The following is a 60,795-nucleotide window of genomic DNA, read 5'->3' as shown; positions in this document are numbered from 1 at the left end:
AACAAGCAGGACTGGCCTAGGGTAATTTTTAGAGGGGTTTTAATTATATTTTAAATTAGACAATATTTAAATATCTCTTTTTAATTAATTTTAATTCTGTGATTGTTGTTGGTGTTTTTTAATCGATTGTCAGCCGCCCTGAGTCCGCAAGGAGAAGGGCGGGATATAAATTTAAATAATAAATAAATAAATAAATAAAATAAATGTGCATGTGCATCATGTGAGCATGTGTATAAACATTAAAGAGTTGGCATTGCAGTGTTGCATCTCTCCTTGCTAATATTACAGCTACTGATTAGAAAAACTAGAGGGTAAGTTATAGATTTAATCATTAAGAAGTAACATAATTGTTACTACTCATACAATGTTATCTTGTCACTGAATATAATTCTGCATACTTTATCTAATGTAGTATTTGTATTTGCTGCCAACTTTATTGAAACATTTGATCCAAATGAAGTGATGCCTTGGTGATTATTGGCCGTTTATGCCATTGGGCAACATACATACATACATACGTATGCTTGTTTTCTTGCTTGTTCTGGTTTATCTGACCCTCATTGATAATGGCTCTGATTGGTAACAACAAACCTACATAATGTAAAGTCAGCAAATCACAGTTAAAATCAGTTACATAACATCTCCAATAGAGTGCATCACACTTTAAGGATAGGAAAGTCTTCATCCATCCCCCAAAGCCTTCTTGAACGGCCATATTTTTACAGCTGTTCAGAAACATGATAAAAAGGGAGTGCTCCAGATACTCCAAGGAAGGGAAGGTATCAGAAGGCTCAATATCATATGTCTTAGTAAGTGTTCTCTACTTGATATCACTCAAGTGGCAGAAGCAATCCAGAGAAGCAATCCTAGAGATATCTAGATCCTGAGTCATGTTAGATTTTAAAAGTGAAAAACAATACCTTGAATTGCATAGAGAAGCTAACTGGCAGCTAGAACAGTTCTCTCAATAGTGATAGTTACATAGGTAAACCTAGGCACTCCATAAATATTCAGGGCATTGCATGCTGCACCAGCAAAAGCTTCCAGGTAGCCTTCAAAGCCCATATAAAATACACTGCAATAATCCACATGCAAGGTGATAAGGACACCTTGCTACAATTGGTACCCAACATGTAATGTGCAAAAGCTCTTATGGGAAGCAGGAAATGCAAGTTGAAATCCGCTTTCAAATACATAACCACTCCATTTGCTGGGATTAAGTCTAAGGGAGTTTTTCCATATTCACATCCTAGGAGTCTCTAGGTATCAGGTCAGGACTTCTTCCACATTTCCTACTCAATCCGGTATGGGTGTCCTCTGTATAATGCTGATATGTTGCATAATATCCAGTGAATATACAGGTAGTCCCTAACCTACAATAGATTGGCAATTATTCAAAGTTCTGATGGACCTACTTGGGGGCACGTATGATCCGGATTCAAAATTCCAGTGGTTGCTTCCCATGGTAACATGACCATACTTTGGGTCAGGGGTCGGCAATCATAAACACTCAAAGAGCCACTTGGACCTGTTTCCCACAGAAAAAAAACACTGGGAGGTGCAAAACTTGCACGCACATGCACGCGCGCCGCAGGGGAACGCTTGATTGAAGAGTTTAATTAAAAAGAAATAGAGGATGCTGTGCATGAGTTCTCTCTCTCCTTCTCCCTCCCTCCCTCTCTTTTTCTTTCTCCCTCTTTCTCTCCCTCTCCCTCTTTTTCTCTCTCTCCCTCTCTCTTTTTCTCCCTCTCTCTTTCTCTCCCCCTCTCTTTTCTCTTTCTCTCCCTCTCTCTTCTCCCTCTCTCTTTTTCTCTCTTCCTCTCTCTCTCTCTTTCTCTCCCTCTCTTTCTCTCACTCCCCCCCTCTCTCCGATCTTCTGCTCACCTGGCAAGCTGGCTTCACACTGTTCTCCAACAAGCTGACACACATTCTTATTGGGCTGGCTCTCTCCTGCCCTTCCTGCTTCCTGCAGAGACGCAGCCAAGGCAGGAGCCCCGCCCAATAAGCTTGTCAGCTCATCGGAGAACAACGTGAGGCCACTCTCTTTTTTACACAGAGAGAGAGAGAGAGAGAGAAGGGAAGCGCAAGTGCCTCTCTCTCTCTCTCTCTGCAAATGGCAGAGGAGGCTGGGAGCTGCAGGAGAAGGCTCAAAGAGCCACATGCGGCTCCAGAGCCGCGGGTCGCCGACCCATGCTTTGGGTGCTTCGCAACTGGGCTGTATTTATGGTCATTTGTCCACTTTGTCAAAATACAGATCCACTTTGTCATTTGTCCACTTTGTCAAACTGATCCCAGATAATAGCTTCACAAGACAGAGCTCTATCATCATAGCTGAACTTCTCCAGCCAGCATTAAACTCTTTGTGAATGTGAGTAATTTTTTACTTCAGATCTGTGAGAATTCATAGCAGTAATCCAGCAATCTTCCTTGTAGCTTTCCCCATAAGAAACATTGCTGCTAAGCAGCTTTCAACAGACATAGCAAGAGCAAAAAAGCAAGTCCATGTCACTGCTTTTACAGTCGTGATGTAGATTCATTTGAGCTCTTGTCTATTCTGTCATAGTCAATTTTATACCATAAATACTCTGGACACCTCTTTTGATTCTTCATTGCCAGAGATCTTCTGTAAACTAAAAAGCTGCCTTGAATTGCCAGACATCTCAGAAGCACTTCTATCAAGTACTGTCTTTACCTCCTTGTTCCAGAAATCAAAAACTGAACAGAGCCTACATATCAAGGCTTTGGAAAAATCCCCAGTTTCCCTTTTGAAATTAAAGGGATTTGTTAAGAGTCTGGACAAACTAATTGAATTGGTCCATTTTCCCTGGAGAGATCCATGGTGCCAGAAACAAAGAGTGATCTGACCATAACCAAGATAATGTTCCCCTCATACTCAGCCATGTTTCAACTTATCTAAGACAAAAAACTAGATCTAATATGTACAGGACCTCCTTTGTGGTTCAGGTCCATAATCTGGGAAAAGTCGGTGGTTGTTATTGTTGCTCCTGAACCTACAAACCACTTCTCACCTCTCCCAAAAGAGAACAGATTAACCAGTCACAGCCACTGACATCTACTTACGTTACATTAAGGGTGTTCTCTTAATTCTATTAATGAGTGACTAGGTATAAGAATCTGTGTAAGAATCTTCTTTGTTATATTCAGGAGTGGAAAAATGTAACTCCAGATACAGAAAGTGCACAGAAATAGCTTTCAGGGAAGTTACTTTTACCTGTAGTCACTATAATTTATTTATAGAATTGTGTTGATCTAGCAAGATGAATTAAGCTGGTTGAGTTGTTTAGAGAAAAATAATAGCTTCTGAGTAACTATATTTTTGTTGTTGTTGCAGATAAACCACATTCACAGTTAACTGAAGCAAAAGAAACCTTTTTGAGAATTTCAAGACATTCTGTAAATTGGTTTAATATATATTGTGTGTATGCCTTTGTATCTGACTTTAGCTGTCTTCCAGGACTGCAACAATCCCCAAAAGTATCTTTAGTTGACCAGTAGACATCCAATTATTGATACATATTCCAGTAAAAGCTGTAATTCAGGCCCACAAAAATTATTTGCTATAATCTATGACCTATGTAGGATGCCATCATGGAGCAATCATATCTTGCTACTTGCATAGGACTGGAAAAAATAAGGAAATTGTGCGGTATCTGATAGGCCATAATCCAATGACTACTAGGTAGTTTCAATTTGGTGTGTTACAAAGTAGAGGTTCATGTATGTGTTGGTTGCCTGACTCAGGAAAGTTTCTCAGGAAACATAAATGGTCTTGAATTATAACTTTATCTTATACAATGATCTTCAACTATTTAGTGAACATAAAAAGTATATACTTAATTTAAATACTCGATGTGTTGTAATGAGCAATCCTATTGTTTTTCCAGACACATAGCACTAGAAAGATCTGGGAAGCCCACTGATTGGTTCAGAGTTAGGAATCATCTAGAGGCATTATTGGTCAGTAGAAAATGATGTCAAAGGTTGGTTAGAGTGGTCTAGGCCAGGGGTAGGCAACCTCGGTTCTTTTATGACCCGTGGACTTCAACTCCCAGAATTTCTGAGCCAGCCATGCTGGCTCAGGAATTCTGGGAGTTGGAGTCCACAAGTCATAAAAGAGCCAAGGTTGCCTACCCCTGGTCTAGGCTGAAGAGTGCAGGGGGCCAAAAGAGCATAAATGGGGGGAAATCAGTAGGTTGGGGTAGTTTACAATTATTTTTATAATGTTAATAGATTAGGTACAATCCAGGACTACTGCTTTTTGGTTAAAAAGTGCACTGACGTTGACTTTGGCTGGAGGGAAGGGTTCCTATCTACCAGGGCTTTTTTTCAGCCGGAACGCGGCGGAACCGCGTTCCGGCACCTTTTTCCGGGCCGGCCGCACCGGAAATAGCCCCTCCCACACNGTCCTAGGGTTTGATGAGGGCGTGGCCAGGTTTGAGTTCCGCCACCTTTTCTCCGAGAAAAAAAGCCCTGCTATCTACTACATGAGACAGGCTACTTTGCCCTCCAAAACAGTAAGGTTCATCCAGCAATTTCTTTGTCTTCGGGCAAATTTAAATGTATAGAACATGCAGTATAATATTACAAATTGTTTGTTTGGCAATGAGGCTAGGAAAACCCAGAAATAGATATCACAGATCCATGGTTTATTTAATCAGGGTTGGTAAAATGATTAATATAAGGTAGAGTTCACAGGTACTAAACTGTAAAATAAAGTTTGTAAATAACCATAGCGGAGAATAGACAACATACTTATTTAAAATGTAATATGTTTATTCTGATTTAATTAAATGTTGTAAACCTAGCTTCAGTGATAGCAGATTTTGTGCTGTCTTGTATAAACCCAATAGTTTCCAGGATGCAAAATGCAAAGCAGCAATAATTTTATACTTTTTGTAATGGCCTTGAAAATGAAGCAATATTACTTCAGGGCTAAGAATAGTATTTCACAATTTTTTAACCATAACAGTTTATGGTAAACAACATAATGGAAGTTTCCAAATGAAGTTTTCTATTGTAATAAAAATTCTTTTTCAAATGTGCTTCGTATAGTGTCCATTTATTTGCAGTAGCAGATCCACTGCTGTTAACAATCCAGGTTAAAGAATAGAGCTGCTGGTTGCTGTTGGGTACCATAGAGTTCATGTGACCAGTTTTTCCTTCTGGTAGTTCCAGTTATTTCCCATTTACACAGATCATTACCATAACATCAGTCATTATTTCTATGTAGTCACTGATTATTTTCTGCTTAGTATTACTCAAAACAGGAAAACAAGAAAAATGAAAGCTAATTGCTAAAGTATAAAATCCCCCCAAATTTAGTAACCCAGCCCATTTTTTTTAACTTTTATAGTACTTTCTAATATATACAGAGAGCAAGTGACTAGAACACATCATTTATAAATCTACAAAGACATTGTGAAATATATTAAATTTTACCTTTAATATTAAAGCATAATATGTGGCACGTAGTTTATCTGGAAACTGAAAGGATACATCACATTGAAACAGTTTGGTTTTATTGATAACAAAGCCTGGAGAGGAGGATCTACAATCCCTTTATAGAAGTAAGCAAATTAGAAGATATATGTGATTTTATACAGCAACAAAGTATTTTATTGGATATAAACAAGTATTTGGATACAATAGATGTGTCTAGTGAGGTCAAAGAGGCAATTAGGATATAATTGTGAGGTAATGGAGCAACACTACAAAGACAAATGAGATTTTGAAAGAACAAAGTGGCAGTATTTCATGAACATACTTTATTTCTAGGGAGTTAACCTTATTTTTTTCTCAGTTTATCAGCATTCCTTAGCCTTCTACATGTTTTATGGCTGAGCTTACTTGCCCTGGAAAAGTGTATTTGGGTTAAAGTCTTTTAGCTTGATCACCCAGATTCTCTTTTCAGGATTAACTATTTGATCTAGGATAATAACCAAAATACTCTCTTTTTCTACCTTCTTAGAGAGCTGTGTCATATTCTGAAATTAATTTTCATGAATAAAATATTTTGGAAATACAATTCAAGACAAATATACAAGTACCTGGGCAAATACTCTTTCCTACATTGTGGCATCAGTTTATGTCAGTAAAATATGATATCAACCTGTCTTGATGCCTGTTGGAATTGCTTTTATATAAAAAAGAAAAATATATGCCATTGTCAGTGACATAATTTGATTTTAGATTTTGGCTAACTAAAACATTAGAACTGGCCATTGATTGGTTGAATTAAATAATGAAAAAGTCAATTTATTTTCTTTTAAAATCATGATACTGGGAAGGAAAACAGTGGATACAAACAGTAAAAAAAGTGACAATATTGCAGAGCTGTGGGTTTTGTATTACTCAAAAAGAACTTTCTGTTAATATCTTCAGGTAAAAACATGATTCATGTATGTTATTTTTTAAGGTAAATTATCAAATAAAATAATGATTAGTTTAGTAAATCTGAAACTAAGCCAAGCTGGAGAATAAACTAAGTCAAAGTGTAAAATTGTGATTTTTCTGCTCAACAAACAGTACCTGCCTGCAACTTTTGAATTAAGCTGTTTTTCCCCGGATTGCACTGCAGCTGCTCAGAGAAAAGAGATGTCAATAGGCTCTCTGAAGCACCTTTTGTTTTCAAATCCAAAATGCTGCACAAACCTGTTATATGATAACTTCTTTTCATCAATTTTAGGTGACCTTAGAATAGATTTTTCATTCTTTCTCAATGGAAGACTTATTAAATAAACTTTTAAACCTCAGTGAAATTAATCTTTAGAAACCAATACTGCTGTGAATGATATGAACTTGTTGATTGGAAGCTGATTACATGACCTGTACAATAATAAACTTGCTAAATCATTTTTCACATGCATGACTATAAAGAGAAATCAACTTGCAAAATAAAGGATTTTCCTGCTTTCGTGCTTTCCTATAGATTTTTTACTACTGAATTTTTACATTGCTTTGCAGTAATTCAGAGTTTTTCTTAATGCAGGTAAAGTAATTTGTCATACCAGTAGGCAACATTTTTAGGCATAACTAATCATTAGAAAAATGATTATAACAAAGTCTATTAAATTTGTTTTGAAAATATAAATGATTATAGTTACCCTTTGATACTGTACCTTACTTCACACACTACAGACCTATACTAGGTAGAAATATAGAACTGGCTCTGGTCACTGAGGTTACAAGTGTCTTAAATAATAATTTGGCATCCAAGAACATCCCCAAACCCCATGCCTAGTCCTGAAGAGGGAGTGCAATCTATCCAACAATAGAATTGGGCCAGTTGATGGATATAACTATTGTTTGACCCAATGCTGCCCATCTTCCAGGGATTCAGCCTTCCTGTATTGGATTTCATTGAGCGTGTTGCAGCCTGTACAGAGTAATGCAGCAGTTTTCCTGTCACTTCTGGTTCAAAAGGAAAAGTGTTTGTGTGTGTGTCACCTCCTTATTGATGATACTTCATTCCAGCCTCTAAACAATTTTTTCCAGTGGTTTCATATGGATATTAAATAGCATAGTAATAATATAGGGGGATAATATTGAGTCTTGTGAAACTATACAGCACAATTGCAGGGGGACCAAACAGAAGATCCCCAGCAGTTCTGTGGGGGATCTTCCCCTGGATAGGAATTCAGTCACTAAAGTATAGTGCTTCCATTTCCCAACTCATGGAACTAGCCCAATAGGTTTTAGTGAACTACGGTGTCAAAACCTGCCATGAGATCAAAATATGGGTCTCTCCCATTGTCTCTTTAAAAGGCCATGTGCCAGGCTGACCAAAATATTTGTGCTGAAACCATCTCTAAAACCAGTCTATGACAAAAAAAATCATCCAGAGTTTATTGTAGTTCAATCACCACACTCAAATTATTTTGGCCCAGAAGGTAATACTAGGAGACAAGGCTTGATAAAAACCCTAGAATCAGAGAGTTTCTTTTTAGGACAGTGGTTCTCAACCTTTTTAATGCTGTGACCCCAACCGGTCGTAAGTCGAGGACTAAACCGGTCGTAAGTCGAGGACTAAACCGGTCATAAGTCGAGGACTAAACTGGTCGTAAGTCGAGGACTACCCAACCGGTCGTAAGTCGAGGACTTTCCCTGCCCGGGAGCACCGCGCATGCGTGGTTCCGCCCCCTGTGCCAGCCGAGGCGTAGCTGGCAAGCGGCAGAGACGGAGCAGGCCGACCACCAGCTGGCCCAGCCCAAGGGAGGTAAGGCACCCGCCGGAAAAGGGGAAAAAAATGGCAGACAAAAAAAATGGCGGACAAAAAAAATGGCAGACAGCCTTGCTTGGCGACCCCCATGAAATGGTCGATCGACCCCAAATGGGGTCCCGACCCACAGGTTGAGAACCACTGTTTTAGGAGGTGCTGTATCATTTACACTTTAAACTCTATAAATTTCATTGTTTCCATTACTGGGGTATTCACCACTATCTCTATGCAGTGTGACATACATGCTTAATTAAAAATTATAAAAGGCAAGGATCAAGAAAGCAGTGCCTGCAAGGTCCCTGTCCAGTTTTTTTCAGGCCTCAAGTGGCTGGAAACTCAACTTTCAATAAATAATCATGTCGTTTCTCTACTTCTGGTTTAGCGCCCAGTTTAGTGCAGATTTGAGCAAGTTTGACTATAAAGTGCATCATAAACCTATTGCATTGCTTCTCCAAACTGGAATTCAGTTGATTTGTTTCACCAATTCTTGCCATATCTTTAACTGCCCAGAAATCTCTTCTGAGAGGTTCACTGCAGGCAAATAGTTATAAGAGCTGAAGCTTATATCTTTTAACTTGGAGAAATGGGAGGAAAAAAGCCTCTACTCTAAATCTCTAATAGATCTTAAAATGTGCACTACAACATGCAAATCCTCTTCTTTTACACAAATTCATTTTTTTGTACACAATAAAGAAGTGATCTATCTTTGTCGTGTCTGTGAACTTCTACTTAAACAAGTTTCTCAATACAGGCTTGAATATCTAGAAAATCAAGATTTATTGCTAATATGCCTAATACGTCCTATTTCCATAACTACAACATAGTATGCATTTATCTGTGCTCAATCATATTCTGATTAAATATGTGCCATCTGCACTCTGCATCCTCCATTGTTTTGTGTTCCTTAGTAAAAATGAGGCCCTATGAGGGGATATTCTGTAAATCACCTGAGCCTTCTCCTTACAGGTAGCCCTTGACTTAAATCGTAGTTGGTACTGGAATTTCCATCACTAAATGATGCAGTCAGAAAGTAAATGTCACATGACCATATTACTTAAGAGACCACACATATTACCTAGTGACCACAATTCCTACATTCCTCATTGTCTTTGTAACCCAAAGACGTGTGGGTTGTTAAGATAAGGCAGGAGTCCAAGATAGGGAGCATGGGGCTGCTGTGGGGAGGTGAGGAGTCCTGGAGGTGCCACCATATGTCACACATGACTTGGAGGAAAGGGGATACTGCAGTGCAACACAAACTAGGAAGGCCAGGAAAGGAATATGCTGCAGCTCACATGCTTCCTGGCCCATTGTGGTTCTGAAAATTCAAAAAGGCCCTGAGCTGCAGTTCAAAGCTTAACTCCAGCCCAACCCAACAAGTGCACCACAAGGGATTTCTGCAAAGGTGCTATGCACCAGGAAGCCCCAGCCCAAACTCAGGCATCATTGCCTTTGGCATCTTGCACTTAGAGGTCCCTGCTGCATTGTGCTCTGCAACTGCAGTTGACCTTTGCCACCATCTTCCTCCTGCTGGGCTGGGGATCATTTGGTGGTGGGTAAGGGTGCAGTCCTGGCACGCATGCTCTTCCAAAGCTTTGCTCCTGAAAGCATCTCCTGCAAAGCCTCCCCCCAAACAGGAACTCCCACACAGTCTTCACCTTCATCTTGGCAGTCACTGCTGGGGTTGCATCATCTGGTGATAAAGAGGGCCACTGCCCTACGATGCTCACCATATGAATCCCAGCACTGCACTTTCACTCAGGGCCTAGGTCCTGGGCCAGCAGCACCAGGAAGAAGATGGAGAAGGTCAGCAGGGATATGTGATGGAGTGCAGGGCATCCAAAAGAGAAGAGATGGGGGGAAGAAAGATGGGTAGAAGTACCCTGAGATTTTACATATTGGTGGGCCCAAATTTTGATCACCTGACCATGGGGGCACTGCAAGGGTCATAACATCAAGCACTGTAAGTTCATTTTTTTCAGCCCTGTCATAAGTTTGAATGGTCGTTGAAAGTATGTCAAGGACTATCTGTTGCATAGTAAGGTTAAGGCTTCAGCAGGAACTCCAGTTATACCTGTTGAAAAAAGTTTTATAAAGGAAATCATGTTTTTATTCTATAGGGCATTTTTTTCTTTCCTTGTGATCATCTCCTCCAAATATATTTAATTTCACTCTGATATTGTCAAACATCACACTTTATCAGTGTCATCTCCTATTCCTAATATTAAAGATATAATCACATATCTTACATGCTGATAACAGTCTTCCTTCACAAATGATTGCTTGATAAATAAACTAGTTTATTTCCAGATAGGTCTTTCCATTATTTCCAGACCCTATGTTCATAGCAGTCTGCCAATAGGGATGAGTAGAAATAACAAAATATATTTTTCTTTACACAGATTTCCTTGTTTGCTCTCTTTGGACTCATTACTTGGATCTAGTATTACATTGTTGTTTATCTGGGGTCCTTAAACATACCTTAAGTTATGGAATAAAATTGTTATTCTTTCTTTGATTTGAAAGAACATGGTATCAAATGTTATAGTTAAGTATTTTTTCTATTTATGCATTTTCTTATTTGCAGTAACTTATAGTGTGATCAGTTATAATAGATGGCTTGTTCAATAGAAGAATTTGCCTGTTTTAACCAGAAATGATCCAAATTATTCAGTTGATATGCAGGTCAACTTCATACACTTAGGTTGATGCATCATCATTTTAGCAAAAAAGATATATGCATTGTGAAGGAGACAATTTAAAAAAAAATCTTAAAATTTGGAATTATTTTAAGCATTCCACTTTTCAGAACTAGAAGTCCTGCTTCATAATTTTTATTCTGTAATCCCTTTAAATCTTTTGAGATAGTCTTCAATCCTGATGTCTGTGAATGAACACAAATATACAGTTGTTTTCAGGAGTTGCCATTAAATTAACTGATAATCCAGTAAACCTAGATACATATATGACCACATATAGAAAGATGCATATGCTCAAGGTCACTTAAGAAGGGCTCCTTTTTTCTCTTAAATGTTACTAAATTATTAACACTTGTTTGTACAACTAAATGAATTGGAACATGAACAAAATGTATTGTACTTCATCATGTTTACTGTAAAATGATGCTTTTCCTTCCTGAAAATTCTAGGGTATATCTGATATTATCAGTCAATATATCCCAAGTTCATCATTGAGTATATATGTTAAAGAGTTAGTAAGGCTATCTCAGAAATGTAACCAGATTTAGATTTGTTTACATTCCATAATTTTGAAACTGGTCTGCCTTGCTGGCTTCAGCAGAATGCTTCCTTTTGCTCTGCCCCACCCTACTATGCACAGATCTACTGCTTGCTTTTTACTGACATTGCATTTCCAGTTTGACGCAGGTGTTTGTTTCATCTGCATTTGCTTGTGGTGCTCCTTTTTGGAGATTTCTTGGGGAAGCTGCTGGGAATAGCGGCTTATTTGGGCAGAGAGGGGCATCTGTCACAATTTGTATAATATTTACATGGAAAATGTCTTTCTCAAAGGCTTTCGGTGCCCCATGTTTTACAGTACATGAACAGTTGGCTAGTCCAGGTGTTTCCTCTACTCTTTGCGTGATATGTGACTTGGAAATTCAAGAGAAGAGTTGGCAGAATGGAAGAGCTGAGGGTTTGTATTTACCTATTCTAACTGCTTAGGAGATAGAAGGGTTTGGGGCACAACAAACAGCTTCCTCTTCCCCTTCCTGGAAAATATATTTTTGAACTGGGGTGTTAAATCAATAGATTTTAATGACTGCAATAAAGCATTGATCAGTTTTTGTTTTTAGCCAAAAGCCTGAAAATACTACCTTACCATCATGTAGGTTTAAACACCACTATATATATATATCTATTAGACGTTACAATTGTAGTGCACCTAAATTTCAAATTTTAAAGCTAAATGGTTATTAAAATTATATTTAAAGATAAAAAATAATGGTAACTTTTTGTTTTATTCACTCCTAAATGTGTTTGGTATTTTATTACTGTTATTTTTTATCATTACTATTACATTACAGTTAGCTTTCCTAAAATAGATCAGATCCCTAACATGCTTTGTGTCTTTTTACAGGACAGTCGGCCCAATATGTCAAGACCTCTGATCACTAGGTCCCCTGCATCTCCTTTGAACAATCAAGGCATCCCCACACCAGCACAACTCACAAAATCCAATGCACCGGTTCATATTGATGTGGGTGGGCACATGTACACCAGCAGCTTGGCCACACTAACTAAATATCCTGAATCAAGGTAATTCTGAGGACTATGTTGCATTTTTCCAGAAGATATGTTAACTTGTTCCCTTTTTTCTTTCAACTTTTGTGCTAAATCTTTATTTGGAATTAAATCTTTTCACTTGAAAGTGCACCCCAAGTTTCTGGGTGCCTTAAACTGGTTGTTGGAAAACATTTTACTAAAGGAAACCCAACAGTGTTTCTTTGCTTAAGAGCCACTTAATTTGCATCATCTGTCTGCATTACATCACTGCATGTTATATCTTATATTACTTTTTCAATATGTCTCCTGATAACTTGTGTCATTTCTGTGCCATTATGTTTTGATGGGAGGCTGCTTAATATTTATCATAACTAATGATGCAAATGTTAAAAAATCAAAATAGTATTTTAGGGTGCACTAACAAGAGCATAGAGTCCAAACCATAGGAAGTCATTTTCCCATGTAACTCTGTCTTATGCAGAGGACAGTGCAAAAAATATAGTGACTAAGTAAAGCAAGTTCAGCAGAGGCCTTCCAAGATTAAGGATCGGGCAACCAAGTGCTATGAGAACAGTTGAGGGCTTTAGGCATGATTAGCCTATTGAAAAGAACTGAGGGAAAATGTGATAAATTCAGATATCTTAAGGAACATGTGTATACAGAAGAGGGAGTGGACATACTTTCCATTGCTCAAAGGACAGTGCCAAGACCAGTGGATTAAAATTATAAGGAAGCAAGTTCAGCTAGGTATTGGGAGGACCTTTGTAACTGTACAAGCTATCAGCCAGTGGAACAGACTACCATATGATACAGTAAGTTCTCTTTTATAGTAAGTCTTCAGACAAAGGCTGGATGCTCATCTGTTACAGATATAGTGGATCCTTCATTGAGTAATGGGTTGGACTAAATGACCTCGTTTTGAATGCTATAATTTTATTATTCTACTTTACGATAAAGTGCCTTTTGCACTGTTGTTCTTTTCATATGGATGTCTGGATTTTTCAGACAACAGATGTATTAATCAAGGGCCTGCCCTAAAACATCCTCTTGCTGTCTAAATCAAAGCTATCCAGTCAGTTATAACAAGAAAGAGATGCTGCTTGAAGCTTTTTTATTCCAGAACTCTTTAGACTAAGTTGCCTCAAAATAATTACGGTAGTTGCTAGACTTTTCTGTGTGGCTCCACAAAACTAATAAAAGCAGCAAGTTTGTAATACCAGCAGCACACAGTTTTTAAACCATTCAGGCAAAAGGAAAAAAAACATCAAAAAGGAAGAGGAACAGTTCTCTTATTCTAGCTAACAGCACAAACTATTATAGTCTCCGGTAATCAAAAGATAAGAATTAAAAAGAGATTATTAATTAAATACTGCTTATTTCATCAGATTCTCAAATAGCTCACAAATTGATGGCTAAGTGAAACCATGACTACTTACTTACAAACTTACTTCAGCTTTCCTTTACTTTACAGACCTGCAAAGGTCATAAATGCAAGGATTGGTTGTAAAGTTCATCACTTTCATAACTGTAAGCTGTCACTAAATGAGGCAGTCAGTAAAGGAGAATTGCCGGTAATATTACTTCTGCTCAAAATCAACTGTGCCTGTTGTGACTGACTATTCTTGTTACATATTTCTGTTGTTTTAATTCGGAGGGTAGCTAATTTACAAGTGTTTATTTAGCTTTGATAGATAAAAGCAAATTGTGAAGTAACCAAATATATTAATATGTTCCCTTGCATCGGTTTTCTTTTCTGCAGAAATATTGCATTTTTTTTTATTTTCAGAAAACATTATTAAAATCTGTTGATGACAGATTGGGTGAAGGATTGTAGATTTCTAGCATTTGGATTTAGAATGCACTATTTCCACTTCTTTTATAAAATGTGAAAATTGTAGAATTTGTAGGGAGAGCATAATATAATGGAGAAACAAAAAATAGTAAAAGTCCCTGAAATACTTGACATAATAAAGCAACAGCAGAGTGGAGTATTCTGTTTAAAAAACTCAAATTTTGTCCAGCTGGAGTATATTGTTTCTCTTGGGTGATCCAGTCTAACAAAAATTCATAATACATACTATGTATTATATAACTACATAACATCATATATAATACTTATATAATAATACATCTAAGTATACAGCGACTTAATTCTTTTCTAACTAATAAATATGCATAAATGTTAAGGTATGTGTAATGATTTGGCTCACTAAGAGAACCCTATTGGCTATTTTGCTATGTTAGTTTTCTATTTCTTCTATCCTATTGCGACCAAAATCTTGGAAGGTTTTTCACAATATAAGTTGTTTTCATTTTGTCTTACCTTCACAGTCCAGTCGGGTACATCAAATATGCCTTCTAGCAGTTAGCATACATTTTAATTGCTAGCATTAGTTGCATTATTCAGTTTAACATGCCTTCATTTTATAAAAAACTATATAATGTGATTTTGTTTTAAATTTCTTGTTTGATCTTTGAAATGTCTATATTTGTCTTGTTAAATATAATATCATTATTAGAATTGGGAATAAAAGTGTTACACTGTTTCCACAAATTGGTCTCTGCCCTTTTCAGAGAAATTTAACATTTTAGCTCTATATTCTTTGGCATTAAATTTTTATAAAAGTCATCTTAGCTATGACTGATAGAGAAGAGCTATGTTAAAATAGGTAAGGAGTTATATTATACAGGTAGTCCTCACTTAATAATTGCAATTGTTGGGACCAGCAACTCTATTGCTAAAATGATCATTAAGTGAACCATTACATGACTGTGGCAGACTTATGACATCAGTTCTATTGCAGTTAAGTGAATTACCTTAAACCAGTGGCTCCCAACCTTTTCTATATCCCTCACCCCTAGAACGCTTCTGATATATTCTCGCACCCTTACAAAAGTTTGAAATAATGGCAATGAATTATGCATATACACTATAATTTTGAAAACCCAAGTTTTCGCACCCCATGGAATATCATCTCGCAACCCTGGTTGGAACCCCTGCCTTACACTATATAGCATGGTGACCATGACTTATTGCTTGGCGGAAGCCAGCTATGAAGCACACAAATACCAATCTCGTGAGAACAAGGTTGCTACAATCATCATAAGTTTTAGGACTGATTGTAAAACTGCTTTTTCAGAACCATCAAAGTTTGAATGGTTGCTAAAATAGGCAGTCATTGACTAAGAACTAGTTATAACGCCTCTTTAGAAACTAATGACTGGAGCAATTACTGACTCAAATAGCAAGTTCTGCTTTGCTGATGGGAATTGCAGTGACTGAATATTTTCAGATATTAATGACATATAAAAGTTCTGAATGGTAACTGACATATGCTCTTATTTCTGAATACAGGCATATTGAGTTCTGTCCTGGCTACATATTGTGTTAGCTTTTATATTCCTAAACCTAGTATCCTGTGTTATCACTTTTCTATCCTATTCCTGCCTCAAATATTATTTTACCTTACTTTCACAATATATTATTTATTCATTCATTGTATTTCTTTGTCTTTTCTCTAGAAAAGCTCAGAACAATTTATATAATACTTTTATCTCCAGTTTTGTCCCCACAATTATTCTACCTCAGATGCTAATACAGCTTTTTTATTTAAAACTGAAGTAAAGGCAACTCTGGCTTCTTCATGACTCCTCATTCATTATTCTCCTCTCCCCTTCCTTTGCCATTGTTTGTGAGGAAGTCATCACATGTGCCTTTTATCATATTTCAGAGTTTCAATCCTAATATTTTAAAAGATATAAATAAAAGAATTGTGATATTTTTTCTCCCTACCTGCTTCTTTTAAAATGGAGTTTCTATAAAAGATATGACCTCTATAGATACGTTGAATAGCAGATATTTATACTGCTACTGTCAATAGGCAGAATACATACTACATACAGGTTTTGGCCATAATTGTTTAGTATTTTGAAGCATAATAATTAAATATTTCATTCTGAGAAATATTTCTAAACTGCATGCAGTACATTTCCAAATGAAAAATCTTATGCAGGTATTTCCTAAATTGCTATATAGTTGCTAAGTAATTTAATGTACAATGTGTATATAATTGTAGTACTAAACAGACTTGGTAGCTTTGCAGCCAACACCCCTGGCCACCCACAGGCATGTTTGAAGCTTCAGGATATAGCTGCCAAGTTCCAGAAGATTTCTGGCTGGCTCTGGTCCACCTTTTTGTTGGCTTTGTGTTTGGAAATGTTTATTCTTTGAGGGATTTGTTTACAAGTGCTTAGTTAAAGTGGACTGTGAAAAGATGAAGATCTTTTGGGTTGGATGCCATTTTCTTCAAACTGATGTTTTAACAATCAAAACTTTATCTAATCATATGTAGCACTGATGACTACATATCAATCACCTCCTCTTTTTAGTTTTTCTATTGTTGTTGCCACTTTTTGCAGGGCCCACATGGTTTTTATATGACTGCTGCTGCAGGCTGATATATGTGCCCAGGACAGCACATTTCTCTATGAGTGCATTTTTGAGAGCATCATCTAATATAAATTTTAATCTGTTATTTTAAAGTAATTAAGCCTGTCTTTAAAAAAAAAGTACTCAAGGTGATCAAAATTTTAATTGCCACTGCAAGTTTTTCCTACTAATGAATATAACTTTTAGCATAAATAAATAACTCCTTGGGTTCTTAGCAGTGGCCATACTAGTTTGGATGTGAGAGTTGGTCCATATAGCATCAGGTTTGGAAAAACTCTGTATTTAGTTTAAAATAAAATAGAAGCTAGGGAGATGATGTCTGTAGATCTTGGTACGCTTTTCAACTGATAGTTTTAAAAAGAGAAAAACTGTCATACATTGGGATAAATCAGACTGAATATCTTGATGCCATTTAAATTCTAGTTGGACAATTCAAATCCCTTTTGATAAAATGCTTTCCTTCAACCAAAGGGGAGAAAATATATGCAAAAGGCGCTGATCAAGGAACACAGTGTTTGTCCCCCCCAAACTCTTACAGAATATATTGAAAATCTGTAAGGCGGCTATGCAACAAAAAAAGTTATTCCTGCAGTTAGGGAAAGTTTTAGTAACAAAGCAAGCCAATAATAGGCAAATAGGCAGAAATTAAAATAAGTTTAGTTGGAAAAAACTGAAATAGAAAAAAATGAAAGACAATACATTGCACCATAAATCTAGATTAAAAATTGAATACAATTGATTGCAGAGAGGATTATATGAGAGATCTTGGAGTCCTATTTAAATGTTTGATTAAATAGAATCTGTGGTAAGTGAAAGTTAGTTGCTAATGGGTTTGAATATCATGTTTAGTTTCTGATGTCAACAGCCTAGTCAGTGAATCAGGAAATTATTTACCTATTGATCTCAGCTTCTCATCTCTACTGTATTCTTGGATGATAAAGGAACTGGACTGTTCTAACTGAATAATGTTTTGTGAGAAAGAGTAACCTTCATATTATAGGGAGAGGGGAAAAAAAGATTGAACCAGATACTCTGGATTTGGTGCTATATCAAAAGAAAAGTATTGTCACTAGAAGAGAAAGCCGGCAGGACATTTGAAAACGTTAGAACATTCTGAATTCAGATTTACAGTCACTCTCATAAGGTGATAAATATTATAATCCTATATTAATAATTCAATTAAATATGCCTTTTGAAGTGTGACATTTAAAACATTTTTTTATTTAGTAAACAATCCATTATATTTTTATTCAACATGTAGTTAGTTTTTCCTCCTGGCAATTGCTGGGACAAGTCCTGCTATTTTTTGGCAAGATTTCAGAAGTGGTGTGCTGTTCCTAGGGCTGAAAGAGAGTGACTGGCCCAAAGTCACCCCCTGGCTTTGTGCCTAAGACAGGAATCCCAGTTTCTACCTTGGTACTACAATTTGTTACAGTTTGGTACTACACCAAACTGGCTCTTTTTGCCTTTCTTCCTGTATGTGATTTAACTCAACTTGCAGGCTCAGTATCCTAGGAAAATATTTTTACCAATTTCAAACACCTTTTAAAGATTTCCTGAAATCCATATTTGAGGAATGAATTGTGAAAATAGGAACTGAATTCCTTAAAGATTTTACAAAAAAAAACCAGGAGGAGTCTAATAGCACCTTTTTCCAACTAACAAATTTTATTGGAAAGAATAAGCTTTGGTGAACTGCAGTTTACTTCATCAGGTGCATAGAGTGGTAGACATAGAATTTAAATTGGGATGACTTGGGGAAAGCTAGGGAAAGACCAAATGCAGATAACATGTGAGACAGATTATAAATATTATCTACAATTATTGTAACATCTTAAGAAAACATTGTGTTTTTTGAGACCTTTTAAAATAGTCCAAAACCTTTTTATGCTTGTAACTGCAGCAATGCTTTGCTTAATGGTGCTGTCTCGTTTTTTCAAAATTGACATACTGAAATCTGCAGTAGAGTATCCTGGAAGTTTGAAATGCTCTCCTGTTATTTTATCCTAGTTCTGAGTCCTGATGTTAAACTCTTGATCATTATTATTGCAGTTTTGTGCAAAGTTTGCTCCCTTTGTCCTATGTAGAATCTGGAAGGACATTGCTTTCAGATGATTGTATGTATCACATTTGAGGAAAAGCATTTGTACTGTATGTATGGTTGAGGCCTTTGATTATATTGTTGAATTAGATGTGGAGACAGGTTTGGGTTTGTGGCAGGGTCTGCTTCCTATGTTGTCGTTTCTTTTTTACTTGTGAAAACTTGCCTCAGGGTGAATGGTTGCCTGTATGCAAATATGGACCTGGCACCCAATCCCTGAGAAAGTGCAGCGTCATTGTCTAGTATGGGCTGTAGTTTATTAATAGTATGTTTGAATGGCTTGAGCAGCCAGTATAAATAGTGAAGAACTAGCATATGTTAAAAACTGTTTTCTTTTGAAGTGATGAAGTTACTGCCTTTTGAAGGCAGCCTCAGATACAACACATTGTAATAGTCTAACCAAAAAGTTACCAGGGTGTGACTAACTTGTTGTGAGGCCATCCCTTTCCTAGTAAGGTTATAGTTGTTAAGTTAACTACAGCTAGTAAATGGCTCTCCTTGCCACTATGGCCACTTGGATCTCTAGTGACAAGTGATGGATCTAGGAACATTGCCAAACTGCAACCTGCTTCTTTAGGATGAGTGTGGACCACTCCAGGACAGACAAGGCCTGACTCAAGTGGACAGATGCATCACTCATAAATAGCTTCATCTTGCTTGGATTGTGTCTAAGTTAATTGGCCGTCATCCAGTCCATTCCCTGTCCATACACTAGTTCAGAACACCAAATGCCTCAATTGTGTTAGATGAAAGGAAAGGGTAGAGCTGGGTGTCATCTACATATTAATGGCACCTCGGTTCATATTGCTGGATGACTTTTTCCAGCAATTTCATATAGACATTTAAAAGAATGGAGGATAAACAAAGTCCTGGGCCACTCCATAATCCAGCTGCCATAAGGAAGAATTAAAACCTTAGCACCAGTTTCTGGAAATAGCCTTCTAAATAGAAATGGAATCTCTGTAATATAGTGCCCCGCCTGACAGCCTGTCAGGATGATAACTGTGATTGATCATATTGACAACCATTAAGAGATCCAGATGGACAAACAGGGTCATATTTGCCCTGCCGTTTTTCCACTACAAGTCATCTCGTAGCCGTGACCAAGGCAGTCTCTGTTTCATAGTCCAACCTGCAATTGTACTGAGATGGATCTAAATATATATATATCAGTTTTATCAAGAGAGAATGGATTTGAATGACTACTACCCACTGAAGCACCTTGCCAAAAAAGGGAATATTGGCTATCGGCCTGTTTGTTTATTTATTTAGTTTATTCATTAAATGTATATGGCTACCTTCTCAAATTCATGATTCAAAGTAGCTAACAATATTTGAAAAATCACATGAAAAAACAGAAAGACAACACCCAAACCAGCAGCCAGGGTAAAAAAAACCAAACTAAACAATAGCAAATTAACATAACTAATGTTGTGGGTTCAGATTTGATTTCTTCAGAAGTGGCCCCATCATTGCTTCTTTTAAATATATTTAGGAACCCAGATGTAGAAGGTCCTCAACTTTATTTATATCCACCATATGAGTTGAGCCATGAGTGTAGTTAAGCTGTTTGTGTTCCTTCTGCTACAGTTTTCCTCAAGACATTTATATTGGGCAGATATTCCTGTCAGTGTAAAATCTCCCTTTCCACAGCCACAAAATACACATCTGGTATAATTTAAAAGAGGCTGTAATATTATTTGAGAAAAAAAAGGCTGAACAATGTTATGGCTGTTTTGTGAAGTTATCAGAATATAGGGACAATACTTAAATGATCACAAGATGCAATATTTTCCTCCCTCATACATAAACATCTAGTTTGCACTACTGCTTTTCCTTTTATTCTTGTTAGAGGTAGTAATTAATTTATATTCTTGTGCAAGTAGACATTATGTTTTGGGTACTAAGACAGTAATTTATGGCTTCAGTTCAGGAGCTATAACCACAAATTCTAAACAGTAGCAACAAACATTTCCCACCCACAATGTCTCTTGAGAAGTAGATTCTAAACTTGCCTGGCCATATTAGTAGAAAGAGATCCAGGTTTATTCAGGTTCATCAAGACTTTTCTGGGCTTTTTTACCCATCTGAAAATTGATTTATTTTTAAATAGCTTAAGATGATGCTTCAGGGCTTCACAGCTTATATTAAAAAAATGAATTCTCTTCCTTTCTTAGAGCACTCCAAATAGTCAATACTAAATTGACAAATGATCCTTTAAGTATATCTATTGAATCTATTTTCTTCAGGCCCTTGTGTGAGATAGTTCATCAAAAGTATCACTATCTTAATGATTAATTTCAAAAGAAAGAGACAAGGTTAAAATTTGATAGCTTCCCACATCATTCTTAGATTTGTAAGGAAAGAATTACAAACATTGGGATAAACTAGTATTAGGCAGAGTACATGCTAACCTAAAATGTTTGGGATTACACTCATTTCTTGCCCTTGCCCTATGATGGCATTATCATATTTTAAAATAGAAAGAAACAAAAGGTTTTATGTTGCAACCATATAAAGTGTTCATTTTACAAAAATGTTATATGAAGGAAAACTTCAACTATTTCTTTAGATTTAGATTTCTTTAGAATAGATTTTTGTTAAAGAAGGCTATACAGCAGATGTCTTCTGAAAAGGAAATGAAGGAATGGTAATTGCAGTTATGCTTTCTGTCCCTAAATTGCTTACCATTTATTAGGAATGCCTAGATATTCCAAAGAGCACATTTGGGGAAAAACAGCATTTTTCGGTTGTAATTTTAACATGATTATATTAGTATTAAACTATTTTCCTTTGCTATTTATTTAATTCATTTATTATACTTACATGCCACCTTTCTTCCAAAGTTCAAGGGAATGTACATAATGGCTTATTATAGCATCACAAGAATTCAACACAATAGGTTAGGCTGAGAAAGTGATTGAATTAAAGTTCATTGATTTATAGTAGGTCTGGTGTCTCCAGGTTTCATGGTTTATAGTAGGTCTACTATCTCCACATTTAATCCAGAGTTACTTATAACCACTACATTATACTGGCTTTTTTAGTTTTAGTGATTTAGTCTTTCATAAATCATGAACATTTTGTTTTCGTATCCATTTGCTTTATAAAATGTAACACAGACATCAGCATTCTTAAATTCCGTTTCACAGATTATTTGTTATTTTCTGAACAATAATGAAGAACAGCTATGAAATTATTAATATATCAAAAAGTTTAATTAAATAAATCTATACAAAATAGGCAACTTTAAAAATCTGTTGGACTTTGCTTTTAGCAATATGGATAGGGAAAAAAATTATCCAAAAAATAAAACATTTAGAACTTGTGAATAACATTTATTGGAAGGAAGAGTAAGGTGATAGAACAGGAAGTTCAGCAAATAAGTTATTTTCAAATGAGGCATCTTTTATAGACAATGTTTAGGGGCAAAATTCTCTTTCAGTTTTTGTTTTGTTTTTATAATGGAGGAAGCTGGAAGCCTGACAATTTTGTGAATGAGAGGCTGCCTGCCTCTTTAGGTGCCCAGCAAAGACCTTTGTAAACTGAACAGGAGAAAGCTGGCTAGCGAGTAACAGAAAGCAAATACTGGACTCTTTGAAGTCTCAGCAGTCCAAACTATGAACTCAAAATAACATTCAAAATAAAATGCATAACCAAGAAGGTAAATTTTTCTGTAGCAGCAATTTGCAGTTGCTCTCCTGTGCTCTCAGCAACAGTTTCCAGCCTTAGGTATAGGTATAGAAGCAGCTTTTTACTGGTTCTCTTTCTTCCCTCTTGAGAAAATTTTCCAGCTTGAGAAACCAACCCTCTTCTCTACTTGGGTAATCAGGCCAGACCAAGCCAGGCAGCATAGAAAGGTGGAAGAAATTTGTTTCTGCAGGCCTGATAACCGTAATCCAACAGGTGCTTCCCCTATAGTTTTGTTGTTGTTCTATCATGTTTGTCATCTCTCTCTAACTTTTTCAAACACTCGCCTACTTCTTCATCAGACCAGTCTTTATGCACAGTAGTCACATGATCTGCAGATAGTCATGCGTTGCTGCTGTGGTTCGTTTCACCCACACTGTGATTTTGAAAACTGTCACTAGATTTCTTATGAATGGCAGAACCAATTATTCATTATACTTTTAGATTAATACTAACATATAACTCAGAAAAATATGTTTAAATACAAAATGGGATTTGCAGATTATTTAATAATGAAGTGTGGAGTATTTTGCATTCAGAGTAACAAAACTGATTCATTAAAATATGATTCCAAGATATGTTTTAAGTTTTTGGAATGACTTCAGTGGACCAAAAGAAAAATAGAGAAAACCATTATATTGATATAGGGTGCTAAAAAAGTAGAATAAGGTGTTCAAATGAAGGTTTTATCCCTAGGCCTTTGTTTAAAAGACTGGGTTAAGAGGCATGATAATCTTCTTAGTTCCTATTCCTGGTTCCCATTAGCAGCGGATCTGATAACCTTTCTCTCTGACTTGTTGATAGTTGTAAGAATAGTTTAGTAGAAACAGCCATTCACTATGTTCGGAGTGAAATTCATAGTGGTGTTAAACATTTTTCTATTATTACTCATATTTCCAGTCATGTTTGGTATGAATCATTATTTGGGGGAAATGTGTCCTTATTTTGAAACATCTAGGATGCAAAAGAATGTCAAGGGGACCAATCCATTTATTTCATTAATATTTTTAAATTCATTATTTAAACTTTTCTGATCTCCAATTTTGTTAATTTTGTGAATAGTTTATTGTTCTATAACTGCATAACTGTTTTCTGCCTTGAGCCACAGTGAAGCTGACAAAAATTATCAATTTCATCATGAATCTGCTTAGAAGTTCAGTAACAAATGTTAAACAAATGCAGGCATGTGTGAGAAAGTGACCTTTTGAGAAAGGAGGATGAGGTACAAAGAAGGGAAGAAGCATCAAAGCATAATTTAAACAAGAAGAGGCTTTATAATGAAATAACTACTTTTGCATAGTCCTGGAAAGTAGAAAGAAGTTGGACAACATAATTGAATTAACAATAACAATTTTCTATATGTGAAAATATTGAATAAAACGTCTTTGTTATCAACAAATGCTATCACTAGTACAATAGTTGTTGTTATTTGAAGTTTTATTCTCTACAGTTTAACATAGGCTTGGATAAAAAATGCAGGCTGGCCATAGTTATGTGTGGTAAAATGTTGCATGTTTCCACATTCTAAAGTGTGTGTGTGTGTGTGTGTTTTGTGCTAAAATAGAATGGCAGATGTATAAGGAATATTTTTCACAGACCTGTTTCCTAATGCAGTTTGGATAGAATGGAATAATGAGAGTTTGCTCTTAGACGTTTGTTTTGCTAGATGTGTGAGCTCACAGTTGAGCTTTTATCTTATTGTAGTGAATTCAGCTCGTCCTTGACATACAACCATTTGTTTAGTGACCATTCAAGGTTATTGTGGCACTGAAAAAAGTGACTTACAAATGGCCCTTTTACTTATGGCTATCACAGCATCCCCAAGGTAACATGATCAAAATTTGGTTTCCTGCCAACTGGCATATATTTAAAATAGTTGCAGGATCCTGGAGTCACATGATTGCCATTAACGACTTTTCTGGTCAACATTCAATAAGTAAAGCCAATGGGGGAAACCAGATTTGCAACTGCAGTAATTTGTTTAATCATGACAAAAAGTAAAATTAGACACGGCTCACTTAACCACTATCTTGTTTAGCAATGGAAATTGTGGTCCCAACTGTTGTTGTAAGTCGGGAACATCTGTAATGGTTGTTGGTGAGAAATAGAATCGATCTGGATAGGGAATAGGTATTAGTATAAGGGAAACAAAGAAGAAGTTGGGAGAGGGGAAGTAAGTAAAGAACTTCCCTGCAGGCCTGAGGAATAGAATTTCCATTCATTTGAAATCTTGGGAAAATTGTAGAAAGCCTGTCATGGCAGCAGGCCATAGAACATGACTGAGAATGAACATTATTGATTATAATGTTCATTCTAACACACAGTTTTAAGATCTTCACAGAAGAAACAAGCTGTGAACCTTCCAGAAAAGAAAAATGAACTTTGCAGAACATAAATAGGAAAACAATTCCTGAAAGGCAGAAGGTATTCAACTGTTTTCCCAGAGTTAAGATAGTTGATTGTTCACTGCCAGGATTAAAAATAATAATGCATCACTGAGCTCATCAGTTCAGGAACCATGCTGTCAAAAAGCAAACAATAACCCAATCAAGGAACAGCCAAACAAGATAATAGTAAACAACAGCCCAATCAAAGAACCTCCAAGACCATTCCCACCAACTTTGACAGGGCAAGCCACCAATATATAAAAGGAGAGCAAACCCCACTCTGTACTAGCTCTGATGATATTACCTTAATTGTAAATGAAACATCTGCAAGAAAACAACTAAGCTCAGAAAGCACTAAGTACCCCACAGTTCAACCTTGAGCGACAGATATTCTGTTCTGTCAGTATTATTGTCTCTGCCAGAGCAGAGCATGTATTGTGGATGTGACAAAACCTCTAATATTTAGGGAGCCTAGTAACAATTATTTCTTCCTGCTAATATATATGAGGACAAATCATCATAGGCTCCCAGTGTTTAGGAAGGAGTCTTAAGAAGCTGATGGCTAGTGAAAACTAACATTCTTCAATACTCCAAAGGGGGTGAACACATAAATAAATTATTGATTGGGCAAATGGTGTCAGTGGAAATTAGTTTTTGAAATTGTGGTATGAATTATATAAGTGATGAATTACCAGCACCAGGTGGTTTGCACTTCTTAAGGACTAAGAAAAATTGATTTGGCTAAAGCATGGTAAGCTTGATCATGAGGGATTTATACTGAATTCTGTGAACGGTAGGAGATGGAAACGTTGATGCTGTGTTTCCCCGAAAATAAGACCGGGTCTTACTTTTTTTTTTTTTAACTAAAAGATACATTAGGGCTTATTTTCAGGGGATGTCTGATCTTTGTGGCTGCCTGCCCGGTCCCTCCTACTGTCTGCTTGCCCGTGGCCACAGCGGCTTACAGGGCTTCCCAGGGCAGACGCTCGTGAGGCAAGGGCAGTGCCAGTGGAACCCGCACTTTCAGGTGAGGAGGACAGCGTTGTGGACAGGTGGGGGAAGCCAAAGGACAAGGCGGCCCAAACCTCCCTTGCCGCTTCCTTCTGCCTGCCACACACTTCCTTTTTGCAAGCAGACGAAACTTCCAGTCTCCATCTGGGCAAAAAGTGTTTGGGCGCCTATGGGGCACTTGGAAACTGAGAGAATCGCTCCATTTCCAAGTGCCTCATAGGCACCCAAACACTTTTCGCCAGAACGGAGAAATGATGGAGACTGGAAGTTTCATCTGCTTGCAAATGGGATGCTTGGAAACGGAATGAATGACTTTGTTTGCAAGCAAACAAAGCTTCCAGTCTCCCTCTGGGCAAACAGTGCATGGCAGAGCCAGGCAGGCATGGGAGGGGGGGAGGAGACGACACGACACACCACCCACTCAGTCCCATCGTCTCTTAGCTTGCTTGCAGCTGCGCCAGGGCAGACAGCTGCATGGCATGTCAGGATCACCTGCCTCTCCCTGTGCCTCTGCTTCCACCTACAGCTGATGCTGCCATGCAAGCCTCCCATGAGCCAGACGGCTGCGCAGCACATCCAGATCGCTTCCCTCCTCCCGCCTTTGCCTCTGTGCTCGGACTTAACTGCACTGCACCAAGAGGCTGGTGAGCTACAGTTGCTGCCGGACACCATCGGCCCCTGCATGCTTGCTGCCTCTTGTGCTGGCCATGCCCCCCCGAGCTTATTTTTCGGGTAGGGCTTATTAGGCCCACCCCAAAAAATCAAACTAGGACTTATTTTCTGGATGGGTCTTAATTTTGGGGAAACACAGTAAGGCCCTTACATCAAGAGTTGTGCTCTATAGAAGGTGTTGCTTTAATGGGGAATGCTAAATAATTCATTACAAAAATCAAATAATATTAATGTGAGAATAACTTGATAAGAACTCAAGTAGAAGTTAACAAAATAATGGATGTGGGCTGCCTCTTTCTTCTTGAACTGAAAATGTATAAGAAAATTTATCACGGCTAAACATTAAATCTTCATTCAGTTATCACAATCCTGGCACACCTAGTTGTGGTTGTTAAGCAATTGCATGAGTTGTTAAGTGATTGGAGTCCCAAGTAAGGATCACAGGGTTCCTCAGGGGTGGGAGAGACTCTGGAAGACCCCCAGGATCCTGTTGAATCGAAGCAGGAATTTTGAGCAGGCTTACTAATAAAATAAGTAAACATATGCTAGATACAGACTATCATGATGGTTCCAGATCATTGTATGAAACCTGCGTGTTCTTTTTAATTTTTTTTACACCACATTTGCATAAGACCATCTAAAGGAAGTCTAAAGACAAAGCTTTGTTTTCATCTGACATTCAGTAGGGCAGGGGTGTCAAACTGGCAACGTTACATGATGTGTCGTGACGTATTGTGACTTTTTTTCCATTGCTGGCAATGGGGTGGGTACGGTTTCACCATGACGCTGCTGGCCCACGGGCCGGTAGTTTGACACCCCTGCTGTAGGGGAAATTGTGTAATGGCTAGGAAAAAGGGTCTGGAACAAGAACATTTTAAGAATTTGGGGATGGACTGATTACAAGCATCAAGGTGGAAAGAAATAAAATGATGAGCTGTAATGGTAAACTCAAAGCGATTGTTCTGGGACAAGAGTATTTTGCAAGCTGCAGCATTTTAAAAGAAGATTAAGGCTAGGGTTAGGGTTGTTACATTGCTAGGCAATGAAACACCATTTTTTTTGACTTTAATAGAAGTCAAGTTTCAAGCTAAAACCCATATAACATTGAGCAAACTCATCTTTCCCATTTAAAATATGAATTTAAAGAGCATTGGATTTTGGTGTTTTATTTCCAATGAAATTGTGTTATTTTAAAATTTGTAAGCTTGTTACTAATAATTTTGTAATATGAAAGATAAATTTGGAGGAGACAAGCAAAACTTTGAATTCTACCTAGAAAATTATTAGAAGCCAGTGCAGTTTATACAGTAGTATTGCATGGGCTTATCAAGAATGCTTTGTGGACCAACTGCAGTTGCTAAATTTCTTCAAGAACAGTCCACTTAGAGCACATTGCAAAAAGCAGAGGTAAGCCACAAGAATAACTATGAGTAGGGCCTCCCAATCTAAGAGTGGGTGAAGTTGGTTTTTCCTCAACACAAACCTTTACCCCCCCCCAAAAAAAAATTTTTTTTGCTGGAAGACACATCTCTGTTTTATCTTATGCAGATGATGCAGTAATGTTTTCAGGAACATCTGTTGGCCTTAAAAGAGCATTGAGAACATTAGCACAGTATTGCAAGGAAGACCAGCAAGTACTCAATTATCAGAAAACCAAAAACATGACCTTTGCCAAAAGGCCCAAGAGCTACTCCTGGAGGATAAATGGCAACAAAATTGAGCAAGTTTACTATTTCCTAGTAGTCCTTCACTCTGCTAACAGCAGGAAACTCCATTGGGACTATGTTGCTGAAAATGCACAGAGGAGCTCAGCCATTTGGAGACCCGCCCTTATTGGCAAACGAATCCCTAACACAAAGAATGACACCAGACCCACACTCACGAAAACCACACAGGATGTCACCACCACACATCCACGCAAAAAGCAAACCCAAACCCACACAGATGATGAGGCACGACCACAAACTAGAAGCCAGTCCACAGCTGCATCATTAGCCACTTTAAACCTCTCCAATCCATACATGAAGCAAACTGACACCCACCATAAAGATGTGGCACGACCACGAACACGAAGCCAAACAACAGTAAAGAAGCTCACCATCTCAAATGCTCCTGCAACTCAGACTAACCTGAGCACAACAAAGCCCCCATCCAAACAGAACACTCCCCCATCCAATCAGAGCACAGCCAACCCCCCATCCAATCAGAGCACAGCCAAGCTCCTTAACCAATCAGAACACACCTCCACCCAATCAGAACACAGCCAACCTCCCACCCAATCAGTTCAAACCCCACTGGCAGTTAAAAGGAAGAAACAGCTGCGATCACACATTACTCCTAGAAGCACGAAGCCAAAAACACCAGCCTGAAGATGACGAATGGGACTTCGTCGAAACGTCGCCAAGACACTTCCAATTTTACGCGGGAGAAAACTCGAATAACCAAAGACCTACATACAAACACCCACGAAAACCTCAGAAAACATATATATATATATATGTAATATACAGTATATCTACGTAACACATATACACCGAAGTCAATCAAATGTTGACTTCAAATTCATTTTAAAAAACTAGAATAAATTTTCCTATATTGTACAATAGATAGAGTTTATCATGGTCACAGACTAGAGTTCTTATGTGTTCAGTAACTGCCTTTTAAAATAAAATGAAAAGAAGTAAATTGATTTTTGTTAATCATATCAAAAAAGCACTTTTACTAGGATTAGTAGTAGTTAGTAAAATCTTCCTAATTTGTTTATATTGTATTTTAAATAATGAAATTGGACCTTTTAAATAAAATCTATTCTACTTACCATTTAGTACTTTTTACTTGCACCCTTTCTAGCATGAAAATCAAAATAGATGTTTAGGAAGTTCAATAGAAGGTCAGTGATTCCACAAAGTAAAGACAGATGGTTTGAAAATACAGTCATTCACTTTATATTTTCCGCTACTTCTCCTTACTTTAGTTGATGACTACTGAAAATGACCTAAATGAGAAATATACATAGAAAATGCCCGAAGAAGCACATACACGGGTCAGAACATTGGATAATCTTATGTTTTAAAGGTAGGGCAGTGGGTAATAAAAGAAGCAGCAGGCATGATATATGACCTTTTTAAAAAAATGTTTGATATTTATAGAAAACAAATAGATTCATACATTTTATTTTTGCCCAAAATGTTATATTCTGATTTCAGATGACATTCCACATGCAGAAGGATGCTACTGAGCTTATACTTTTTGAGATGCCTGTACATTCTCCCATTTCACTCTTTTTCCAAATATATAATTAAAAAAATAAAATGTGACAGCGACATGCTGCAAATCACCAGATTGAGAATCATCTTTTCTTCCAATAATTCTCTTAGGTTTCACATAGGCACCCTAGCCATTATTGGAGGAAAAAAATGATGGAGGACTATTTGTATTTATAAATGGGTTCATATACCTAGCAAAAAGACAGGGATAATCTATCCTTGATGTTAGAGAACAGAGCAGGGAACAACATCAACAGTTTGGTTTTTTTTATTAATTTTGTAAATAAGTAATAATTCATGACAGTCAATTTCTTTGAATTATATTACATGCTTTTAAAATAGCAAATTATAAAGAAGGCGGTGATCTTTAAATTAGGCTAAATTGTTCTAACGTATTTTTAAATATTTTCTTATGAAGCAGCTGTCATTGGTGGTTCTGGGTATGGGAGGATAAAAATCCTTTAGCGCAGGAAAGTGTGTCCCCTAGAAGAGATAAGAATGCCCTCTTAAATGAACAGTGCAAAGAAATAGAAGAAAACAATAGAATAGAGAGAACCAGAGATCACTTCAAGAAAATTGGAGATATGAAGGGAACATTTCATGTAAAGATGGGCATGATAAAGGACCAAAATGGCAGGGACCTAACAGAGGCAGAAGAGATTAAGAAGAAGTGGCAAAATTACACAGAAGAACTATACAAGAACGAGCTTAATGTCCCTGATAACCACAATGGGGTGGTCACTGACTTCGAGCCAGACATCCTAGAATGTGAAGTGAAATGGGCCTTAGGAAAGCTGAGCAACAACAAAGCTAGTGGAGGTGACAGTATTCCAGCTAAGCTATTCAAAAGCTTAAAAGACGATGCAGTAAAAGTGCTACACTCAATTTGCCAGCAAATTTGGAAAACTCAACAGTGGCCACAGGATTGGAAAAGGTCAGTTTACATTCCAATTCCAAAGAAAGGCAATGCCAAAGAATGTTCAAACTATCGCACCATTGCACTCATTTCACATACAAGTAAAGTTATGCTTAAAATCCTACAAGCTAGACTCCAGCAGTATGTGGATCGAGAACTACCAGAAGTATAGGCAGGATTTCGAAGAGGCAGAGGAACTAGAGATAAAATTGCCAACATATGCTGGATCATGGAGAAAGCTAGGGAGTTCCAGAAAAACATCTACTTCTGCTTCATTGACTATGCTAAAGCCTTTGATTGTGTGGATCACAACAAATTGTGGCAAGTTCTTAAAGAGATGGGAGTACCAGACCATCTTATTTGTCTCTTGAGAAACCTATATGTGGGCCAAGAAGCAACAGTGAGAACTGGACACGGAACCACTGATTGGTTCAAAATTGGGAAAGGAGTCCGGCAAAGCTGTATTCTATCGCGCTGCCTATTTAACTTACAGTATATGCAGAGCACATCATGAGAAAGGCAGAGCTAGATAATCAAAAGTTGGAATCAAGATTGCCGGGAGAAATATCAACAACCTAACATATGCAGATGATACCACTCTAATGGCAGAAAGTGAAGAGGAACTAAAGAGCCTCTTGATGCGGGTAAAGAAGGAGAGTGCAAAAGTTGGCTTGAAACTAGAAAACCAAGATCATGGCATCCGGCCCTCTCAATTCCTGGCAAATAGAGGGGGAAGAAATGGAGGTAGTGACAGATTTTATCTTCCTGGGCTCCAAGATCACCACAGATGGGGACTGCAGCCAAGAAATTAAAAGACGCTTGCTCCTGGGGAGGAAAGCTATGGCAAATTTAGATAGCATACTAAAAAGCAGAGACATCACCCTGCCAACAAAAGTACGTATAGTCAAGGCCATGGTTTTCCCAGTTGCAATGTATGGCTGTGAAAGTTGGACCATAAGAAAGGCTGAGTGCAAAAGAATTGAGGCCTTTGAATTATGGTGCTGGAGAAGACTCCTGCAAGTCCCCTGGACTGCAAGGCGATCAAACCGGTCAGTCCTAGAGGAGATCAACCCTGACTGCTCTTTAGAAGGCCAGATCCTGAAGTTGAAACTCAAGTACTTTGGCCACCTAATGAGAAGGAAGGACTCACTGGAGAAGAGTCTAATGCTGGGAAAGATTGAGGCCAATAGAAGAAGGGGACGACAGAGAATGAAGTGGCTGGATGGAGTCACTGAAGCAGTAGGCATGAACTTAAATGGACTCCAGAAGATGGTAGAAGACAGGAAGGCCTGAAGGAACGTTGTCCATGGGGTCACGATGGGTCGGACATGACTTCGCAACAAACAACAAATGTTTCTATACCTGATTAGCTAGGCATAATAGAAAAATGGAGCCCAGAAAGCCTGTATTTTTACTAGTTTTGTTACATCCTTTCTCAGATCTGACAATCAGAACTTACACAGTATTAAGGTTGCAGATGTGTCAGATTTCTATGAGGACATTTTAATTTTAAACCTTTTCCTAATGCTGATTTTTAAAAATATTTAATATTTAATTTATTATATTTAAAATAATAAAATATTTAATATTCCTAATTATGGGATTTTGCCTTTTTCACAGCTACCATAAACTAAGCCAAAATATTTATTTGTTAAATACAGTTACATCAGAGCTTGGCAGTTTATATGTGAAATTACATTTGTTTTGCCTCAGGGTATATCACTTTATATTTACTTAAATTGAATTATATTTACCATTTGCTAAATCATTCACCAGTATATCGGTAACCTTCATAATTACTTTTGTATTTTAGCATCCTGAATATTAGTATCAAATCACTCAAAGTTGACCAAATTGACTAATCCCCAAGTCAAGGACATTTATAACAAGTTAAAATTGCTATAAATTGGGGGACTCAAGTTTTTATTCCTTTCCACTAAGATTTGATTGCTTGATTATGTGCCATGCCTCATAGCAATAGCACTTAGACTTATAAACCGCTTCACAGTGCTTTACAGCCCTCTCTAAGCGGTTTACAGATTCAGCATATTGCTTCCAAGAATCTGCGTCCTCATTTTACCAACCTCGGAAGGATGGAAGGCTGAGCCAATTAGGATCGAAGGACTCAAAACTCCTGGCAATGTGAGCAGAGTTAGCCTGCAGTACTGCATTCTGACCACTGCGTCATCACAGCTCATGGTTGCTCCTAGCAATCTTATAGGTAGATTCCCCCCCTTATTTATTCCTATTCTTTGCTAGCAGTTAGTGATCCATTAAAAAAACCATCTTCTTATGATCATTTACTTAAAAGCCTTTGATTAATTTGAAGTTTTTTGTCAAATTTTAAGAATGCAAAAGTAAACATTTTGAGTATAACAAAAATAATTTCAGGAGTTAAATTTTGGATTATTTAGATGCAGAGAAGACTATTGTAATCTCTGTCCTGAATGTTGCAATATATTTTAACTAAAGGAAATGGTTAAGGGTCCTTAAAATTGATAGGTCTTCATCGACTAATAGCAAATGTTTTATTGTACAATCCTATGTATATTTCCCCAAACAAACCTCCCACTTAACTCAATTGGTTTATTCCCAGACCAGCTTTAAGAAACTATAAAAAGAGAGATGATACCCTTGTTGCTCTGTTTTCATTGTAACCAGCTGATTAGACATTGCAACACTATGAAATCAAACCATTAGTATAATAGGATTTATTTCTTACTAATGGCTATGTGTGCTGATGGCAAATTTATGCGGGTCTTGATTTCTGTTTTATTTTCAGAATTGGGAGGTTATTTGATGGCACAGAGCCCATTGTTTTGGATAGCCTGAAGCAGCACTACTTCATCGACAGAGATGGCCAAATGTTCAGATATATTTTGAATTTTCTACGAACTTCAAAGTTACTCATACCGGATGATTTCAAGGTGAATTGTATTTATTGTCATCTTCTTCATAACAACAGAAGAATTATGAAGCAATTGTTTGAGTAACACTAGTAAACAATTGTAAAACACTTGGGGAATAATTGCTTTGTTTGGTTTTGGTAAAGTATAGATCAATAAAATGAATATTTGAAATTATCAAAGCAATATTCAACTTCTAATTTTAAAAGTATGGTTATGCCAAATGTATACTGCCTTTGGGTAGCTGTGCCTCAACCCAAACATGCCTGTTTCAGACATCTTGGTCTGCCCTTAATGAAACTTAATGGGCTGTTTTTCTTTGTATGTAGAACAAGATGGGATTGCTTCTTTTGGGGCACATTCAGTTGAAGGTAGTGGAAAAAAATCCAGGATATTGGCATTTGAAGAGAGGAAAGAAAAGCAAAGGAAGGCAAGGGTGCTAATAGCATTGAGGGGCAAGGGTGCTGCAACACTGGAACATTGGCAGTGGAGGAGGAAAGGCTGAAGAAGATGCAGCCTGGTTATCTTTTGCCAAACCATGTTTTCTGAATACCAACTTCTGGTGGGCAATAATGGAAAAAGGCTGCTGTTTTTATGTTTATCACTTTGCGGTCTTCTTGGGCTTATTATTGGAAACAAACTGCAGAGTATAATGAGTCTTTGATGTGAACCACTAGACCTTTCATGGATTTACATTTCATGTAATCCAATTTTAATACAAATGCTTTATTTAAACCATATCTGTGGTTTGCTTATTAATGTGACCTACTGTATTTGAATCAATATTATAACATGATTCAGGAAATCATAGATATATGCATATATACCCAACTTTTCTTCAGGCAGTGCAATTTGCATATGATATTCTTTTCCCTTCCATAGTTCACAACAATCCTGTGACTGAATAAGAATAATCTGATCTGAAGTCTGTTCTGATTCTGAATCTAATCTGAAGGAACTACATGACTCAGTGTTCTAAATTAAAGTTCTTCCAAAGATGGAAAAATCACAAATTTAAACTTAAAATCCTAGAGTTGAAGAGATTGTTTTGGCTATCAAATCCAATCCTAAACTCAATATTTCATTTGATTATTTTTAATTAAATTTAACTATCCAGCATCTTCTTAAACACAGAGGTGGAAAAAAATGACTCTTGGCTTTAACCTGAATTAGTTCTTGCAATTTTCTTGCCAAGATTTTCAGAAGTGGATAATTTTCTTCCTAGGGTTCAGAATGTATGTATTGGCTGAAGATCACCCAGGTGGCTTTGTGCCTAGGATGGGACTAAAACTCAAAATCTCCTGTTTTCTAGCCTGGTGCCTTAACTACTATACCAAACTGGTTCTCCTCAATTAGTAATTTACTGTTAATCTCCACCATCAGATTTTTTAAAAATATCATTTAGCTTTATTTCTAGTTAGCACATTTAAGTTTGTTTGTGAATAGCTTGCTTAGAGTATCACACTACATTACATACCGTATACAGAAAAATATTTACTGAGACAAAAACAAGCCATCTAGGGAATGTATGATCCTCAACTATACTTTATTTCTTAACCAATTTATGGCAGCTATTAGCAATGAATACACTTCATTTTAATGCTTTCAAAATGAGTCTCACAATCTTGCTGTTCACAATATATCTCTAAGGTTTCACATATTTCTTGAGGATCTAAACTACAGAATAATTGTATGTCAATTTTTATTAATATTTATTAATAACATCTCACATTTGATTCTTCAGCATGATGAGTGGAGAATCCACTGGTGGGTAATCTCAGCCTTCCTGCTCAGTTGAGACTAAGTCAGAAATTTGCCACGCTTCCCTCTGGGCTGGACCTTACCCAGTTTTTGACTTAGTTTGCGGCTTGGTGGCTCAGCTGGGGGGGGGAAGGGAACTGAGTTGTGCGAGCGCTTGAATTCCATGAGTGGCGGGCCAGTATACATGCGCACATGTTCCCACCAGCCTGCTGCTCACACAAGTTGAACTGCATGCACGCTCCGGCCAGCCACTCACACAGCTGATTCCAAATAGGCCACGGCCCAGTAAAGTGGGCTGCTGCCCCTGGGTTGGGACCCCTGGGGTAGATTCTTCACTCCAATATCTCCAATATTTTCTTTCCCTTCATATGATCAAATGTAAAGATAAAATATATCTCCATGAGATAAATGACAATAAAATATGGAAATGTATATATGTGTATGTGTGTAAATAATGTAACATAGTGTAGTGAATAATAACATACCGTGTGTGTGTGTGTGTGTGTATGTGTGTCTTGAGTGTTTTTTTATGCACCCTGTTGGCCCAAATATGGGAAGAAGAAATCTAATTAGCTCAAAATAGCTATACCAATCTCCCTTTAACTCTTTGTTAGCAATCCAAAAATTTAACGTATAAATGATGTTGCAGTAGCGACTGCTGCCTGTGGATAGCCCTAGATTGGGCTGATACAGGCAAAAGATTTCTGCTTCCCACATTTGGGCAGACAGGTGCATCAAAAAACCAGTCAAGACATATCTCCTCCCCTGTCTCTTCCCTCCCTGATACAGCTGACAAAGTGAGAAAGAACCTGTGGCCTAGTGGTCAACGCAACTGCCTAAGTGCAAGCAGCCCAAGTTCGAATCTCAGAAGGGTATGGCTGGCTGATGAGAGCTAATTAACTCGAAATAGTTATACAGTCTCCCTTTAACTCTTTGTTAGCAATCCAAAAATTTAGCATATATTAATGTAGAGTTCTCCATAAGCTGCTATTGGCCCTTAGTCTACTGTACTAAAGCAAATACCTGCTCAGATACTACGTAATGAGAATTTTGTTTTTGTACTGTGTTACTAAATATCATGTATCTTTCAGGATTACAGTTTGTTATATGAAGAAGCAAAGTATTTTCAGCTTCAGCCCATGTTAGGGGAAATGGAAAGATGGAAACAGGATCGGGAGACAGGCCGGTTTTCGAAATCTTGTGAGTGCTTGGTTGTACGTGTTGCTCCGGATCTTGGAGAAAGAATTACTTTAAGTGGAGATAAATCTTTAATAGAAGAGGTTTTCCCAGAAATTGGTGACGTGATGTGCAATTCAGTCAATGCAGGTTGGAATCATGACTCAACGCATGTCATCAGATTTCCATTAAATGGATATTGTCACCTCAATTCAGTTCAGGTATGTAATCAATGTATTAGCTTTTTTTCTTTTTTTCCTTTTAATCTATATTCATAACAAAGTTTAACCAGATTTAAGCATATCTGACATATGACACATTACAGAGCAAGGCAGATTTAGACATTTGGAATATTGTTTGTATGAAAAGAATTGAGATTAATTAAAAACAACAGATGAAAACACCTGAACAGAGAGAAACAAAAATCTTCTATGTTTAATATTAAATATTAAAAATAGAGCATAAATATCTAGGTAGAGGTAGACAAAGATAATCAGAAGTACAAGAGGATGTATTACCAAAATTCCCCTTCACATAGTTTTGACTTTGATCTTGCCTTTTGTGTCTTTATTTTTTTTATTTATTCTTTTGCCCTCTTTAAGCTTATACAATATAATTAAAGTACATTATGCCTAAATAAATGGGTGAAACAGTATAATGAAGTTGTTAAGGGCCATTTATAACATGAAATGTAACCTATTGCTCAATGCAAGAATTAAAATAAAATCTACAAACAGATGCACGTATAACTTCTCGAACATACTCAATGAAGAGCTTATCATCTGAATAATTTCATGTTAAAGTGCCTTTCTTGTTTTTTAACTATAAATCAGAATGGTCTTTCTTGAAACTTAAATACATTATTTCATGTCTTGTACTCGAGAACAAGAGAAACAAATAGGTCCTGGCGTTTTTTCAACTATTCATAGTCCATAGCCTTTTTCAAGGCTATAAGTATTGACTTTCAATCAGAATAGAGCTGGAAGGGACCTGAGAGGTCTTCTAGCTCAACTTCCTGCTGAAGCAGGAGACCCTATATAATTTCAGATAGGTGGTTATCCAGTTTTTTCTTAAAAATCTCCACAACTTCTGAAGGCAAGTTGTTCCACTGGTTAATTGTCTCACTGTTAGGATGTTTCTCCTTAATTTCAGGTGGCTTCTCTCCTTGATTAATTTCCATCCATTGTTTCTTGTCTTGCCTTCTGGTCCTTTGGAAAATAAGTTGACCCCTTGTACCTTTCTTTATAGGTCTTAACTTTCTAATTTCCTTACCATCTTTCTCTTAACTTGTTTTAGTCATGAATTTTCTTAAAATGAGTTGATCAGAAATGGGCACTGTACAAGGTTAGTGCTTGACCAAACAGAATGTTTTTACAAGAAACATTACCAAGCCCATGTATTCTCGATACTATTCATTTGAGTTGTGTTTCTTCTAAGGTATATTGCATTTATCTCTATAAGATTTCATTCTTTGATTCTAGTTTTTAATTTTAAAAAATTAAAAATGATGTATGTAAATACTTTGGTTAAAAATAAGGCTATGGCATAATCACTTTATGTTTCTTATTTTCCATTAGAATTCAGAAGATTCATTCATTCAGAATTAACAATCGTATGAATAATATTGTATCATGCTTTGAATATCAGCTGTAGAGAAGCATTTCAGAGATACATTTTAATAATAGTGGAACTGGGATTAATTTATGATTTCTGAATGACATTTTTTGCACTTAGGCAGCTGTTTGTACTTTTTATGTTTTGTAGGTACTTGAGAGATTGCAACAAAGAGGATTTGAAATTGTTGGCTCGTGTGGAGGAGGAGTGGACTCTTCCCAATTCAGTGAATATGTACTTAAGCGAGAACTCAGAAGGACATCTCGTTCATCCTCGGTCATTCGAATAAAACAAGAACCTCTGGACTAAGACACTTTTTCTTATGCAACACCAGGGGAACCTTTTTCATGTGCAGTTGGGACATCAAACAGCTTTAGAATGAAAAGTTGAATAAAGACATGTTTATATAAAATATAGAGACCATGCCTGTATTCAAATGAGAGCATTTGGAATAGTAATAATTTCAACATGTAAAATATGTATATGTGAAATATTAGGTTTGCAAAAGAAAATAAAAATGGGTAAGTGAGGTTGGTGCTGTGATGGCCATTAAGTCTGCTAGGCCTTAGTAAGGCCTGATTGACTGTGAAGAAGCCATTGCCATTACTAGAAGCTAACGTTTTCTGTTTTCCATTATTAAATGGCAGTCTGCTTTTCAGTGTATACACCTTGAATCAAGTTTACAGATGCCTGCTTCGGAAGTCACTGAACAGAATTCCAGAAGAGTTTTCTTCATCCATTGCAAAAGAAAAGGTCATAAACAAGGATTTACAATGTAGCTTGTACAGAAGTCATACACTTCTGCCCACCTGACAGATGTGAACATTTTTCCCTCTTTCTAAAAAGGATCTAGAATTTATTATTATGTAGTAGAGTGGCCCTTGTTTGAATCTAATGAATTCAAAAGTGTTTTTTTTAACTTGATAATAAATGAAGTACAATAAATTCACTGAAAAGGTACTATTAAAATCAGCATTAAACAACGATATTTTTTTAAAAAATAAATTTAACTCACTGCGTTTTATGCATTTACAAGCTGCAATGCGATACACACTTATCTGAGAATCAGTCTTAACTGATCTCATGAGATACATATAGAATTGCACTGTAAACAATGATGAATTCAATTTGGAAAAAATATGAAGGCATGAAGAAGTTAGTAAAAAAAAAAGTGGTATCATTGTAGCAAAAGAAAATCTGTTGCACCTTATAGTGCTACTTTCTCTTTATTAATTTTAGCCTTGTTTGAAAAGGTGGCTGTATGGTAAAATCACAATGCTAGTCCTAGAATTTTATAGAATTTTTTTAAAGACTTGGTAAAGCAATTAATTGGAGATTTACAGAATTATTTCTGTAATTCTGAATTACCTAACACCTCTGCTTGGTATAGCTTCATCTGTGTTTTTAGATTTGTCCTCTTAAATCTTATATTCAATTTTTTTTTTTTACAAAAATGTTTTGCCTTTCTTAAAACAGGAGAGATATTTCCTTACCACCATCAATATCGGTTACTGAGACTTCATTCATTTTGTACTAATTCAGTAATAAAGGAAGCCATTAATAAACCTCTTCCATACTATTGCCAAGAAAATAATGTGGACGTATTCATGAAGTTACTAGGAGTCAAGTTTAACTCAAAGGAAATAATGCATTATTTTGTTACTTTAGTATCTGAAGTCATCTATGTTTAATCTACACTTTTATTAAAATAGGAAATGCCATATTATCAGGACCCATAAGAATTTTATTGGCTGTTGGTTCTTTTTTCCCAATATGGGTAGAAAAATTACTGAGAAAACTTATTAGTAGGCAAAATATGTACTACATTATAATATGGGGATATATTGCAGTTGGGATTTCCCTTATTTTATTATCTTTTTTTCTTTACCTATTTTTTAATGTGAAGTTTGGAAAAATTGAATGTCTTTTTTTTAATGGAAAAATAGGAGCATGACTAAATCTGTAAAAATAAAAAAAAATAGTGCATTGTTTAAGTTGGTCTTAATAAGACTTTTATGTTACATGTTTTAAAGATCCTCTTTTCAAGGACCAACATAGTTCCCCCTTTTTTGTCCAAGTAATATTAACTAAGTGGGTTTGGCCTACTCTCAGAAGAGATTGCAAGTTATACTACAGAAGCCCCAAACTGTTGAGAAAATGATGCTTTCCTTGCCTACTCTCAGCTATTACAGTATTCTTCCCCATAAAGAATCTTTCTATATACAATCTAACACTATTAAGACTTCTGCTCTTTTTGGTGATACTTTATTGGGAAAAGTTTGAATTCAGAACTTCAAGTGGAAAAGAAATCCATCCGATATAGCTGTAATCACTGAAAGCTAAAAGCATTACCAGAGAGGGTTTTTTAAAAATGTGAAATAACCTAATTATATACCGCAATTGAAAGAATAAATCCCTAAAATATGTTGATGGACAAAAGCAATCTTGTGCTATTCCAGAAATGTAAACTTGTACAATTAATATAATCTCATTTATCCAATGGCATATGTATCATAAACAGTTAAGGTAAAAATGATGGATGACAATAATATTAACATACAGTTTCATGAGAAGGTATACTGAATTTCTGTTCCCAAATCTGTAAATTTGGACAATAGCAGTAATATTGCATTGCTGTATTTGGATTATTGTTATATGCCTATTTTTTAATGGGAATTAGTCTTAATGGATGTGCATTTTATCTTATTTTGCACTATGGTAAAACGGAAGGAACAGAAAAGTTGGAAAAATATTCCTTTTTAATCTTAATCAGTAGAAAAATCTACAAACGTATAAGAAAAATAAAATTCAACAACACTATCTGTACTTACATTTAATATTATATGCATTCCCTCCATTTTTAAAGTAGATGGTCCAGACACTGAATTTTAAGAATCAGATGGTGGGGTAATGTTATCTTGTTCTATATGTAGCACACTGTACTTCATAAGAACCAATAGGCTTTACGTGGTTAAAACGCTGGGTAGGATATTGGATAGAAAAATGACAGCACATATGTGTTGCTGAAAGTTGTTCTTCCCATTTACAAATGCTGCAGCTCAAATTACTGTGATTTTTATGTTTGATGGGATATGGAATCTTTGTTGGCAATTCGTTCTTGTTTAGTTGTCTGAAATAGACATTGTATCATGTTCCTTTCTAATTCTTTTATTAGTCAGATAAACATTTCTTCACTGAATGTTACATGAATTGAATTACAGATTGTGGAGGACTGGAATGTCGATGAGATTGTACTCTAGGTCAGTCATGGAATCTGAGGTTATGAGCTGAATAAAACATGATGCAGGGGTAACAAAATGCAGACTTCTTGGTAAGACTGATTAGCTGTATACAAAGAGAGCAGAATCTTGAACAGTCTGTTAAATGTCATTTGTTAAATCAGATTGGTAGATAAGAGCAATAAATATATTTAAGAAAAAATGAGCAGCTTTCTTTTTACAAGGTAATAATTTCTAAAATACATGGTGGTTATAATTTAGCTACATTTTATTTCATCGGTGGATGCTATATATTGCTGTAACTCATAAAAAATGGAACATCAGCTGCCAAGATTTTGTATTCTTTCAACATGATTTAAGTGGTACCAAAGGGTCTGTTGGGAATATATACTGGAAAAAGCATACAATATGATTTCCTCAAAATAATGTGGCTGGAGTTGTGAATGAAACAAATTTCTGAAGGCAAATTGATCATTGTTGCTTATATTGATTTTGAATGCATTTTAACTAGTACAAATACTTCTTTGTAGTTCTCTGATGTTTAATCTGATTATTTCTTTAAAGCATAACTTAGACCACCCATTGTCTAATATAGACATTTTGACATGTCTCAAAAATGAGTTTAATCAATAAAATTTGTAGAGATTTGTTTCTTATTTGATAACTCTTAACTGCAAGGGTTAACAAGCTGTTTCCAAAACTGGTATATAAAGCAAGAGAACACATAATACCAAAAGATACAAAATAGCTGCAGCCTCCAGGGAGAACAGCTTATACCATAGAACCATTCACTGAGAAATGCTCCCAAATGCTTGATGCAGAAACAAAAGAAATCAAAGTTGAAAGCAGACAGATGAAGAGGATATAATTTTTAATATTAATTTTAAAGCTCTAGAAGTAAGCTAGACCTCACTGATTTTTGTCCAGTGGATAGGACAAATAGTAATTAGGAGTAAGTGTAATTGTTTTACACATACTGCAGCTTCCTATTTAGCATGACTGAAGTATCAAATAGAGCAAATGCGAGTTTGTCTATTCAAGGGATTCTTAATTACAGCTCTTCCTTAAGCTATGGAATCTACTTTTGAATTTTACAAGTAGACTGAATATTTAGGAGCATGCTTACCTAAATTCTGTACTTTTTTATCAACTTGTTTGTCTTACTTTGATCACCAGTTTGCCAAAGAGAGAGGGTAAACTAAAACTCATATTGGGGAGGGAAGTAGATTTTTTTAAAACTCTGCAATAATATTGTCCATTGTTCTTTTTTATTATTTCTTTAGAAACTAAAAACCAATTACTCTGTCATTCCTGTCCTTCAGAATCCTCTATTAGGAATTACTTCCATTGGACAAGTGGCATTTGAATACAGACATTCTTGCAGCCTGAGGTTTATTTACAGTGGAAATGAAACCAAGAAAGCTTCAAGCCCTTCGGGCCAGTTAAATATTTCAAACTTCAATGTGAGTGCTTTATTATTTCTTGTGAGAGTAAGGGATCACCAGTAGTAAGATCAATACTTTGCATTAAAGTTTCTTGTCATCTTTGGCTATTTCCTCACTGATTTGATTACCTACACCTAAGAAAAAATGGATGTTAGATCACATGCTCTCTGTCTGAGGCTATTGCTTCCTTTAAGACTCACAATCTTGTATTTTTAATTCAAAATTATATTGGAAAGTTGGATATTTTTTGTTTTATTTATCAGTTCATTTTTTTTTAAAAAATAATATTTTTCCCTAAAATAGTGCTGATCCCTTTCTTTTATATCATACTGACCACTTTCCAATTTAACAATGGACATTCAATATAAAAATTATGACACATCTGCAGTCATTTTTGTTATAAATATGAGTACAAAGGTAAGAGCAACAGAGTCCCTCTCTTAAAGTCACGGGTGGTTCAGAAATGTGAAACAAATAACTAAAACTATGTGGGTTATAATTTTAATTTGCATTTGCTTTATTTCAACTGAGCTCACATATAACAATAGACATGAATTATTGATTGTTAAGTGTTGCATTAAAGAATTTTGAAGTGCCGAATTTAGTATTTCTAACTTATAAAGAAATTCTAATTTAAAAACAAGTCCTAGTTGACGAAAAATTGTCTTCTGCAAATTTCCCTTTTCCTATCTATAAACTCAGCTCTTTTTCTAAATAAGATGACAGTGGCCTATTGCTGTGTCTGTTCTTTATTACTGGTTATAACTGTCAGGGAAATACATTAATGTTAAAACATGGGATAAATTGAGTTAGACATCTAAGGAAGGGAAATTAAGTTGCCATTTTCCAGCTAGCAGCCCCACAGTCTTTATGATACCTATTTCTGTTGTATGTTTTCCTGAGGTTTCCATACAATTATTTGTACTGTATGACATTTGACCATCATAACATGCCCCAAAAGGGGAAAATCATAAATCAATGTCTGATTAGAAACGATATCCTCTCAACATACAGATCTCAAAAGAATTTCAGTGGGTTTAAGATCTATGAGTTATTACTAAATTATTGAGAGAGCATTTGTTTGCAGTGGGGGAATCATATAGTAATAAAAAATTAATCTAATACCAGTTAGATTGGAAATACCAACCAATGGATAACTACAATTAAAATGTTATCATGGGTGGAGAGTGGAATGTAAGCCAGGGTACTGCTGTCTCTCTAGTTTGAGCTGCAGTTGACAACAAATGAATTCCTTCATAATATAAAAATATAACTAGATTTTATTTTGCAAGTGTTGCCGTTCCAGGGGAAAATGTTCATTATGAGTTGCCTGGCTTGGCCTAGTTTTTGGATCCAGCGGCCTATGATTTATAGCTATACACTATGTTAATTTAACTTCACATATGTTTAGCATTTTAGCAATAGCATTAAACTAACTTGACTTTGGTAGTTTTTCCCATCTTGTTTATTGATATAGCCATTCTAATTATTGGTTCCTTCAGGAGTGAGCCATATCTTTCAGCAATATTTGTTTGCTGAGGCTAATTAGTTTATTTGATGAGAATGGACATCTGGTAGTATTTTGCAAAGATTAGTTTGAATGAATATTTTGTGTTTTCATTGACTAGTATTGATAAAAATGAAGCAAGTAATTCTTTTATCCTATATATTTCATATGCATATTCTTAGTTATGAAGCTGAAGTTATTTTTTATTAAATGGATTATGTGATGTGCAGTTGCATTAAACCTTTTTGTTAACTTTGGCTAACATTAAACCCTATAGTTACAACCTAGTAACTATCTGGTTTAAAGTTAAGTGTACTAAAGATGTTCTAAGCATAATGCTTTTGTTGTGACAATAGAATCCATATATTTTAATAATTATCTTAATCCTTTTTTAAATAATCATTCTTGATCTGTTGACTAAAGAAACCTACTTCTTTCACTGGTTTATCAGGCAACAAGCTTAACTAACATTAGTTCTTAATTAATTTTCATGCAGTATATTTTTAAAACTATGTGAATGAGCAGTTTATGTAATCCATGTTCAAAGTCTATTCTAGAACCTACTCAGGTGAAAAATCATTTTGGCTTAGAGAGGTAAGATAACTACTGGTACTACTATAAAAATAGTACTGTAACTTTTCCTGGTACATTATTGATCATTAAAAGTTAAAGCCACAATGCTTGCAGCATTATCAAGCAATATCTACTAAATCCTGGAAGCATGGAAGATAACTGAAATGTAATCTACTGCACAGCAGCTCTGCTAGTGATGGATAGTAAAACCGAAGCAGGTCTAATGAAAAATTAATGAAAACAGTTCCATAAGAAAAATGATCTGTTTTCTCCCACCTTTGTATCGATTTGAACTGCCCCTGTAATTGGAAGAGTATAATTTTGTCCTAAGGTAAGTATGAGAGGGGAGGGTTGAAAGTGAACATATAATTTAGATTGTATTGCTGACATACTTTTAACTGGGAAAGTATGGATGTTGAGGGTACTTGTGATTCAAGACTTCAAGCACATATTTTTCCTGCCATGTATTTGCCTGAAGCTATGCATGAATAGTGGATTCTCAGTATTTTGTAAATAAATCAGTAGAAAAGTATTTAAGAAAAATAGTTTTCATGCAATATAAAGAACAAGGTCAACATATCTTATGTAATGTGGATTAATTTTATATTAATCTATTCTACATAATTTCATAACTGAAGTTATATTTCAAAGGGTGTAGGGTAGATGGAAATGCAATAAATATATCATGGACATTTAGACTTAGGAACAGAAAAAAGCTTGTATTGGGATATCATTGTTGCTCTTAAGGAATAGTTAAAGGGGACAGAAATATTATTTCATACGGTATTAAAATCACAATCTTTTTGCTATCATTTTTGTATCACAGATTTGTGAGTAAACTTAGTATGGCCACTACTAAAACAGCCCTTTCAAATTGTGCTATACTATTAAAAACAATGTTCACTGTTCTTGAATAATAAGTCTTGGTTAAATAACAGAATACCATCCATTAGAAGTTACCAGTTCCTTCAAATGGCAGCTAGTGAGACAGTTCCAACTTCTAAAACTTTTTCATGAGAATGTGAAAAAGGACATTACTGGCACTTTTGTGATACTAAAGAGGAAGGAAAGAGATTACATTGCGTATTGGGAATGTGTTTGGAATGGTTATGTATCCATAAAGTTCAAAGCTGTCCCGTTCTCCCAACATGTGATCAAAAGAGAAAAATGATTCTAGCTCTGGAGCTGAGATAGTTCTATTTGGATCAATCGAGTGGAAACTGTTTATTAAAAAAATACCACCACAGAAAATGTGAGGGGAGAGAGGGAGGAATAGTCTATTTCCCACCTGAACTTACTCCATTGACACAGTCTTGATAGGGCACAGGAGCAGGAAACGCTCGGCCTTAGACTCTTAGACTAAGTTTGCTTTGCTTCTAATTTTATGTTTCAGCATATTTCTTTTTAATACAAAATAACTGCCAAATAAGTAGCTATGCCTGAAAGAGTGTGAATGTCTAACAAGATATTGTATTCTAGTTTATGACAATTTACTTTGGAATAACCATTTCACATCATTTGTAAAACAAAAGTACCTCTTGTTTTTCTTTTTGTGCTGTTTAATTCTGGCCAGTTTTTCTAGTTATAAATCAATCCCTTCACTATCTCAATTTAACCAAGACTATTCTATAACTATACAAGAACAATAAGTTGCCCAAAAGTTGCAATTTGGTATAAGTTGTTTTACAGGAATATTATCTAAACTACTCATACATTTTTAGAGAAAGACGTAAAAATACATTAAAAGTTTCCACTAAATCCGTTAATGCTCAGAATTTGTACTTTCTAGGTTAGATCTGGAAAGAAGAATGTACCTAAAGTTAGCAATATGTGAAGTTTTAAAAATTGCCTAAACTCATTTTCTCAGTGATGAATTAGATGTGTTCAACTATAATGTCATCATGCTCAACTTTCTAATAAATAGGCATACTTCTTAGAGATGATGTTATTCTAGTGTTAGTTTGTAAATGAATGTCATCCTCACAATAATAGATTGTGCGGTGTGTTTGGGTAGAATGACTACAGTGGTATATGATATTCCCAAGCAACTTCATTTGTTTCAGCAACTAAGAGGCATATGATTAGATTGTGTCTTCTCTTCACTAATAAATTGGCCATATGTTTAAGAGAAAGAGAAGGATGAATATTTTAGAATCCTGTACGTTAAAATGTGAAGTTAAATAAAACAAGGAATGCAGTGGCAAACCATTTCCATATTGTTGCCAAGAAAATGATATGGGCATAAAGTTCAACTCAAACAAATTTTATTTTTTTTAGTTCCAAAAGTTTTATTAGTTTATAATATTCAATACTATGAAAACACAAAAGTAAACTCAAAGAAACTTTATAATTTCATTATAGGAAGAGTGCTATACCATTGAGAATATGTTTCAATAAATACTGGTTTTATAAATTTGTAATACAGGTAGTCCTCAACTTACCTCCTCAATTGAGCCCAAAATTTATGTGAGTCATTTGTTTAGTGAATTTTGCCACATTTTAAGACTTGTCATGCCACATTTACTAAGTGTATCATTGCAGTTGTTAAGATAGAAACATGGTTGTTAAGTGAATCTGGCTTCCCCATTGACTTTGCTTGTCAGAAGATCGTGAAAGGTCATGACCATGAGATATTGCAACTGTCATAAATATGAGTCAGTTGCCAAGCGTCTGAATTTTGATCACATGACCATGGGGATGTTGCAATGGTCACAAATGTGAAAACAGTCAAAGTCCCTTTCTAGGGCTGTTGTAAATGTGGACGGTCAATAAATGAACTGTTACATGTTGTATGTTGAGGACTACCTGTATAGTTTTTCTTAAGTAGCTTTTGATTGCAGAATAGAGCAATCATATATTAAATAAGTTGATATATTGGGGATAAATGAAGAATGTTGGGGGGGGAAGGAGGATTCTAAGACTAATTACTTTGCTCGTAGTTATATGTTTAGGAGCAATAAAAAGCAACCATCGTTTTACTTTCCTGAATGCTGCTCTTTATACTTACACTTTTTAGTATATTTTCAACTAAGGAATATAGGAAGTACAGCATCTATTTCCATTTGGCGAAGGAAAGAGATTTCATTTCCATTTTCCCCTTTCCATTAACATCTGTCATTTACAATTTCAGTATTAATCCGTTTTTCTAAAAATAATGGCCTCCTCAACACAGCATTAATGAGTTTCCATTAGTTAGTTCATCATTCTTGAAGTCTTCCCCAGGCAAACAGTGACAGTGCTTTCTCTCATGTATAGATTTCCATTCTGGGTTGGTTTTTTTTTGTTTTTTTTTAAGGAGAGAACACAGGTTTAGAGCAGCAAACACAGAGATGTTAAACTAAAGATGAGAGATCAAGCCAAAATGGACTGCTATTTTTTTGTCACACCCTTTGCTGTGTTTTAAATTCATGGAAGGACAGGAAATTATCTGTCTTCTTATCTCTCTTGCTAGAATAGAAGTATTAACCAAATGGGAACTGTCTAATGTTAGCATCAACTAAAAGTTTCAATAATTTTTTAGTTAGTGAAACTTGGAGAAGAAAGCAGGAGTGGAATGCTAGCTAAAATGCCTGTTAGGGAGTGGAGTTACTGTATGTTTCTCCCACCGGTTTCATCAGAACTCTTCAAGTTTTCTTAAGACTAATACTGACATGAAAAGATACTTCATACCAGAATCAGGCTTTCTCTATGTAATTTAAAAAGAAAACTCTGACTGGTTTTCTGGAATCTGAGGCAGAAATTGTTTATATTAACTGCTGGGGATCAAATCTTAAACCTTTTGAATCGAAGATTGTATCTGTGCTACCAGTGAATTATGTTATTTCCATCATCCAAGTATCCTAGGTTATTAAAAAAAAAGGGGAGGGGGAAATGAATTTTGCCAATTAGATTCATCTTCCAAAATGAGAACATTGGCATTTGCAAATATATCAAAGGATGTATGTTTTGTAGGTGCATATGTATCTTCTTAGAGAAAGTTCCATATAGAATCTTTGAGGATAATAAAGTTTAAAGTGATTCATTCCACCAAGTGTTTCCTTCCCTCAAAGTTTCTGGATTTCCATACAAAAGTCAATATGCTTCTGGACACATTTTCATCTTTGCCTTATGTGCATCTCCAAGACACTCCATGTGTTTCTGCTCCACCCACTCCTTCATTGCTGCAATGCTTTCTTCCCACTCTTGCCTTCTGCTCTTTTTCCCACACCACTCCCTGTGCGTGGAAGGACCTGCTGTTCTGCTCTACAAAGCTTCCCTTTCTAAGTCTCTCTTAAGGCATCTCCCAATCTTTTTTTTTCTTCCTAGGTTTGCTTCAGTAGAGGAGCATAGATTTTACAACAACCTTCTTGTTTAAATATTTTTTGTTTACTATATAAAATAGAAGCCAGAATACTTGAATTCACTTTTCATCTACAGCCCTTCAAAAGAGTTTGCAGATATAGTCCAGGCTTCATGAGTAGGAATGGAGCAGTGAGACATCATAGAGTGCCATTCTTTGGCACTCTATAGACAAATTAAGCACTGGTATAGGCCACACACACCTTACCTTGATATATGGACAGCTGTTCCGCCTCTGTCACATCACTCAAATAAGTGAAGTTGAGATACATTCTGACTTTCCTACTCTAATGCACACTTACAAAGCTGACAAAAGATGGAGTGCTTCTCTGCACTGCATCTTGCCTTGGCTTTTTTCCCTCTGTGAACAATAATCAGATAATTAATAGTGAGGCCCAGAGGCCATTTATTTTTAAAATGGGAATATCTTGAGCTGAAATAAGATGGCCATCTTTTTTCTTCACATTTCTCATAGGAAACGAGAAAGAGGAGCAGCAGCAGTGAATGCTTAATGCTTCTCCTCCCTACTTATTTGTGCCATTCAGTTTTTCCTTTGGTTCAATTACTGTTATTAGTGGAGAGTACAATTTAAAAAAAAAAAAACCAAGTCATTTGGCAATGCAGGGGGGAGAGAGAAGCATATTACATTTACAAAATGATCAGATACTCAGACTAGGTTTTGAGTATTTTAAGACCAAAATTATCAGTCTTTTCAGATTCCCAGATCAGAATACAATTCTCAGATTGATTGAGAATGGCTATATTTTAAAAGAATCTCGCAGGTCCGGTTGTCTTTTTCCTCCTCCCACCCTTACTTCTTGCTCTTATACCTCAGTGAATGAGAGAAGAGCAGCTCAGGTCTGTCCCTAATTCTACCTCAAGGAGTGCTTCTGGGCTTTTTTTCCCCTTTTCTAATGGCTTATGAATATTTCCCTCAAGGCCATTTCTATGGTTCTCCACAAAAACAAAAAACATATTATTTATAACAGAGAATATCATAGCAGTTAGGTAGAAACAGATCAGTATTAAAATTACTTACAAAACAATCTCTACAGCTCACTAAGGAAGTCAAAAGAAGGAGTGAATCTTCCTTAACAAGACTTGCATATTTAGGATATCAAAATCCAATATTGTAGATTGTAGGGTATATTTATGGCATTTATTACAATCAGATTGATAGGGAAAGAGACCGGCTTTATATATTCTACCAAAACTATCTGGGTTGAGTAGGCACTCTTTGGGGGAGAAATATGGATGAAAAATTAATGGTCTCAACAAAACTATCCTTGGTAATAATACAAGGATTGGGCAAATTATCAACATTAAGAGATCTATAGGATTTCCTAAAATGTTTCTTTACAATAAAGATACACTGAAAAGATATTTTGATATTTCACTTTAGGTTTTCTAGCTTGTTTTTAGTTTAGCTATAGATTATTCCATGCAAGCAGGTCTAGTCCAAAATACTGAAATTCTATTTGACTCCACATCTGTGCTTTCTTGTTGAGCAGAAGAATATACCTGCCTTTTTGTAATCTTTCTTTGTGTACTATGAATCTTTTGAGAACAGTTGATCCTTTACTACATTGCTAAAATTTGTTTACTTTCAATTTTTTTTAAAAAAAGTATCTAATAAAAAATGCCTAACAGAACCTGAAATAGAAGAAACAATTGATCAAAGCAGCACAAAAACGTAAGGGAAGGTGGATGAAAGTGGATATAGCAATGCATATATCTGCATCCCCTTAATTTCATATTTTTACCTTACCCACTAAAAACAGGATAAAAATATGGAACCAGAAAGGAGCACATGGATGAACTGTTCAGAATAGATATGTGTACCAGTACAATAGCACAACCATATAAGATAAATTAGCAGCTTCTAATTTTTTAAGAAGGCAGACTGGGAAAAAAAGCACGGGCGCTGTTTGATGTGCCATTGGTCAGGATTTGGTTTCCACACCAATTATTGCAGCAGCTGCTTCAGGCTAGGCTGTTTAACAAGCTTTAGCTATTTCAAATGCTATCTGTTCTTCTTGAGGGTGCAGGAGATGGAAGCCCTTTCCGTTTCAGCTTTTAAAATTCTTCACAGTACATTTGAAATAATTCAGAACCCCAATTTTGTTACAAAGGTCCAGCATGCCACTTTGTCTTCCTCTAATAGGACAGTCACAATTAAAGCAAACCAGCAGCTTTAAAATAAGTGGATCTGGGAGAAGAAAAAGAAAGAAACAATTAGCCAGACAGACGGAATCTGGGGCAGAAAAGCTGAATTTCAGCTGCTTGCACACACATCTGCTGGCTGAAACCGGTTTCGCTGGCAGTTGCCCAAGGACAAACGCCACAGGACTGCTGACTCTCGGATGCCCTTTGGTGGTATGCTTGAGTAAGCCAGATATTTTTTAAAAGGTGCTTGCCATGAAGGGAGATAATGCTGAGCACTTTATGCCAGCTTCAGTTCTTTGTGTTCTGCAAGCTTCAATTAAAAATGCCCAAGTCTTGTTTTCCTGGCTTGCCAGAGGACAGGGTGGAATTTGCTTTCTTTCCATCACTCCTTAGATTGCTTTTTATGAGACAAAAAGTTGGCATTTGCCTGCAGCGTGGCAGCGCAAGAGAGAAAAGCACTCTGCTTTCAGGCTGTTTACCCCCTTGTGCCTCTCGCTGTACAATATTACAAAGAAATGAAGGTATTTGATGTCTTGGCTCAGAGAGGCATTGAAAGAAGCTGTAGTTAATTTGCAGCATTTTTCAGCAGCACTGCCTGCTTCAGCAGGTTACAGCACCTCACTGAGCCTGGCTGATCTCTGAAACAGCAGGGTCGGCCCCAGTTATTGCCTGGGAAGGAGAGGGCTGTTGGCAAAACCAGGGAGGCAAAACCACCAGAGTGGCAAAACATTTCCATAAACCTGCCAGGAAATCCACATTGATGATACCAGTGAATGTAGCAGGGCTTCTTCCCTGAAGCAGGGGCATCTCTGGGCTAAACTTGCTGACTCTTTCAACTGTTAGCAAGCCATGTGGGCCCTTTAACCTGGCTTCAAAGTCACATCTCATTAATCAGACCTCACAAAGGAGGTTACATACTATTGTTGCTTTACCTGTTTTGGCTGAGGTAAAAATGTTACGCTGTTCCATAAAGAAGTCAGAGTAACACACTCACTTTTCTTTGAATGAGGAATGCCAAAATACGGTAATCTCCTGTGTACCTGTTTTTTATTAAAAGGGATGCAAAGACAAAACAGCTTTAAAAAAGCTAAACTTATTTTATGAGAAAAATGTTTTCTGGCCAAATGTTGGCCCTATACATTATACCATATATTATTAGAAGTATACCTGAACTGTCCAGGCCTCAGAACTGCTTCCTCTGAAAAAAAAACCAACTATAGCCTTTACAAAAAAACAAACAAATCTTATTTTACACTGGCACTAAAGTCGATCCAGTATTTTACACATGCGTAAATCACATACATCCTTTTATCAAAAGTCCTTCGGACAGAACCACAAACAAAAATCTAATTTACAGTCTAATAAATTTGTCCTTTATTGTGGATAATGATTGTGCACATAAATCTACTAATGTGGGGCACTTATTCATTTCACATGTGAAAATATTTGCTAGGCACCATATAAATAATTGAATAAATAAAATTCAAAGCAGTCTGAAGTAGAGGATACTCTCTTGTTGCTAGTATTAGTATGATTCAATTACCCATCAAGATCCTTTACATAGGGCAGTGGAGAAGAAGGAAGAACATGTCCTTTTGCTTAGATAGTAAAATATTTCTGAGCAGACTTGGATGGCTTCTACAGAACTAGACTGAATTCTTTTTGAAAACATATTTGAACTTTTTTTAGTAGCTGTAATTCTAGCAATATCCATCTTCATAGAAATTGGGTTAATTCTAATATATTTCCCTATGTTATGTAAACATATTATGTTGAGGGGAAGAGAGGAAGACCACTTCCACTTCATGTAGCATCCTTCAGCTTGACTACAATGGTTTGGACTACTGAACATTGGTGTGGTTTTGTATTCATGCTGTCTTATAGTCTCAATTTAGCAAATTTCATTCCATCATAAATATGATACAAAGCTGTACTCTACTTTAGAAGGAAAGATGGTGGCACTCTCCTAATAATCAACAGTTGGCAGCATCTAACCAACCTTGGTTGATCTCAGAACCAGCAGAACTAGTCCTGGTTAATGGTTGAATGGGGAGCTGTTTGAAAATTCCAAAGCTAGAAGGCTAGATTGAAAGATTGAAAAAACACTTCAGAAGTTAACAATGACAAACAGCTTTTTAACATACATAGGAAACTGGAGCTTCCACAAACTAAGCTCAACTCGAGGGTATCTTTATTTAACAGAGGAAATAATATATATACAGGCTAAATACAGCTGTGGTTCATGAAACTCCACTCCAAGCCTCAAATCACCCTAGTTAAGATGACATCCCTTATATGTACTTAGTCTATTATCAAAACACCATATTTATAATATGAATAGCATTGTCATCTAACAAATTTCTGAGCATGAGCTCACCATACACAAATAAAACATGTATAATATTTAAGGTCTCTCCTTATAAGAAATACTAATTTAAAAAAATAATAAAAATGACTGCTAAGTAGAGTAGCAATTATGTTGACTTTTACAGGTTTACAGGTACAATGCTTACAAAATTCAGTGACTTTTAATTACAAAAATAATTTGACTTAGTCAACCTTTGTTATGTAATGATGTCATGGGCTCCAGATTATGGCCCTGAATGCATGTTTCTGAAGTTGAATTTAATATAGTATATTAAGTGATAGCTCATACCATAGTTCATATTTAGCATAAATTATTTTATAGCTAATCACAATTGCCTCCCTGACTATAGCTGGGATCACCAAAGCAATGAGATGGCTTTTTAATCCCAAGAAAATTAGTCTATATTTTGCTATAGCTAAGATAAGCAAAGATTAAGTACAAGATTCACAACCTTATGCTTCATGTTTTTCCAGAAAGATTCAAATAGCAAGCACATTAAGGGTTAATGCAAAAATAGTGATTTTTGTAAATGTGAATACTATATGCCTCTTTTCTGAAGATGGTCAAGGATTCTCATAGTACTGATCATGATTTTACAAACCACTCAGACTCTGGTGGCTTTCAACTGATTCTGTAGTTCTAAAACAGAGAAACACAATCTGAAGCTCCAGGATTAGATGCAGACATAGTCCCTAGCCCATTCAAAAGCCAGGTGTTGCTATAAAAAGTTGCACACTCCAGCTCTGCATGGTGAAGTGAAATCCATCCAGTCTACTCGAATTAAATAAGACAATCAGGAAGTTTTGTTGTAATATTGCTTCTGAATGTAGACAGAAAAGCAGCCACTGGTCTGGGAAAAAAATCCACTACTGTTTGTTTGTTTATGTTTATTTAGATTTGTATACCGCCCTATCTCCCTTACAGGGTGGTGAACAGGCGATAATAAAAATCACAATAAATATCTATTCTAAAATCAAATTAAATAAATAAAGGCCTGCTCTAAAATACCCCATATAAAAACCTATACTAAAACCTAATTAAGACTACGCCAGGCCGGCCGCACGAAATAGATGGATTTTCAGGGCTCGGCGAAAAAGGCGCAGGTCCACAGTTGTACGTAGGTCGGGGGGGTAGGTCATTCCAGAGGGCAGGAGCTGCCACAGAGAAGGCTCTCCCCCTGGGGGTCGCCAGCCGGCATTGACTGGCCGACGGCACCCTAAGGAGGCCCTCTCTGTGGGAGCGGACTGGTCGAAGGGAGGTATTTGGTAGGAGCGGTCTTGCAAATACCTAGGTCCATTGCCATGGAGCGCTTTAAAGGTTGTTACTAACACCTTGAAGCGCACCCGGAAGGCCACAGGCAGCCAGTGCAGCTCACGCAGGAGAGGTGTTACATGGGAGTATCTAGAGGCCCCCAAAATCCCCCGCGCGGCCGCATTCTGAACTAGCTGGAGACTCCAGGTGCACCTCTAGGGGAGCCCCATGTAGAGAGCGTTGCAATAGTCCAGGCGGAAAACAACGAGGGCTTAATTCTGTTAAGAGAGTAGAAATGAAATCAAGTGAAAAACATAAGGGATCATCTGTCCTATATAGTCTAGAAACCTAGCAAAATTGAATTCCACAGAAGATACATTATGTCTGCCTATAGAGAGCCAGTTTGGTCTCATGATTTAGACCCCAGGCTACAATGGGAGACCTTGAGTTCTATTCCTGCCTTAGCCATGAAAGCCAGCTGGGTGATCTTAAGCCAGTCACTCTCTCAAGCCAACCGACCTCACAGGATTGTTGTGGGAAAAATAGGAGGAAGGAATTGTAGATACGTTTGCTGCCTTGAGTTATTTATAAAAAAATAAAGGTGGGATAGAAATAATAAATAAATTAAAAAATATAGCATGCATAGAAAGTAAGGTGACATTGACAGAGAAAGGCAAGTTATCAAAGCAACAAGGAGAAAAACAGAAAATATGTAAAAGAGGGTCAGACATAACCTTTCTAATTCACATGAATATAAGAAAGAAAGAGATGCAGCAAAATCAGACTTGCAAGATTCTGATATTATAACTACTCTCAATAAACAACCTCAACCTTCCTGTGGAGTTGAGTCCATGCTCTGTTCTACCTGGGAGGCTGACAATATATTAGAACCATTTTGGTTTAGCATTCAAGGTCTAATTCCATCTTAGGTACAAAACCATCTGGATGACCTTCAGCCAATCATTTTTCTCAACCTTAGGAAGAAGGCAATGGCAAACCACTTTCAAAAATCTTGCCCAGAAAATTCATTGACTTGATCAGAAGTCAGAAATATAATTCAATTATACTTGAATATTGACAAAGGTGCAATTCTTTCCTACATAGATCGGCATGATCAGAGACTTTTGTCAAACTAAAAAAAACTGTGGCAATGTGAAACAAGTTGCAGTACTTTGGTATATTTGTACAACATCACAAATGATGTACAACATCACATCATAAACAAAAATGCCAGAACTTTCATTGTAATGGTGCAACACCACGTTAATCATTTGACCTCCTTGATTCCCCTTTGCAGATACCTTCTGCCTTTCTGGGTTTTAGAAAATACCCCCAAACAAGTCCATCTACTTCTCTGAAACAGGGCAAATGCTTGAAAATTTCACTCCCCTTTGTTGAAAAATAATAAACCTTAAATAATGAAATATGTTAAAATTAATATTAAATTAATTAAATTTAAAATTAAATAAATCATGTTAAAGAAAGTTAATTTAAAGCTAAAATTAAAGTTAATTATTTTATATTAAGTTAATTCATTAACAGAAATTAAAATTAATTTTAAATTAAACAGTTATTTTAAATAATTAAATAATAAATAAGTGCATGGACCACCTAACTCCAGATGACTCTGGCAGGTTTACAGTTTTGAGAAGCCTGAATCCTATTTCATTCATAAATTCATTCAGATTCATTGAGTAAAATCTGTTCTCTAATTCATTCCAAAATAATCTAAACAAAATACACTTGATCTCTGCATCACATACCTCTTTCTAGCACATAGCACATCTAGACGTGAATACTAAATTGTACACTAAAGTTATAGAAGAAATTACTTTATTATAATGAGTAACATTTTACTTAGTTTTTTTCAACTTGCTTACCAGCAACTGGATATTTGTGTGTACATATATTTACTTCAGTATAATGTCTGCCACATCTCCAAATAAGCCAGTAGCATTTTCTTGATTTATCATAGGCCAGAGTATTTTACAGATGGGTAGATCTGTAAAATGACACTCACCATTGGCTTCCAAAACCATTGGTGAGTGTCAATTATCTATCCAGATACAACAGCTGAGCAACGTTAATTCCAGTTAAATTTGCTTGGGGAGGTAGAACCCCCTCAAAGCTTTCTTTGCTTCCAAAGAACCCACAATGCACCAATTAGAAAATGTTTTTACAGAATAATCATTAATTTAGTGCTGTTGGTGACCTGAGGGAGAAAGCAAAAGAATTTGGCCAATGGCGAAGTTTCCAGCAGTAGTTAATGAATGTGTAAAAAGTGTTTTGCATATATAGTACCCTTTATCAGAAGATCTTCACTTACTACATTTATTTTGAAGGCCCCAGGCCAGCTCATACATACTTTGTATACAAGTGATACGAAGTCAAGGTAGCAGTGGTTTTAAAATTTGATTATTTTTTATATTATATGCAAAATACATTTGCTCTTTTAACTAGATCTATATTTAATTGGATAAAAATGTTTACTGGAGAAGTGGAAGGAAAGACACACTAATGGTCAGAGCAGAAGGAATGATAGCAAGCAGAATGGTACTGAAATTTTGGTTGCACTTCAAGGATTTTTGGGGTAAAGAGGATGGCCTAATGTATCAGATTGCAAGTCAAGAGCAAAGCCTCCCATGAATGCTTGAGGGATAAGATAGTCAATCAAGCACTTCATTCTCCAAATCCTTCCTAACCTGGGCCTTAGTTTAAACCGGGGGTGTCCAACCATGCCAACTTCAAAAGCTGCGGACTTGCTGAAATCCACAGGTCTTAAAAAGTTGCCAAAGTTGAACACCCCTGGCTTTAAACCTTTTAATCAATCCTGCTTCACACAGATGCCCTATTTGTATCAATGGCTCCAACAAGTCACTTTATAAGCACTTAAATCCTCTGGCAATAGACAATCTGGATGAAGCTTAATTCCCAGACCCAGGTATCTCCCTTTTTTGAGATGAAATCAGCAGAGATGAGCAGTTGCCTGCATCAGATGACCCACATCTTCTCTTCTAATTCTAGCCAATTTACCATTTCTTGACCAACTCATTTCAAGCAACCTGTAACTCTTACAGGTTAAAATAATGTGCACTTCTCTTGTACTATGAGTTAAAATGCCTCCAGTTTGTCTTCCTTCTAACAATAAAATTTACCTGGTAATTAAGAAAACCTGGAATATGAATTAAATGCTACTTGATAAATGAGATTTCAGATTTGTATGTCATGTGATTAGGGTAGGCATATCATCCGTTATTAGTTCCTAATGATCAGTGAATGGCAATGGCACAAGCTCAGAAACTTTTATACTAAAACATCTAGGAAACTGTTAAAAAAAACCACTTTGGAATGCATAAACAAAGCTATAGAACACAGAAATGCCTTGCAGGCTAACTTAGGATTGTTGGGCAAATCAGAGCATCACTGATTGAAGAGCATCAAGATTATACCAGTTGTAGGGGCAGATTCAACAGTTCAAAGCAATCTGCTTTCAAAAATATCCATATTGGCATAATTTTCTTCTTCTAAAACTCACCTTTTCTCATCTGAAGACAATATTAAGAATAAAATAGGCATGTCACTGGTCTAATGGAAGCTAACTATAAGCTACTAAAACGGTTGTCATAACCTTTTAACTGGGCAAAATGGTGCAGCATAGGCCAACCATTTTTGAACCAAGGTAGCTCAAATGGATTAATTTACAGAGCATATCCAAAACCCAGGATCCGTTACTCTGGAGGGAAGGAAAATTGAGGAAATTGTGGCTGCTCAACGCCGTGCTTCTGCTGATATGGTCACATGTTCATATTCAACATTCCATGACAGTTTCCCAGTCATTCTCCAGTACAGGAGACGGAGACTCCACCAATGGGTTTCCTTTGTCTGCCTGCTCTTGAGACCAAGTATGCAAAACTTGTCACGCCCCTTCCTGCTGGTAACCCAGTCTTAACTTGGTCTCCGCTCTTGATGACTCGTTTTGGCTTGGCTCTCAGCTAGATCAGGTTAGACAATTAATTATCCATTGGTGAAGTCTCCCTCAAACATTGGCTATCTCTAAAATATTTAATTCTTAACTCAGGGATTAATGCAACTTCCCTCAGGCTGATAGCAGCTTGTGGGAAGTGAGGGGTGAAGGGGGNTGGAAAGATTGTCTTGCCCTTAGGCAAAATGGTCGGGCAAGTCCAGTGGCAGCGGAAACTACCGTGGCCAGGACCTGAAAGGGGAGCTGACATTCCTGGGGACTGATCACCCCCTTGTAAGTGTTCAAGGTAGTGCCTTGATTGAGGGTCGTACCCTGGTGTTCAAGTGGCCTCGTCCTGGGCAGCGGTCCTCCCCCTCACCACTAACAACTCCATTTAGGTTGTGAAGATTTCTTTTGGTGAGTACATATTGTAATGATGTGTCAGTTTTGTGGTTGCACCTGTTGGAATGAATGCTGTTGCTTTCATTGCGTTCTCCAGTACAGGAGACGGAGACTCCACCAATGGGTTTCCTTTGTCTTCCTGCTCTTGAGACCAAGTATGCAAAACTTGTCACGCCCCTTCCTGCTGGTAATCCAGTCTTAACTTGGTCTCCGCTCTTGATGACTCGTTTTGGCTTGGCTCTCAGCTAGATCAGGTTAGACAATTAATTATCCATTGGTGAAGTCTCCCTCAAACATTGGCTATCTCTAAAATATTTAATTCTTAACTTAGGGATTAATGCAACTTCCCTCAGGCTGATAGCAGCTTGTGGGAAGTGAGGGGTGAAGGGGTGTGTGGAATTTCCCTTCCTTCGTCTCTCCCAAATCTCAAAGTAAAGTGGGGGGGGGAGGTAGAAGGACAACAGAGACAACTTGTTGACCCTCTCCTCCACCTGCCCAGAGGTCTCCCTCAGGGCACAGCAAAGACCCTGGCTTCTCTCAGGCCTTCTCAGGCCTGTTGGGGGCCCGTTTAGCCGCCCGAAAAGTGGCGGCCGCCATTTTGGATGCAATTTCGGCGGCACAATCCTTTAGGAAAAACTCAGAAATCTTGCTAATTTCTCTTCAGGCTGCCTTTAGAAGCATGTTCACGAGGCCCTGTTGAATCCTGACTCCCCCCCAGGCCTTTCTTAGGCCGGTCGGAGCCGATTTAACCGATCGGAAAGTTGCGGCCGCCATTTTGGATGCAATTTCGGCGGCCGAATTCTTTTTGCAAAACCAGCAAGATCCTTTTCCTTTAGCCCTTAAGGCTCCTGTTGGGACGATTTTCAAGGGCCCTGTTAGACCCTGAATCCCCTCAGGCCCTTTCAGGCCGGTTGGAGCCTATTCAGCTGATTAAAAAGTTGCGGCCGCCATTTTGACTGCCTTTTTTCGGCGGCCGATTCTTGGTTAAATAAAGAATTCGATCCTGTCCTCGGCTGCAATCATTAAGGCAGCGATTATCCTGGCTCCTACGTCGCCCAGGGGATCGCTAACTGGCCTCTCAAGTGATCGGAGGCCTGTTTTAGCCTCCTGTG

At 36.6% G+C, this 60,795-nt stretch overlaps 1 protein-coding gene across 1 annotated transcript; it reads left to right on the top strand.

Moving 5' to 3' along the window:
* The first annotated feature begins 11,873 nt into the window (after window positions 1–11,873).
* Window positions 11,874–39,533, top strand: KCTD1 (potassium channel tetramerization domain containing 1). The gene is made up of 5 exons (XM_029284734.1): window positions 11,874–11,893; window positions 12,338–12,516; window positions 33,759–33,903; window positions 36,735–37,040; window positions 38,584–39,533. Exons 1-5 carry the CDS (start codon window positions 11,879–11,881, stop codon window positions 38,740–38,742), a joined length of 804 nt encoding a protein of 267 aa, XP_029140567.1. The 5' UTR covers window positions 11,874–11,878; the 3' UTR covers window positions 38,743–39,533.
* Window positions 39,534–60,795: the final 21,262 nt, after the last annotated feature.

Source organism: Protobothrops mucrosquamatus, unplaced genomic scaffold (genome assembly GCF_001527695.2).
Source record: "Protobothrops mucrosquamatus isolate PMUCROS unplaced genomic scaffold, P.Mucros_1.0 scaffold877, whole genome shotgun sequence".
Lineage (NCBI taxonomy): Eukaryota > Metazoa > Chordata > Lepidosauria > Squamata > Viperidae > Protobothrops > Protobothrops mucrosquamatus.
Note: the sequence above shows the minus strand (reverse complement) of the source record. Positions and strands in the feature narration are given on the sequence as shown.

What these genes read in the sequence shown, in the direction of transcription:
- KCTD1 (XM_029284734.1), top strand. An exon ending in ACTAAATATCCTGAATCAAG is followed by an intron (nt 12,517 to 33,758) that starts GTAATTCTGAGG and finishes TTTTATTTTCAG; the next exon opens with AATTGGGAGGTTATTTGATG. An exon ending in GTCACCTCAATTCAGTTCAG is followed by an intron (nt 37,041 to 38,583) that starts GTATGTAATCAA and finishes TATGTTTTGTAG; the next exon opens with GTACTTGAGAGATTGCAACA.